This window comes from Diadema antillarum, unplaced genomic scaffold (assembly GCF_040938485.1).
Source record: "Diadema antillarum isolate AM-2024a unplaced genomic scaffold, OU_Dant_1.0 seq00000466_RagTag, whole genome shotgun sequence".
NCBI lineage: Eukaryota > Metazoa > Echinodermata > Echinoidea > Diadematoida > Diadematidae > Diadema > Diadema antillarum.
In genome coordinates, this window is record NW_027271436.1 from 1,500,855 (window position 1) to 1,572,943 (window position 72,089).

The 72,089-nt window shown below is 36.8% G+C and overlaps 3 protein-coding genes across 3 annotated transcripts; 1 reads left to right on the plus strand and 2 right to left on the minus strand.

The window, feature by feature from the left end:
- Nucleotides 1-12,368: 12,368 nt before the first annotated feature.
- LOC139733270 (alpha-2,8-sialyltransferase 8B-like) lies at nucleotides 12,369-18,769 on the minus strand. The gene is made up of 3 exons (XM_071644107.1): nucleotides 18,520-18,769; nucleotides 18,236-18,350; nucleotides 12,369-12,663 (listed from the first exon to the last, which is right to left on the minus strand). The coding sequence occupies exons 1-3, from the start codon at nucleotides 18,767-18,769 to the stop codon at nucleotides 12,369-12,371; spliced, it is 660 nt and encodes a 219-aa protein (XP_071500208.1).
- A 9,839-nt stretch (nucleotides 18,770-28,608) lies between these two features.
- On the plus strand, nucleotides 28,609-29,432 carry LOC139733256 (elongation factor 1-delta-like). Its single transcript, XM_071644096.1, has one exon. It carries the CDS (start codon nucleotides 28,609-28,611, stop codon nucleotides 29,422-29,424), a length of 816 nt encoding a protein of 271 aa, XP_071500197.1. The 3' UTR covers nucleotides 29,425-29,432.
- A 30,449-nt stretch (nucleotides 29,433-59,881) lies between these two features.
- Nucleotides 59,882-67,722, minus strand: LOC139733272 (alpha-2,8-sialyltransferase 8B-like). The gene is made up of 2 exons (XM_071644108.1): nucleotides 67,190-67,722; nucleotides 59,882-60,176 (listed from the first exon to the last, which is right to left on the minus strand). Exons 1-2 carry the CDS (start codon nucleotides 67,720-67,722, stop codon nucleotides 59,882-59,884), a joined length of 828 nt encoding a protein of 275 aa, XP_071500209.1.
- Between the last annotated feature and the right edge of the window lie 4,367 nt (nucleotides 67,723-72,089).

Consider the following 72,089-nt stretch of genomic DNA (forward strand, 5'->3'; position numbering starts at 1 on the left):
ATAATATGCCGTTACCATGACAACGTACTTTTAGGTACTGTCAAAAAATACGTCTTGCACATCTACAACCCAAGGCACACATCTGTGCCAAGTTTTATGGGAATCGGTTGAAAACTGAGGAAGTAGTTCGCGACGCAAGATTTGTACCCATTTTTGCCCATAATATGCCGTTGCCATGGCAACGTACTTTTGGGTACTGTCAAAAAATACGTCTTGCACATCTACAACCCAAGGCACACATCTGTGCCAAGTTTTATGGGAATCGGTTGAAAACTGAGGAAGTAGTTCGCGACGCAAGATTTGCAACGGACCGACCGCCCGACCGACCGCCCGACCGACCGCCCGACCGACCGTCCGCTGATTCCTATATACCCCCTTCAAACTTCGTTTGGCGGGGGTATAATGAATATGGAGGATGAGATAGGCATGAAATTACTTTAAGGAGAGAGAGAAAAAAACAGAAAAAAAAAGAAAGAAAGAAAGAAAGAAAGAGAAGTGGACTTAACCGTAAAACAAAGTCAGAATGTGACGTTGACACGTTAATCATGACCGTGAGAGTGGTGAAACATAAACTTATACAAAGCAAGAAAAAAAAACAGGCTCAGTATACACTGGAGTAAATGTACAGATGAGGCGAATAATTTTGATTAGGAATCAACCCCTTGTCATGTCAACACAAAAAAACCCCTGAAAATAGCAGCAACGCTGCTTGTTTATTACATGAAATTGCTGTTCTTGTGATACAACCAAAAAGACATTAAGGGTTTATAACAAAATTGCACATTTTCAAAACAAATATTGCGAAAATGCTAACATTTTCACTGTAAAGGCTGCACGGATGATTGAAAGTAATTTCGGAGATTACAACACGCGTGAATACCTCATTGTTATGAACAAGGCGCACGTACGGTATGTCGTGCGAGCGTGCAATATGCCACTTCGTGGAATTAATGAAAAAACAATTTGCGCGTATGATTTCGTTCACGAAATGGCACAAATGTTTGCAGCTTTATGGTGTTAAAAATATTATCTCCTCGCTTAAAAAAAAAATCATGGTAGTTAGTGAAATAAAAATACCCTTTTTGCTTCTCTGGACTATAAATCATATATATTCCAAAAAATCAAACGCAAGAGCAAATTCAATATCGCACCTCAGAAATCCTCTTATTGTACTCGCGAATACACACGACACAGTAGGCGCGACCCAATGTGCCACTTCGTGGACAAAATCGAAGTGCGGTTTACGCGTATGATTTCGTCCACGAAATGGAACAATTCTTTCCTGCCTCGCGGTCGCAATATCTCACCTTCATTATTTGAAATTGGCATGAGACTGTCAAGAGGAAGTTCTCCTCTTTCCTTTCATGTACAATTTATGACGTTTGATTGCAGAAACCCACTCGAGTTCACGATTTTAAAGATTGTAAAACTTTGATTGCGTTTTTTCTCGAAACGCGGCTTTCGTCAACCACGCGCCAAAGTGCCACTCCGTGGTGTCAGCGACGAAATATGACGTCTTTTTGACGTCTTCCATTTGAGAAAAGATACATTTTTACGTCAGTCTAAGACGTCCAAATGACGTCCATTATCTTTTTCTATCTACGTCGTTAACGTTAACGTTGCCTTTCTGACGTCTAAATATGACGTCTTTTTTACGTCTTTCATTTGAGCAAAATTACGCATTTTTGTCGACAGTTTACGACGTCTTTCTGACAGCGCTGACGTGAAATAGACGTCATTCTGACGTGTCTCTGCTATAAGGGAATATATCGAAAGAGTCTACCAAGAAACTAATACCTGGCTGACACAATTTGGTGGGATGATGAGTTGTTTGGAGTATTTTGAGATCAAAACTGTGGTCGGTATATCGACTTTTCTTCCAGAAGGGTCCAGACTAGCTCGGTCTCAGGGAAAACTCGGCCCTATTTCAGACAAATTACACGCAGTTTGTGATCGCCATATTCTAGGCATAGGCGCTTGATAAGCGCACATTAATTTTGCATGCGCGCCAAAGAGGTTCTTTGATGCGCGCGTTGTATCAACTCGGCCCATAACTGCGACCAGCCAGACCGCGAAGCGCTCCTATTATAGTACAATACTGTACAATCCACAGGGACAACTCGGCCCCGCCGTCGAAACGAGGCCGAGTTGTCCCCGAGTCCGAGTTAGCCTGACCCCGCTCGGGTAAGTTCTGAGATTGCGACTCTGGCGAACCTGTTTGGTTAATATTTCGCATTTTCGTCGTTACCCATCGAATATCTTGTTATTACAGCGTTATCCCACACATTTCTTACGTATACGTGCACATTTGGAAGCGAAATTTTCCAATTTTTGCAGGCGTGGCAGAACTATGTTTTGGCTTTGAGGTTTTGGGGGGTTTTTTTCACCATACAAAGGAATACACAAGGTGCCCCACTTTGTTCCCCCCCCCCACACACACACTTTTTTTTCCCCCAGGAGGTGCGTAAGTGGCACTATAGAAAGAAATAGATATTTTTTTTTCCCCCTGGAGACCTTTTTGTTTTTGTTGTTGTTGTTGTTGTTGTTGTTGTTGTTGTTGTTGTTGTTTTTGCTTGTTAGCTGATGAATCCCGGAATTGGCTCCCTACAGAACTACAGAAATTGCGCTGAAGACCTTATTTTTTTTTTTTTTTTTTTTTTTTTTTTGCTTGTTGGCTGATGAAACCCGGAAGTAGCACCAGAAGTCTGAAGTGCCCCCAACCCCCCTCCCCCCGCACTTTTGAAAACGTGGCGCCGGCCATACAATGTTTAAACAAGAGCCAAATATGAAACATTTGGAAGTCATCCTACTATGGAAACGCAAATGTTTTCCAACATGAATACACGTGTTTCATTTCAGCTGTGGCACATCATCAACGCTAGTTATTTTACAAATCCCTATTTTCGGGTGGGAGTTGGGGAGGCTGATATTGCATTTTATATTAGTAAAATATATCAGGGTGGTCCGCACGAAGACAGGAACCAGTAATAAGCATATCGCCCCTTCTCTTACGTTCGAAGTAGACAAGACACGTTAAAGGACAAGTTTACCTTCTTAGACATGTGGATTGAGTGAATGCAGCAGTGTTAGTAGAACACATCTGTGAGAGTTTGAGAAAAATCTGACAATCCGTTCAAAAGTAAGGAATTTTCGAAGTTTCTGCTTAGTCACTGCTGGATGAAAAGACTACTACAGCATTTGATGTCACATGTGTACAGTGATATAAAGAAAGCAAAAGGAAAATTCAATATATTTTTCAGTTTTCTCGCATAATAAAAGAACACTTGACTTCCCTCTTTTAGAAGGCAAGGGGGAATAATATTACCCTTAACATAGTTATCAGTGACGAGTCGAGGAAATGTGCACTTTTTTCAAAAAGTAAAATTTTGTTAATTTCTCTTTACATTTTCCATATAATATATGAAAAATGTAAAGAGAAATTCACAACATTTTACAATGATATTATCATTGTACGCATGTGACATCATACACTCCAATAGTCTTGTCATCCAGCGGTGGCTGTGCAGATACTTTAAAAATTCATAACTTTTGAACGGATTGTCCGATTTTCCCAAACTTACACTGATGTGTTCTACAAATATTGCTGCATTCACTGTATATGAGAGTGGACTTGTCCTTTAAATCAGACACAGCCTATGTTTCCTTACGCAGTTCGTCAAATGCAAAACCATGTCATAGGTGTGATGACAAGTCTTTGGGCCTTCTGTGTGTTTTCAACGTATCCGTATGTCCCCCCCCCCCCCCAAAAAAAAAAAATACAACGGTATTTATACCCTCCGTAACGATAACTTTAAAAATAGCGCATCAATCCAAATACAATTTCAGAGTATGAAACTATATATTATTGCCCACATCTTATACAAAAGCTAAGATGTTTTATTTTCAGACCCTGAAGTAGCATTTAGACGGTTTAATCATATTGGGTGTTATCAATGCGAAAATCCGATTTTATTTTATTTCTTTCTCTTTTTTTTTTTTTGGGGGGGGGGGGAACATACTGTACAGCATTGAATCGTGCAGTCTGTATGTATATCGATGGATCAGTTTTAACCTTCCTCGATCGTGCCACAGAATACTGCATTCATTCAGCATTCCTTATTTGCTTTCACTGAACCGTAACAGTATTGTACGAAACATCCATTTGCCGTTGGTTGTTTTTATGCTCGAAACCGCGATAAAAGAAAGCTTCTCGCATTTCTGTATGTCCTCTCTCTCTCTCTCTCTCTCTCTCCCTCTCTCTCTCTCTCTATCTATCTCTCTCTATCTCTCTCTATCTCTCTCTATCTCTCCCTCTCTATCTCTATCTCTATCTCTCTCTATCTCTCTCTCTCTCTCTCTATCTCTCTCTCTCTCTCTTTCAATCCTCCCCCCTTTCCACCATTTTGAGGAAAAAGACTGAAAGCAATTCCATTGTGATCTTGTGCTACAATTGTTTGTGTGGTTTTCTTTTTCGTGATCTATTTGTAAACTTTGTAAATACAGGACTTCTGTAGACGCACAACACTCATACTTTCATGAGGTTTAGAATGATATGAAGAGTTTGTTCGCAAAAACCGATAAGTCCAGTTTTGAAGATTCTGAAGTACGGTATCTGTCATAAAGTACAAAACAATACCTTTTAAATGATATATTGGTCACTACATATAAAGGTACATTTTTGAAGTTATGGTCAAAAGAAGCAAAATTTTTCTTATTATTCTCTTTATTTTTTTTTCCTTTAATTGCAAATATCTCCATTTGGCAAATATGGACTTACGGGTTGTTGCGAACAAACTCTTCATATATATAAACATGTTATATACTATAGTTTATACAAAAAACATTTCCCAATTTTGATGCTTAATAGCTCAAAAACTATATATCAGATAAAACTGTCATTGATATGAGTAATAGCTGAATAGTGTACAATTTAGTTGGAGGTGATTTGAATATGAAAACCTATATCAGTTCTATGAAATCCATTTCAAAGTTAGGTTCCAGATTTTGGTCAAATTCTAACCCTCTGTACAAACCTTGAACTTTATACAGGAACTAATGATGTGTATGTGAGTGTGTACTTACAATGACCCTGAACAATGAACCTGGATACCGTCTGTTCAGAGCTCTGCTCCACATAAAGGCACATGAATGCTTTATTAATTATTCATGATGGATTGCCCTGGGCTCTGCTAGTCTGAATTCCTAGCAAAGGGCGAAATGCATGCACACGAAAAAAAGTCAGCACATGTTTCCATGTGCTTGCATGTACACCACATTTCAGAATGAATAAAGACTAGCTGTGAATGTGGAATTCCTCATGAATAAAATAATGGAACATTCAAATCCTGGTCATTGTCCAGGACCACTGTCTGGGTGTCAACTACACTCCCATACACACCAAATGACTTCTGTGCAAAGCGAAAGTTTTGTACAGAGGGTTGAAAATGGAGCAAAATCTGAAACCTAACTGAAAAATAAATGTTTAATTCAATGAAACTGAATTATGGTGCCATTCTAAAATTGCCTTCAACAAAATTGTACACTATTCAGCTATTGCTCATATCAATGTCAGTGTTATCTGACATATAGTATTTTATAGTATTCTATCCCATCCTCTCGTGAGTAATGTAAATTATCCAACAGTAGAAATTTGCAAAACATCTTTTAATTATCAATGCAAAAAGGCACCGAAATTTCAGTCTTCAACAACAGTTGTGTATCCAGGAATTCCGTAAGGGGGGGGGGGGGGGGCGCAGAAATAAAAATCTGGTGCCACTTCTGGGTTTAATCAACTGACAAGCCAAAAAGAAAAAAACCGCCACAAAATTAAAGTCTCCTCCCCCGCGATTCGCCACTGTATGAACACAGTAAATTTGTGAGACACAATCCCCCAAAGGGTCTTTCCTGCTACTTATTCCTTGAACCATGTGGAGGTACTAGGCGAGCTCCTTGCTTGAACCACGTACAAGTTCGTAAATCATTTAGCTTTGTTTTAGGTGACATTATCTAACACCTTTCTAGTCCCAAGAGCGCAATCTTTGTACCCGAACTTCTCCCCCTTTTTTTTTTTACTTATTATCGTTATACCTTTATATTTTATTGGTTATTTGTCCTTGTTTCATCCACTTCACGAATAATGATGTGTCATTATGCCGTTTTCCCAGAAACTCAGATATATTCATTGCGATTTGTAGGCCTTGTTTTCATTCCTTGTTAGAATTTTTCTGTTATCACGTTTATCTCTGGTAAGGCATCGGTAAGCCAGGGAAAGTAATTCTCCAATTGCAATGTAAATACTCGAGAGTGCGCATTTTTGCCAAGCTAAAAAAGAAAAGAAAGGAAGATGGTTGACATGAGCTGTCATTAAAACTGAGGTTCTACAATATCTGATTTTTTTTTTCTTCTTCTTTTTTTTTTTTTTACTCAGATGCTCCGGCCTTAAACCCTGCAAATATCTCAGTGATTCTTATTTTGATGCTATTAATCGAGGTATGACATCAGCATAATCATGTTTTATTCATGTTTTGAGCTGCCAAAAAAAAAAGAAAGAAAACCAAACAAAACAAAACAAAATAAAAACATTGAATTTTCGTCAGGTTTGGGTTTTTTTTCACAGAATTAATACAAAAAACTGTATGGTGATGACGTTCTCAACTTACTAATATGAATATTCACATCAACTGTTCCAGAAATATTGAGCAAAATTTAGTTTAACTGCAACATTTCATAGCTATCCTAATTTAATTCATTTAGCTTTATTTTAATCATTTAGCTTTGTTTTAGGTGACATTATCTAACACCTTTCTAATCCCAAGAGCGCAATCTTTGTACCCGAACTTCTCCTTTTTTTTTTACTTATTATCGTTATACCTTTATATTTTATTGGTTATTTGTCCTTGTTTCATCCACTTCACGAATAATGATGTGTCATTATGCCGTTTTCCCAGAAACTCAGATATATTCATTGCGATTTGTAGGCCTTGTTTTCATTCCTTGTTAGAATTTTTCTGTTATCACGTTTATCTCTGGTAAGGCATCGGTAAGCCAGGGAAAGTAATTCTCCAATTGCAATGTAAATATTCGAGAGTGCGCATTTTTGCCAAGCTAAAAAAGAAAAGAAAGGAAGATGGACTTCTTTGACCACTGAAGTCCATCTTTGTTAGTCTTGTTCGGTCTGTTTGTTTTTATTTGTGTAATGTAGTAGCATATGTCTTTTATTTCATCTTATTTGTCTATGTTATCTGTAACTGTCATTAAGTAATCTGAATGTAACTCTGAATTTGCATTTGCATGTATATTCTTATGTATCCAACTCTCCTAAAGGGGATCACTTGTCTCAAGCCTTTGGCTTTCTTTGTGAACTCCCCGACACATTTTACTCTGTATATATTTCCATTTTTATGATTATCAATAAAGTGAATTGAATTGAATTGAATTGAATTCTATCAGATTGTGATTAATATTTTATTGTTGGGCGTGCTTATAACATTGTACTATTTCCTTTCAGACTAACTTTTGTCTTGTCCGAAATTCATCTATAATGACTTTTTGATACGATATTTTTGCTTTTTTTTAATATTCACTGCCGATTGCTTTTGAAATTTTTTTTTTTTTACATAATATTCCATAAAAATATATCAAAATGCAAAATTTACAACAACAAAAACTTTTATTCTAATAAGATTCTTAAAATGCCCAAACTAATAATCCCCACACGCAAAAAGCCCGCGTAGCTTGCCCGAAAAGGTGTGACAGGGACTTAAGTTGCGGGTAAAAAGCATTTGCGTGCGCACCTAGCAATAAAGTCTTGGACGAGTGTGTACATTTTAACAAGTTTATAGACAGAAACTGATAAGTGAATTGAATGAAACAAAATATATACATTGGTATATTGGCGTAGCACGCCAATGACGTGAAGATAAAAGGTTAGCATATGCCTATTATGGAAATCTACACCAAGGGTTCAGTATGAAATGTTGTAATTTTCAATGTGTTTTGCGGGAAAACTGATAAGTTCACTTCTGGGTCGATCTACTTCTCAGTTTTTGAGCAATACTCATTTGACACATCAATTGGTTTCGGGAGGAACAAATGCAAGGTATATATTTTGAATGTATTGGACACTGCCTTGCCATCTGGAAACGGCATATTTTTCGCGATGAATTAGGGTACAATGTTGCGTATGTTGTATTACTTCAATTTCCCACCAAAATTCTTCTGAAAATATTTTAATTATCAAACACATTGGACTGGGTGAAGATGTGCCAGAAAAAAAGTGTTCTGAATAACTACACGAAGATTTTGCTACCGCCCTGCTGGAGCCTGAGATACTCCACCGGCAGTCATACACAGCCTCACGAATGAGCCCGATGTTTGCACGATTTGGAGCGAATTCGATCATTTTCGGAACAGGTGTAACTCCTACATAACCCACATTCAATCTTCAACTTACCATGCCCGAGCTCATATCTTCCCAGCCTCCTTAGGTCGGTGGTTGCTGATGTCAAAAAGCTTACGATCGTGGTCACCGAGAACAAACACAGGGCAAGGAACCCATGGACGTACCCGCGGCCAACCATCTTTGCGTACGGCATTTTTCACTCTGCAATTCCTTTTACGTGACTTCCAACTTTTGTGCGAATCAACGTTGGTTGGTGCATTGTCTGTGGGTTTTTTTTCCCCAAAGGCTACGTGCTCTTAGCACTGACAATCGTGAGCGAAAAGGGTAACCCAAACAAGATTCCAGCCGATATTTCACTCCGTATCCTTACAAGCCGCAATGACCCCTATATACCCTTTGATTCGCTAACAAAGACATAAAAAAGGGGAAAACCCCAAAGAAAAGAGAGGGAGAGAGAAAAGAAAAGAACCAAACTGGCACAAACAGCATAGTCCAAGTCGGGCCATAGTGATCAACACTGACATGCGGGAAGAGGATGGGGTGGGGGTATGGGGGAGGGGCATTGAACGGCAGTGCCGTACGGCGCTGTTGAACGTATTCTTCATACGCCATCAACGTCAAACTAGGCACAGTGTATACACTAGCTGAGTAATTTCATTGCTGAAACAGACGAGTCCAAGCAGTGAATTAGAAGAGAGCAGAAGTCATGTGTATCAGGTCGCGGCCTAATCTGCGAATGGTATATCTATTGTCAGTTGTAAGCATATTGCAAACCTGTGTACCACTCCTGAATAAAGTCAGCTATAGTAATACTTCCATAAACTAAAAAAATGGAATCCCACATGTATTGTCCGTGAGCGGAAAGTTAGGGTTCCCTCATGCTGTTATCTTCAAGATTATGTCAGTAACAAGTTGAAAACAAGGGAATGCGTACTTTAAATGAAAAATGAAATATTGTTGAATTTTTCTTTTTGGTATTTTCTTTATACCGTTTTCGATAATCAAGTATAACATATCATGATTCTGTAAGGTAGTCTTCTCAGTCAGCGATGACGGCACCAAAAATAAATAAATAAATAAATAAATAAATAAATAAATAAATAAATAAATAAATAAATAAATGAATAAATAAATAAATGAATAAACAAAGGGATTAAACAAATTATAACCTATGAACAGATTGTCCGAATTGCCTCAAACATTCACTAATGTCTTTTACTGATATGGTTGCATTCACTCGATTCATATGAATATTCGGGTTTCAATCTCTTTATTACATGAATTCTACCCATGTCAAGAACTCCCTCACTTCTTACAGAAAACACAAGAACTCATTTGCTCTTTCTTCTTTGTTCTTCTTCTTTAATGCAGATTCAGCTGTGACTGTTCACCAATCTTTAGACACAATTTGAAAGACTTCTCGTACGAGCAGCGTTCCTGTATTAGTATACAAGAACGTGATGTCCCTGACAGCTTTTCAGCAAAATAAAAGGGTTTAGTAAATATTTATTTCTGAGTATAATATTCCAATAAATGGTATCCAGTCAGAGGTTATTGCAGGAATAGTTTAACACTTTATTCGTCATGATTTTTATAATTCAGATTTTAGATTTCTTCCAGGGTTGTCACGCTTTCAAGCTTTGCATAATTTTGTGCCAACACCTGCAAACCCATCAAACACTCCTTGATAGAAAATACAATTGAAGGGGTCGGTGCAATATAGCGCTAAACCACACAATAGTCATTTTGAGATAATCGCTGTTGAATGTTTGGAAAGTCCATACATTGTACATTAATAAAACATGAATGCATGCATTTTTACCATCTTATTGGTTGAATTCAAATGTGATATTTTCACAGAGGTTAGAGTGAAGGATAAGATTATGAAAATGCATGTATCTCAATTTTGACAAAAGTGTGGGTTAGCACTATATTGCACCGACCCCTTCAATTTGTAAACTCTTTGCATGGTTTTGCTGTAACAAACTGTTATTAAATACTGGTAAAACTAAATGTGTATTATTTAGATCAAGAGGGAAGAAAATCCCTGAAAATGTTATTCCCTTAGATGTTGGTGGTCATCAAATCAACCGCAGTCAACATGTGCAATTCCTTGGGGTTACAGTTGATGATTTTTATCTTTGAAAGAACAACAATAGCGTATGTACTAAAGTGTCTCGCAGTGTTGGTGCACAGGTAAACTTCGTTTCTTCCTTCCCCAGTATACCCTAGTTACTTTCTACAATGCAATTGTTATGCCTCATTTGATCTATTGCAATATTGCTTGGGGACACACATTTAGGACTCATGTACACAAGTTGTATGTTCTTCAAAAGAAAGTTGTCAGGTATTTAACAAATTCAAACTATAGATCACCTAGTACTCCTTTGTTTTTGCAGCTACATATTTTGCCGTTTGATGAAATGGTTTCTCTTCAATGCTTAATATTTATGTTTAAATGTCGATCTCCTCAAAATACATTTTTGTCTGATGTGTTCGTGGAAAATTCTTCAATCCATCGTTATAATACTCGCCAGAGTAACCTCATCCATCAGCCATATGCAAGAACACAAACTACCTTAAATTCATTCAGAATAGTCTGTGTTAAAGAGTGGAATAAGTTGCCCCGTAATATAATTAATTCCACTGCACTGTCTCGATTCAAAATCTTGCGTAAAAGACATCTTTTCGACAGAATGAAATAGGTACATGAATGTAGAAAATGAGATGAGGTAGCCATGTGTGAAGTGTGCATGCGTGTGTGTATGCGTGAGTATGTGTGAGTGTGTGTGTGTTGTGTTCTGTATGGGGGAGGTGGTATACGTGTACTTGCCTGCATTTATTATGTTGTATAATTTGTACATATTATGTTATACTCCATGTAAATATTATGTTACACCTTGCCATATACTGTAGTGTATTGTGTAAAAGCGCCCCGACCACAAGCTGTGCTTCACTGGGGTCCCAAACCTATCATTCTGAATTTTTGCAGTTATGTCTTGTACTTTTGTTATGTTTGATTTAGTTTGAATAAACTGAACTGAACTGAACTGAACTGAACTGAGCTGATACAATTAACATTGTTCATCAGAATTGACAAGACTGTATGATGATTATCATCATGATTTTGTATCACGAAATCGAACGGTGTCTTTATTTTCATCATAATCCATTAATAAATTTTCGTTGTAAATGATTGTTCACGAAAAAAAAAGCACGAACCAAAAAAATGAAATTCAATCAAATTAAATTCAATCCTACTACGAGAGCTCTTTACAATTTCAAAAAGCATGAGGGAAAACACATTATTTCTGTGGCATGGTAATGCATCTTTGATTATAATTTTAGGATTGTCTTGCAAAGTTCAATACGGTGTACTAGAATATTATTCCTTGTATAAGACTTTTGTTGCTAATGTTTTAAAAGGTGTTTATATCTTTTGGGTTGCAGACTTGCAGAGAGCTGCATTAGATTATCTGTGATTGCTGACTAATGTCTCAATTCAAAATTAGTGATATATCACTAAAGATCGAACGTTTCTGATTGTTCTGCAAATTGGCAAATATAGACCTTCAGCTTAATGTATCTATAAACCGGTTTTATCAAATCTTTCTCCTGTAAAAGATAAGGAGCTTATATTGTGCCACACGTAAAGGTGCAAATTTAAGCACATTTTTATTAGAGTGTGACTGTCAATCCATGCAGCACATTAAGAGAATATTCTTCTTTTTTTTTTCCTTTGAGGGAGAGAGAAAGAATGTGTGTGTGTGTGTGATGTAAAGATTTCAAGTTTCTATAATGTGATGACAAAGTGTTCCTTTTCCTTTTCTTCTGAGTGCATTATGTAAATGTATCATATATCGCATGTTATTTTGGATTCAATTGATGTTTTTATGGTGTCTGTATGTTTGTACAAATGTGTTTGTGTGAATGTGTAAGCTTCTTATGTTAAGCTTCTTTTGTAAATTCAGATATCTAGCTGACTGCGGTAGTCGTGCTTGTCCCACTTTCCCGCGCAATCGTTGATGATCCGCAAATAGCCGTCGTCTTCCAGCGACTGCCACACCTCGAACTCCTCGCTGAATGAGTGACGAGTCTTTGAGTAGTTAAGGGGTATGTCGTCATAGTAATGATAGCGAAGTGTTCGATTTCTCGGATCGACGTAGCGCGGGTAGAATCCGAACATCGTTATTCGTCGGCAAAATGTGTTAGCTGCAAGATAAACTGCCGCGCCAGTCGTTGCAAGTCTGACTCCAAGCCATCTATGTTATAGAATAACCACGACAGTGAGAAGAATAGAAAGGTAAGTCATTGATTACCAGTACTATTACAATTACAAGTAATATTATCAATGTTGTTATAGCCCAATATCCAGTACTTTATATTGGCAGCAAAAAACAAACAAACAAACAAACAAACAAACAAACGAGAGAGAGGGGGGAGAGAGAGAGAGATAGGGAGAGAGGAAAAACGGGGGTATTACGAATACTACTGTGTTTTTGTCACCAAGGAGATTTTCTCATTCCATTAGTCACTGAAACATCGGGTTCATTACTCTTTAAAACGCCCAAAACTGCCCGTCCGCTTGTTTGTTTGTTTGTTTGTTTGTTTCCTTTTCATTTAATTTTACATATCATACATCATATACTCTTTATGCACCAAGAAAAACAGGCCCACGAGCTATACGGCTCAGGAGGACTGGTGTATATATAGGTGATTAACGCCCTCGAGCTCGACCATACATCACGGACTTAATAATTTACGTATTCATGTGTCGAGTTCGTCGATGTGGTATTAAACGAATAGTTTAATCTAAAGAGGTGTAAAGCTATCACCATGAAATCCTTACTTTTACTCACTTTGGTTATGCTAACACGTTTTATTATTGATATTGATATTTATTATCATTCTTATACTTTTTTATGTTAATGTTATTATTACTTTCCTCAGATTGTTTTTATTGTTATTATTACTATTATTATAATTATCATGATTATTGTTGTTATTATTATTATGATTAACATTATCATTCACTATCATTGTAATTATTGTTTTGTTAAGTACTGTAAACATTTCGTAGACGAATTAACTAAATTCGTTACGAAATAGGCCAGGCGACAATTGGCGCGCCATACAAACTATTACGGTCTTTGTCTATAGTTTAAACCATGGACAAAGATTACATGTACCACGTTCGAGAATTCGGGCCGTTGTATTTTCGTCGGCCTTATGCCAAAAGGTCCATAACACTATAGACTTTGTACAATGTTAGTGCCCTTTTAGCATAAGGCCAACATTATAGAGCTTGATGATCACAACCATATATTTCGAAATGTAACAAAGAAAGAAACAACCCATGGCCGGCGCAGCCGTGTGGGCCGTGGGGGCTCGGGGCCCCCACTATATTGACAACTAGGCCCTATTTCACTTTCGTTACCTCAGCAACTAACAGGCCCGTTCACACACAACGAAAATCGAAATTCAATCGCGATCCAAATTTCGATTTTTTTTTCGACCGTTCATACACAGGGAAACAGTCAGTCGTCACGCCGTATGCAAATTAGGCATAATGAGGTTCCGTGTGCCAGTGTTTACTCGATGCGCATGACCGTCTCGCGAATTTAAGGTTTCACGGGATTTTGCGAGACTCTGTGCAAGCTCCAATACAGTTGCCATGCAGTTAGCGCTAGTGTATACGATTTCGACATGGTGGGGTAAGTCCAATTACCCGTTTCGTACTCTTCATTTTGATATAAAATTTGTCCATACTTAAAAATATTTTCAACGTTTAATCTCTCGTTAAATTTACCTTATATTTTGCTCGTAGTTTTGATATATTCGAAACATAAACCTCTATTTTGCTGGATCCTGGCTGGTATAAAACTTTTCATACTCTAATTTTTTTTTTATTCGGCAGAGGAAGCATGTACCGATACTTGTTTTAAAAATCGAAAAGATGCAATATCTGTAAGTTACTTAAAAATTCGTTCAAAAACTGACTAAAAAGAGACTTGCACCGGAAGTTGCGATCGCCGAAGTCAAGATTTTTCCTACATATGGCGCGAAGCTTGGCGTGTCCTTGAAAGTATTTTCTCACGACGTCAAGAATGTGTAGTCCTATACGACGCAAATTTTTATAATAATAACAACAATAATAATGATAATAACAATAATAATAATAATAATAATATAATAATAAGAATAATAAAAACATGTGGCATGATTAATAGCTCATCTTGATATTAACATTCATGCAAACCACCAGTAGTCCCCAGTTGCAGTTCCAAGTTCCAGTTAAAAAAAAAATGCAATTAAAATAGAGAATAAAACGGATAAATCATAATCTAGCGGACATATCATCAAAACCAGAAGTATAATTTGAAGGAGTGAGAATGTCCAAGAAAAAAAAACAGACACAAGATTATTTTATTTTTTAAACTGTAATTTGCAAGACAACTTGATGTAAACTAGACATGAAAAGAAAATCACAATGGAACATTTCAGAAAAGAAAAGGCATGAGAAACATCGTAACACAAATATTAGTATATGGGACTAAACCCAAGTGTTTTTTTTTTAACGTGTGAAATTGCTGACGTGCTCGTATCTGCAAGTAGTCAAACAAATGACAAATCCATACGAACAGAATGTGGCGATAACGAATCCTTAAATAATTATCTACTAAATTATGACAGAATATGACAGGACAAACCTATCATATACACGTTTAAGCCGAGTTTCAGTCTTCAAGACCCGACATAGGAAGTAAAAAAGAAAACACAGTAGCAGACGATGTGATGACGTCATGCGACCGTCGTTTCTGACCAATCACGATCCAGCATTGTACGAAGGCGCTAATGGACGATTTAAAACAAAGAGCGATGTGACATACTGTTGTAATTTGCTGGATCCCATGAGGTATAAAAGAAAGAGTGACTTGATTTTTCCATATTTTGAAAATAAGATAATCAAGTATCCTACTTAAGGGCGGACGTCCACTTGGGCGCGGACAAGCCCCGGAAGGGTTGCGGAAGCAAATTTTGTCATTTCGGCATCCTGTCCGCGACAGACGCGGAATAACTTTGTGAATCGGTTCGTCCTGGGGCATTCCTAGGACTGTCCGCGGACTGTCCGCGGACTGACTGCGGACATTCCTAGGAATCACTCCGGAAGAGCGCGAAATACCTCGGATGGCTCGGAATGTGCTAATCGTAGCCGGGTGTAATCTAGGATTACACCAGGAATGAACGCGGACAATCAGGATGCCTTCCGGACAACATAAGTTAGGCATGCGGACAAACTGCTGACAACACCAGGAAAATGGAAAGGTATAAATTCGGCACTGACTTTGAATTTTCCTCATTTGACTGCTAGCCGTACAACACAAGGCACCTTTGAACAGTTTGCCTCTATAAAAAGAAACATCTTATGTTTATGAAAGTAGACCTCCAGATAGTTTTCATATTTTATATTTCAACAACTACAAATTTGTCATACTGAGGACAAAGTTTCAGAATTTATGTTCAATAAATAGAAAAAATTGGTTATATTATAAATTCAAAATGAAAAAAAAATGAGAAGTCAACAAAAAATAAATACACTTTGTATGAAATATTCTAACGAAGATTATACGGCTGGAAAAGAGAAAATATTATATGATTCACTTATTCAAATATATAAATATGATATAAAGAATACATTGAAGGTGTTGAAGCAGGCTATGAATATATCAAAAAAGAAATGAAATATTACAAAAATAAGACATAGTAATAAAATTTTTGAGGATCCCAATGATAAAGCTAATATTTTTAACTGTCATTTTTCAATGATTGGAGAGAATTTGGCAGAAAAAATACCACAGTCAAATATACATTTTCTAAATTCTTAGATCAATCCATTTCCGTTTCTATTTTCTTTGTCCCAACAACAAAATATGAAATAATAGATATTGTTACTGCAATGAATAACAAGCGAAGTCCCGGTTATGATGATATCAGTAATTTTATTTTAAAGGGAATTATATCTTCAATTGCTAACCCACTTTCATATATTTTCAATAAATCCATATCAAATGGTGGTTTTCCTGATTTATGAAAATAACTATTACCTTCTCCTTTGCCTTCTGCGACCGGGAACTCCTTAAATTTACCTGTTCTTCATCACTTATAGACAAAAGGTGTGGTTGTGATGGGGATATTTGCATGGGGGCCTCGCCTCCCTTCTTGCTCTTTTTGCGTTTCATTGGCATGACGCTCGCAAGACGTAACAACACTTTCGTGTCTTGATCACAAAATGTCCGCATCGGTTCCGGACACTGGCATAATAAATCCGCATCGGCTCCGCGCTGACATCGTCAGGACATCGTCAGGACATGTCGCCGAAGGTGTCAGGAAGTTCATTTCCGCGTCCAAATTTTGGTCTCGATCAAAACTTGGACGCGGAAAATTTTCTCTCTCCCGAAGGTGCGGAAACGCCCGGACATGTTTAGGACAGTGAGCGGACACGTTCAGGAACGTGCGGACAGGTTCCCGAAGGAGTGCGGAATACCAAATTTGCATTCCGGGGCTTGTCCGCGTCTTGTCCGCGCCCTAGTGGACGCCTGGTCTTATTTAGTTTGAAAGAGATGCAAGGTGGTTAAGAACGTATTTGACCCACTTCTTTCGGATTTAAATTTTATATTTTCAACGCGTGAGATTACTCGTATTGTTACCCTAATTCCCTTTACAGTATTGTCAAATCATTGTCATTATTTAAATAAGACCTTGAGCTTTCTTCTTTCATTTAATGTAAAATTGAGCTGTAAATGTTATGCTGGGGCTGGACAACGATAGTTTAAAAAGAACACTGCACAGCTAATTATGTATTCATGACCGCTCCGAGCGTGCATACGTCCTCCGCGCTCTGTGCGAGATTCGCACGCCGTCACGATCGCACTTCACAGCAAGGAAAGAACGATCAGTGGCCAAATTGCGCATGCGCGAAACTTGCATGACCGAAGACTGACCCCACGGTCCCAATAATGTTGACGTTCACGCGCTACGAACGATGGGATTAAAAATACCGATTTCCGAATCTCGATCGCGCTCACACACACGACGCTTGGCAAAATAATCGCTAATAGTGCGAGTTGGATCGCGATTAGGAACGCGAAAATTAGTGAGATTTTTCTGTCCACACAGGAAAAGATTTCGAAATTTTGATCGCGATAAGAAAATCGATTTTTAAATCTCACTTTTTCCCTTGTGTGTAAACGGGCCTATTGTAATGTATCACTATTGTAATTTTTTTCTATTATCGTTGCTTTCTCTGTACAATTGTACGCATTGTTTCTTTCACTCAAGACAGTGAGATTTATGTTTGTATTTTGTGGAAAAATTGAATGAATTTAAACTTGAACTTGAACTTGAACTTGAAATTTTTGTGCACCATGCAAAGGAATACATAAGGTGTCATCACTTTGGGCCCCCACACTTTTTTCAACCTGGAAGTACGCAAGTGGCACTAAAATAGAAATAGATAGAGATCTTGAAGTATATGGCGGCAGTACGGTTTTGTTTTGTTTTTCTCTGAAGACCTTTTTTTTTTCATAACACCCGGAAATGGGAGGGGAGAGAATGAGCTGAGGACCATTTTTATTTCTTCTTAGGACCCTTTTTTTGTTTTGTTTTTTTGCTTGTCAGCTGAAGAAACCCGGAAGTGGACGGGAAGAAGAGATGAGGCGACGTATTTTTTTTTTGTCTTTGTTTTTGTTTTTGTTTTTGTTTTGTTTTTTTGCTTGTTAGCTCATGAAACCCGGAAGGGTTGAACCCACCAGAAAATGAACAAATGCTACGTACTCGTGTGCTGGTGGGAATGGACTCTCAGGACTGAAAGCAAAGAGAACTTGCAGGTTGTAATATTTCCTGTAGAACTCCAGTCCTTTCATGGCGAGCTCATTAATCCTCGATTCACCTTTAAAATACCACACGACAGTGTTATTAACACGCAATATGAGTTTCATCAAACTTTGGCATTTTTTTCGGTATCCTCGTAAGTGGCTTCTTGGCGTACACATCCTGGGCGCAAAAAGACAGTGTATTGCTCTGCTCAAAGTTTATCGTAGTTAGATTTGTCTTCGAACCAACGTCATGAGCAAATTTCCCTCCCGCGGGCGCGAGGTTCATCCGCAGGACTAGATCTGCCCTATCGATGACGTCACCGCAATTGCTTTCCAACAGAATGCCGCTATTTCCGACGATGGAGCACGAATCCACTAGCGGGACAGTCCGGGTCTGCCCGCTCCGGGCCATGCCAACTTTAGACGAGGATTTCCTCATTGTCTTTGGCGGGATTCCATTGATGAATATCTGGATAGTCTTGTCACGAGTCATTCCCGACGTGATGTTTATCCCTTTGAAAATGACGAGAACAGGTGGCGTAATAAAGCACAGTTGTATAATTGTAATATTACACGGTACTTATCCACTATTTGAATGTTCACTGAATGAAATATCTTTTCAAGTTTTATAAGTGTATACTACTTCTTACATATTTCATGTAAGGGTAGTGCATGACGTATGATATTTCATTATATATATATATATATATATACACATATATATATGCCTCTGTGTGTGTGTGTGTGTGTGTGTGTGTGTGCCTTAGCATTTAATGTCCCACAGATGGAGGGAACCTAATAAAATTCCATTTCCAAATGACATCATGATCCCCAATTCATTATAGAATTGTAGATTTGTTATCATGTATGGAATGCTTCCCCTGAATTAGCAAAATAAACTCACTACAAATTGGGATGCAAACATTGATAAACCATGCTTTTTTTTTTCTCTCTCTCTCTCTCTCTCTCTCTCTTTCTCTCCCTTGCTAAGTGAATAAGCCATTTCGTAATTAGCTAATGTACACGTTGGTATAAATGAATTTTCTTTTTCTCAGGAAGTAAGACGCTTCGCTTGTTTTCAGTGGGGCAGCGGCATAATGCATAGCGCTTGCCAGACGTAATAATTAATAGAATTCGTGTTCAACACAAAGAATAAACTTGCGGTTAGACAAGTTGACCAGAATAGTCCATCAGTCGACGTTTTACCACGCATTCATTCCATTGTTTTGTATTTAGTGCGATAACAGATTATTTCTTTACTATAGTTATTGCGAAATACCATTTTTTGCTGTCAGGTGGATGCGCTGGCAAGCACCTGTCACCAATTAAAAAAAGGATCACATGAATAATCATCGCATCACAGATGCTTCTTTCCGTGAATTAAGAAAAAAAAATTTTCATCCATTTTTTATAGGAGGTCGTAATGTTAATGAATTAAGTTGTTATTGCATTGGCAAATTGACACCACAAGGCCATTTCCTCATACTCTGGGGGAACTACGTGGGAACTCGTGCGTACGATGTTTGCACAGAAAGGAGTGCTTGCATGCATATACTACGTGTTACAAAAAGAAATCCTACTGTTGATCCTCATCGTTCAAAAACTATACATCAGATAACACTATTATTGATATGAGTAAAGCTGAATACTGTACAATTTAGTTTGAAGTGATTTGAATATGAAAGCATAATTCAGTTCTATTCTATTCATTTATCTTAATTATTTTATTCTTTTTGAATTTCTAAGTAAGGTTACAAATTTTCGTCAAATTTTAACCCTCTGTACAAAACTTGAAGTTTACACACTGGTGGACATGGATACCACCTGATCTGAACTCTACTTTAAGGCACATGAATGCTTTTTTAATTATTCATGATTGATTGCACTGGGCACTGCTAGTCTGAATTCATGGTAAAGGGTAAAATGCACGCACATAAAAGAAAAACAAACAAAATATATACACCTGTTTTTTATAGCCTTGCATGTGCACTACATGATATTTTCAGGAAGTATAAAGACTAGTTGTGATAGTGAAATTTCTCATGGATACGCAATAAAGCATACCAATCCCGGCCATTGTTTGGGACCATTAACAGGCTATGAACACACTCCCATATACACTTTGACCTCTGTGCAGAATTTGAATTTTGTACAGAGGGTAGAAGACAGAGCAAAATCTGATGCCTAACTTAAAAATAGATGTTTAATTCAATCAATCTGATTTATGCTATTATCTTTATATTACCTCCACAAAATTGTACACTATTCAGCTATTGTTCATGATATCTATGTCAGTTTTATCTGATATATATAGTTTTTGAAATTTTACGGATCAAAAGTGGGAAATATTGTTTGTAACACCTAGTAGTTGTGTTGAGGAACATTGATTTTTGGGGGGGGGGGACTTTTTTTTTTTTTTTTTTTTTTTTTTGGGGGGGGGGGAGGTCATGACTTGAATGATACAGATTCAAGCAACAGGTTAGATTGACATTCAAGGTAATCTGACCTATACGCCGTGACTTCACAGCCTAAACAGTGGCCTTATCGATCAGAGTTTGCACTAATAAATGAGAAAGAAAAATTTACCTGACAGCTAAAGATGAATGACAAGCAGTAATAGAGCAAATATTGGTGCACGTTACGAGACCGACACCCACGAGTCATACAGCCCACAAGTCACACAGCCCACTAGTTATACAGCCCACGAGTTCGACACTGAGTAAATAAAGCCCACGAGTTCGACATCAAGGAAAATAAGCCCACTAGTTATACAGCCCATGAGTTCGACACTACACACAAAAGGCTCACGAGACCGACACTATGCAAACAAAGCCCACGAGACCGACACTACGCTTAAAAGGCTCACGAGACCGACACTAAGAAAACAAAGCTCACGAGACCGACACTAGGCAAAAGAGGCTCATGAGACCGACACTAGGCAAAGAAGGCCCACAAGACCGACGGGACTAACAGTGCCACCTATAGATCAATTAATTGTATAGGGTGTCGAGATAATGGCATAAGGAAGATATGAGAGATGGAAAAGAAGAGTTGCTAGGGGATTACCCCGTCATTTGCCCTCCCCGCTCCCTGAACTGTTCAAGATTTTTTTATTGTGTTTGCGTGTATCAGTATTCGTGAAAACACAAAACATATATATCTGTATAAAAAAATAAAATAGAATAATGTGGACATTCAGATTAACCAACTAGAATAATGCCCAGGTGTGAAATGAAGTTTACAAGAAAATATTTCACAGAATGGTCAATGTTACAGTGCACAATTGCTTTACATGATATGGAAGGGGAATAGTCATATGATAATATAATCATCTATTAAGGTAGCTTTAAGGATTAAGAAAAAGAACATTCTATTTCATGAAAAATGTACCGTTTTGAGGAGAATAATTTTTACAAATACAATAAGCAACAAATCGAGGTGAATCGCTGAGATATAAAACGTTTTTATCGTTTAAAATATCAAACATTATAGTTACAGGAAAAAATACGAATTGAATTCTTAGCAGGCGGGTATAAGCAGGAGGATAGGACATTTAATAAGGAATACTTAACTAGTGAGGCGAGTAAGAAAGGGGCGAAAGAAAAAACTTATATCCTGTCCACCGTCTATCTAGAAATTGGGAGAGCCTATTAAAATGGCACGATGACATCTATAATCAAACCATACATCGTTCTTTTCCTCTATCATTTTTCCATACATTTTTTTTTTTTGGGGGGGTCCCCATAAAGAGGATGTTGTCCCCATAAAGAGGACAATACTTTAAAAAAAAAAGATAAATGGGAAACAATATCGCTTCCCGTAGCGTGACAGAACTGCCCACTAAAGGCCATACGTGTAGAAATACATAGTTACGTGATGTCGTTGATATGTAAATGGTGCTGTTCAATCAGTTACAATCTCTCGCTCGATAGCGTGACGAAATTGCACCCGCCAGTATGTAATTTTTCCGCTTCATGGAACACCCTGTACAGGAAATTGACATGTAGATGGCGCTGTTCATCCTGTCGGTCTCGTGAGCTTTCTTTGCCTTATGTCGGTCTCGTGGGCTTTGTTTGTCTAGTGTCGGTCTCGTGAGCCTTCTTTGCCTAGTGTCGGTCTCGTGACCCTTCTTTGCCTAGTGTCGGTCTCATGAGCCTCTTTTGCGTACTGTCGGTCTCGTGAGCCTTTATTGTGTAGTGTCGGTCTCGTGAACCTTTTGTGCGTAGTGTCGAACTCATGGGCTGTATGACTCGTGAGCAGTATAACTCATGGGCTGTATGACTCATGGACCTATTTTTGATGTCGGTCTCGTGGACCGTATGACTCGTGGGTGTCGGACTCGTGGGATGACCCCGCAAATATAGTCACGAATCATTTGGAAAGGACAATGCTTGACCCCAGGTGGTCTTTTGCTATATGCATAAATAAAGTATCCATGCATGGCTTATTACGGTTACTTAGGAACTTCACGTTAATGCACTGTATAACCTTTAGGTAGGAAATCATCTTCATTTATTGATATCGTTTTTCCCATGCAGGCCCTCATATGAACTTTTTTTTCTAGTATTTTTGTTGTTGTTGTTGTTGTTCTTTGGGGCACTGGAGAGGAAGGAGTGCTGCAATGTGTAGTTGAAATAATTCAAAACTCAAATGGCTGAGATCTTACCGTGCTATAATAAACTTGTTCGGTTTGGGTGACTTTTTTGTCGTCGGTACGTCCTTGTGGAGAACAGCTGTGTCAATACAGGACAGAAAACACAGGTGAAAAGAAAGCATTCATGCAGTTTTTCCATTATGAGATAATTTTTTGATGAAATAAACTGTGATATCCACATTGTAAAAAGATGTAAAATTACAGCAAAGTTCACGGCAGCAGAATAGGCAGAAAATTTAAAAATATATAGTGTAAAGTCAATAATTAAGAACCGTCATTCAGATTATAAGTTGCTATATGAAATATTGACTAGCAGAAATATATTATTAACATAAAAAACATATTTCAGTAGAAAACGTATTTAGGTTATATCTTGTTAAGGCGATCATTTTGTTGTATTTGAATATCTATTCTCCGAGGTGAATGACTTTCAGAAAATACCGGTATAAGTTTTCAGCTTGCAAGGACCGTACTTGAGCTCTTAAAGAGAAATCCCAGTCCAAAAATAAGTTAGTTCGATGAAAAAGAGTATAGAATCTTACAAGTTCATCAGTAAAAATTTGACTGAAATCGGATGAAAAAAAAAAGGACGTAATGAAATTTTGAAGTTTTGCAAATTTCTGCAAAACAGTTCTTGTACTGTGGATATGAATATGCAAATGAATGAGCTGACCATGTCATAACCTCACAATTTTCCATTAATCGTGTTAAAAAAACCCGAAAATTCATTGTTTCTGTCGTTGAAGTCTAAAATATAATGTTATTTCTGTTTGAATAACTTCAGAATAGTGAACAGTTAACTATATCAGGATTTTCTCGTCGGGCATAACTGCGTTTGAATAAAAAAATGGATGTTTCAACATCTAGACCTATATATGGCAAGTTTTGAAAGATGACATGCTCACTTTGTCATTTGCATATTCATATTTACCGTTCAAGAACTGTTTCCTCAAAAGTTGGTGAAAAATCAAAATGTCATTACTTCCTAATTCTCCCCCGATTTCTATCAAAATGTTCCCTTGAACTCGAAATTATACTCTTTCTTATCAGACTAACATCTAAAGATTATTTGGACTGGATTTTCCCTTTAAGAAAATACCGCTGCATGTTCCAATTGTCAGCTTGTCAAGGACCGTACTTGAGATTTTGAAAGCTAACCGTACCGAACCCTACTGAACTTTACCGTACAGAGCCGGATTGGGTGCTGCGTTCTTCCAACCTGTCTGGTTTGAACCCTCTGTTTGGAAAGTTCAGAAAGTAAAGAAAGTTGATTATTTGGTGGTTCGTGAGAGGAGACGGAAATAAATTACATCAGCATCAGATCATTTTGGTTACAAGGAAACATTTATAGTCTTCACCTCAGCAGAGCAAACACCAAGTTCTTTAACTTGGTTAATACGTTATGATTTTAGGACCATTTTTGTCAACGCTTGCACTTTTCAAAATGTGAAAATTTTGCACTTTCAGAAATATCGAAACCAGCGACAATTCGGCTATCCATAGAACCAGTAGTGTTCATAATGTGTGGGATGTGATGCGGACGGTGTGATTGTCATTGTCCGTTACCATTGCGAATGAGACCACCTGATGGGCTGATTGAGATGCTTCTTTTTTTTTTAGCTGGAAATACCAAGGTTTTTTTCAAAGGCAATATCGGCAGTGACGCGAGTTCATGATTAGTTTAGGAATTAAGCCCTTACTTTGTGTACACTGATAATTAAATGCAGTGAGAACTGAAAATATTGATGTGTCGGTTTATGATTAAATTAATTTATAATCTTCATTGTGATTGCTTTTCTTTGTAGTCTTCATCCTCTGAACATAATTAGGTCAGACAGCTCAGATTGGGAATTTTTAAAAATCGGTCACCAACATTCTTAAATCGTGTCTTTAAATTTTCTTTTAACTGCTTGGAGACGCTGTAATTTCACAATACATGTCTCAGAGTCGTAGGCAAGCTAGACATCTCTGCAAAGTATATAGCAAAATGTACAGTCCCGAACAAGTTTTAATCCCGGTGAGATACTGAGTACCCGATAATTCGTTCATAAACCGACACAGCAATATTCTCAGTTCTTACTGTATTAATTAATGTAAACTTAATTAGTACGGACTTTAATCCTACACCACTCATGAACCACGTCACAGCCAATCATGCTTTTGAATAAACATCGCTATTTTCAAGCTAAATTTAGCATCTTAATGAGCCCAACAGGTGGTCTCATTCACAATACTAGCAGACAATAACAATCACAATCACACCGTCCGCCCCACATTCCTCACATTGTTAACGCTACTGGTTCTTTTGCAAGCCGAATTGGCGCTGGTTTCGGTATCTCCGAAAGTGCAAAATGTTCACATGTTGAAAAGTGCAAGCGTTGACAAAAATGGTCCCCAAATCCTAACGTATTGACCAAATCATAGAACGTGGTGCCATTCTTTTGGAAAACAGGCCCTTCCAACAGTATGCAAAATAATAACATATTTTCAACAATATTCGTGAAATTAAAGATCTTTTAGTGTTCCGTTCTTTGTGGGCCACGTTGTATAAGCATTGCCATGTTAAAACAAGAAAAAGGCAGACAATCAACAGTTTTCTCAGATGCTACCTTTGGTAACGTATCTGACATTTGGTTTTAAAATGAAAAAAAAAATGACTCTACGTTTGGAAATGTTTCTAGAAAAAAAACGAGCTTTCAAAATCACCCATTGATCGTTTGTATTCCCAAGGGATTGAAGTTTTTGAATTAATGAAAAAATGAAAGAAATCATTGATGTTCAATTTGTGTCAATTGTACTAAGGTAGATGCAAACTTTTTCGGAGAATGGCCCATACTGCTTTTCAAGAGGGTTTTTGAAGGTATCGAAGTTTTTGAATTGATAAAAAATGAAAGAAATCTTTGATATTCAATGTGTGTCAATTGTACTACGGTAATTGCACACTTTTTCGGAGAATATCCATATATGCTTTTCAAAAGGGCACTGGACCCGCTCTGGATGCTAGCATTTTCTCTCTGTAACCATTATGACAAAGATCATTGATCTTCGAGTAGGATACAATTAGTGCAGATCTGCATACCAGTCTTTGTCAGTTTTTTTTTACTCATTGATGTAGTCTAAGCTTTATCCCTTTCTATTGCAAGGCCTGTAGAAAACGTATTAAACTTTTAAAACACTATTCAGCAAATCGCAAGTGACATTAAATCCCTGATTTATTAGCAATCATTCGAATTAAACACGAGAAAGCCAATGAATTTCGGAAGGGATTGCTTGATTCGGTTAACAAAAGATTCCATATTTATCGCAGTTTATACTATATAAAACTTGGAATAAACGTCCTACAAATGAACTAAGTTCATGTCGTTTGCCACCTTTGTCGTGTCAATTCATTCTTGTAATCCCATTATTATCAACAAATACTTCCTTTTCTCCCAAAGGGAAAGGCCCGAATATGCTGAATGTTACGCACAACTACCCCGCGTAACCAATCCGCAGTCGGGAAGGATCATACGTTAAAAAGGGAGCCCAATAATCGAACACGATACCCAAACAATGTTTAGGTGCAGTGTGAAAGAATATGAATGTCTACAATTCCAAAACCGCAAGCGCCCTTCGCTATGGCCTTATGTAAGAACCAATGCCACTCGAAAACACATAACTAAAATGTATTCAGTTGATATACTCCGTAGAACAATTGAAGATATAATAGTTTGCCTACGGCAAAAAAAAAAAAAAATAATAAGGACGAATCAGGATGAAAAAAAAAAAACATTAGCATGTTAACAACACATACACACTAAAATATTTATTTGATACAATGTATTTTCTAGCTAAAAGTCGTTTTCAGATGAAACCTCTTAGTCCTTATGAATATATAAGATTTTGTTACAATGATATCAATTCAGATACCACAGAATTGCGCTTTGATAGACAGATCAGTTTTATAATGCAATTGAGGGTATTTCTTAGGATTAGCTTTACATTTCTTTGATAGACCAACTGTGTTAGCTAGAATGGGTATTTGTTTTATTTAAAAGCAAATTCTACATATTACTTCATCTTCTTTTCCGTTACAAGCACATGCAGCGATGACAATTCTGATGCTTTCAATTTGCTTCAATTAAACTGCATTTTATTTGCATCCAACAGCTACTATACAGGTTTTAAAAAATAATGGTCATGAATTGTTCGAATATTATCAGCTAACACAGTCGTTCATTCATTTATTCATATTTCAGACAATCTATACGCAGTTCGTGATCGCCATAATTTATTATTCTATAATATAGGCGCCCGTTTATTTTATAGGCGGGCCAAAGAGGTGCTTCATACGCGCGTTGTATATCAACTCGGCCCATAACTGAGACCAGCCAGAACACGAAGCGCTCCAATAGTACAACACTGTACAATCCACAGGGACAACTCGGCCCCGCCATCAGAGCGAGACCGAGTTGTCCCCGAGTCCGAGTTAGCCTGACCCCGATCGGGTGAGTTCTGAGATGCGAACATTTTTAATTAATGTTTCGCATTTTTGGCGTTGCCTAACGAATATCTTGTTATTACAGCGTTATTCTTAGGCATATGTGTACATTTTGGAGCGAAATTTTACAATTTTGCAGGCCTACCAGAACTATGTGTTGCCTTTAACCACATGATTTTGCTGTAAACTCTCATAACGTTTGCGCCAGGAGAGATTGGAGATTCTTTATTTTCTCCAGAAAATCTCTTCGCATTTTGTACATGCATTCATGAAAGGTACACCGACAAGGTAGAATTCCTGATCCTTTTTACACCTATCTCTTCCTCATCATTTTGTACCATTCTGAAGAAATGAAATATGCATTTGTAAACTACAGTGTGAAATAATAAGGAACAAAATCAGATTGTATCAAATGCGTTTGTTTGTTTGTTTGTTTGTTTTTTGATTTTTTTTTTTTTAAATGGGCGCAAGTATAGTACAATCGTTGGTAACATGCATTATTCAACTTATCTTATGTGGTTTTCGCCCGGCGGGATTGTGATGATTTCTGGAATTATTCCGCCTATTAATATTTTACCAGTTTACGTATATGTTTACGCTGTTGGTACCTAGTGGGATTGTGATGATTGTTTATGAATAATAATGTCTATAAACTCTTATAACGTTTGAATAGGTTGAAGTTGTGTTCTTTATTTTTTTCCAGAAAATCTCTTCGCATTTTGTACATGAGTTCATGAAAGGTACACGACAAGGTAGAATTCCTGATCCTTTTTACACCTATCTCTTCCTCATCGTTTTGGACCATTCTGAAGAAGTGAAATACCATGGTATGCATTTGTAAACTACAGAGTGAAATAATAAGGAACAAAATCAGATTGTAGCAAATATTATTGTTTGCTACTTTTTTGAACATCGGCCCAAGTAGTGTGTCATGCAACTCATTTTACGCTGTGGCGCCCTGTGGGATGGCGATGATTTAATGAATTATTTCTGCTGCAATCTTTTACGTTGCGCATCAGAATACCTATAGGCCAATGTTTACTGACCATCAAAACATCTAGATGTTTGAACTAGAATTGAAAGGACAGCTTTGCTCTCACGTGAACAACTGTGCTTCATCGGCTGCTGCCAGTGTCGGCTTTCTCCAGGCCATCTTTGGCATCCAGCAGAGCAGAGTCACCCCTCTTGACCACACACCATGGCCCACCCACTGATGCAAGAGTCCATCTGGTTTGACAGCCCCAAGTTTGAGGAGGCCGAGTACAAATACCAGAAGCACGTTGCTGCCCACTACAGTGGTCTTGTGGTCCAGAAAACGGACGGTGCGGCCAGCAATCTGGTTAGCGAAATTGCACGCGCACGTCAGAACATTCAAAATACTTTGAGTGCTGGAGTCGGTCTGAGTGTGGGCGTCGGTGTTGACAACGCCGAAGTCCTGGCACGTCTGTCGGCCGTGGAGAAGGAAAACGCCGAACTGAGACAGATCACCTCTGACCTCCAGGCTGCCGTGGCCAAGTTGACCGAAAGACTCAGTGCCTTGAACACCCCTACCATCCCAGAAAGCAAACCCTCAGCAGTCGAGGCAAAACCAGTTCAGAATGGAAAACCAGCTGCCGACGACGACGACGACTTTGATCTGTTTGGTTCAGATTCAGAGGAAGGGGAAGAGACTGAGGAGGAGAAGAAAATCAGGGAGGAGCGTCTAGCGGCATACCACGCCAAGAAGGCTAGGAAGCCCGCCCTCATTCCCAAGTCCAACATCATCCTCGACGTCAAGCCATGGGACGATGAGACAGACATGAAGGAGTTGGAGAATGCCGTGAGATCGGTGGAAATGGACGGTCTAGTGTGGGGAGCATCCAAGCTGGTCCCTCTGGCATTCGGCATCAAGAAGCTGCAAATCACATGCGTGGTTGAAGACGAAAAAGTCGGCACGGATGACCTTGAGGAAGCAATCTGCGAGCATGAAGATCTGATTCAGAATGTAGACATTGCTGCCTTCAATAAAGTGTAACATGACCTCTCCTGCATGGAATCCATCAAAAGTCTAAAGAATTCATCGAACTTTCCTCTCCAGGAAAACTTCACACATCCCCACCGAATCCACGGTACACTCCTGACTGCCAGTTTGTAGGATGTGTGATTTCAAATTTCCCTTAGTCCCACAGCCTTACACAGATAAAACTCCACATGCTGTTCTCAAAAGCTAAATTGAATTTGAATGGGAAGCCTTGTACACTTCTCTTACTCAGTGGGTTGGAGGCAATTTCTCTTTCAAGTTAGCGCCCTCCCTGGTTTTCCCTGACAAAAAAATGTTAGCTTTGACAGTGGTTTTGGAAACGTGGTTAGACAGCTTAGCATACTGCCACTCCCGCAAATCACCATGGTTACCATCAGATGAGACATCTCTCCGCCCTTTTATTAGAGATTGATGCATATTCATGGTGTTATGATGCATATTCATGATTTCTGTGTAAGAATGGTTCATTCTCACGAAGGTGTGAGGGAGAAGTCACACTTGATGATAAAACCAAGTTGGGGGAACCAGCAAAATGTGTAAAATTTATCAGCAGGAATGCAGTAACAAGGGGTAGTGAAGCCACTTGTCCTTTTTGTTGTTTTTAAATTGATCTCCAGTGGATGTGTCGGTAGTGTTTGCAAATTTTGGCATGCTTAAGATACCCCAGTATCCCTGTTCAGTGTCAGCAAAACATCAAGTGGGATTAATTTTCTGTTCTTCTTATCAGAAATCAAGGTAAATCATGATGTGAAAAATTGTCCATGACCAACTCAAAAATTGATTTAGATTTGAGAAGAGTGATTTCCGTGATTTTTACCCGGCGCCCTTTCCTTCATCAAACTTCTCTTTGTGTTGTGGAATGGAGGGCATTTCTGGAACAATGATTTATAATCTGATTAGTATATTGTGGAACAGATTTTCTTTTGTAGACATGGTAGTCTTGTTTGTGGCAGCTTACCAGGTTCAAAGGTGAAAGTTCCCCCCCCCCCCACCCAAGAAAATAAATTGATACTTTAAGAAATAAAATTTTGAATGGCAAGGCATGGGTTGAATGTCGCGATTTCAGCAGCGATATGAAAGCCAGGGTTCACACGCAAAACACAAGTCTTCATCAGTTTGGAGATCCTCAAAAGTGTAATATATTGTGATGTGATGATACTTACTGAAGATTGGTTTGAAGCATTTCATACAACATTTTATAGAAAAAAACAGAAGTATACAGAACATGAACACCATGTGTTACAACATCTGCAGTACAAGTATAAAACAGCTAATGCATAAAAATATATATTTTTTTTAAAGAATTGAAAGGACATTGAAGGATGTGATGGCCTAGCTGCACATGTACGTGTACATGCTTACCAAAAACATTATCTCCCATGTTCTGCCACTAGTTCGTTTCATCGGATTAAAAGTTTTTGATTGATTTTTTTTTTTCTTCACGTTACTACTGGTTGGAGCTTACATCAAGGAGGCCTAGGTGTATCTCCCCCTCACCCCCCCCCCGGAAAAAAAAAACAAACTCAAAAATGATTTTGTTTAAAGACTGAAGAATATCGGAGGGTACTAAGCTTCTGTCTTATGGCGTGGTTTATAAGAAAACATGGAAAGAACGGTACTTGGTTATTCGTCACTGATAATGGAGGATAAAGAAATATATATATATATATATATATATATATATATATATATATATATATAAACGGCGGGACGTCTGAACCAAACACATTTGCTTACTCTTCCCGCTTCAGATGTAGCTCATGCATAAGAGAGATGGCATAGGGATCACTGTATTCTGTACAGAACGGGAAAGAGAAAACAATGCTGCCTACACAAACACAAGGATAGCGTGAATTCGGTTTTCATTGTATCATTTGTCTCGTGTTTAAAATAAGCCACTTCACAGTTATTTCATGGGCACATTAGTACAAATGCCATTCTTCATTTCTAAATTGGTTAGGCACTTCACTCGTATTCAAAGGAGCATGATGCATATAAAGCACCCCCACAATTCATAGAATTCATGTTCAAACAATGAACTTGCGCAGAAACCGCATACAACGCCAAACACGAAGGCGTTTGTTTAACTTGTGAATGATGAATAGCCTAGATCTCGAGCGCTACCCTACCCTAAACCCCTAATGTCCTAAATCCTACATCTACGGCAGAATAACCATACTTACCTATACTGCTAGTACCTCGCGTTCAATTTTTTTTCAGAATAAATTTTCATTGTTTTATTATTATTATTGTTATTATTATTATTATTATTTTATTATTATTATTATTATTATTATCATCATTATCATTATCATTATTATAATTACTATTAATAGTATTATTATTATTAAGCATGCAAAAAAACTTGCAAGTATAGCAATATACTGCACACCTACCATACCCAAAACACACAAACATACAAACACACAAACAGACAACACCCACACTAACACACGCACACATACACACACACACACACACACACACACCAAGTGCATTTAAGGTGCAATCATTGCGCTGTCAGGTGCCCGTCGAGTTTTCGGTCCAAGAAAAAAAAATAAAGCTGCAACACTGCTCATGTTAGATTCCGTACTTTTGTCCAGGCTTGGTTTGGAGCTAATAACACCACCATGTGTGCCTGAAATATCATCATTCAAACGTGTAGTGATATGTCACTTAGGGGTCTGATGTTAAACGCTACGTTCAAGTTAACCTGGGCCTACGTACTGTGATCCGTGTATGAGTAATCAACCCCCCCCCCCCCCCCCCCCCCCATGGAAGAAAACAGAATTTAAATTCATGCTTTGCCAGCAAAACCAACACTTTTTTCTGGAGAAACACCTGCACATTGAGATTTTTTTTTCTTTTTGTTTGCTTGTCAGTTGCGCAGAAGTCAAGGTGTATGTTCGTGCTTATTTTCATGTAGTTTCTTGGCCTATCTGTAATAAATGACCAGGGCCCAGGGGTCCGTTTCACGGAGTCATCACATATGATTTAATAAGTCTCTCCTTAAAGGTAGGGGATACCTTTTACAGACCTCCCAAAATGCAGCAAAACATTAAATATGAACCTCAGGGGACTTGCTTAGGCCACTGCTTAGAAATTTGGAAGTCAACAGTTATCTAAAATTTGAATAATGCACAAAACTCAACTTCTCAGTAGTTCTGTGTGTCAGCCGCACTTAAGCCTTTTTGTTGCATTCTTCTGTATTTGTGATCTATAAACACAAATCTAAAAGTACAAGAGCTGATGTAATAACATATAGAGTGCGTGGCAAGAATGTATATAGAAATGTTAGTAAGTGTTGATGAACTTTCTTCACAATATATACATGATGGACACACATGCAGTACATGGGTCTGCAAAGGTAGCCTAGTAATGTACTGGAATTTACGGTGAGCCCCGAAAACAATTCAATTCAAAATCTAACGGTCAAAAAAATGTACTAAATGTTACCTTCCACTTTCAATACTTTATGGGAGTTTCTAATATGATACTCTCTTCAACATACCACTGTATTTATACAACTCTTCATTTAAGGCGTGCAAATGGGATTCCCTACCTTTAAATCTCTCATAGATGTCTCTTATGAGCGAAAAGTCTCTCCTAAGGCTTTCATGAAACCGACCCAGTCTAGTACATATATAGAAATGCAACTTTTTTTTGCCAGGGAGCGAAACCTATTTAGGCCTACACACACACCCTCACTTGACCTTATCAAAATGTAGGTATAGCACGATGACAGAAAATTCTAGACACCCCAGGCCTTTAAAATGAAAAAAAAAAAAAATCAAAGGGGTGTTTGCCGGAAAAGATATACGAACTCCTACAGACTAACTGTTCAGAGAATTATGCATTTAGATTTTCAGGGAAACATCTTTATACTTTTATGTCACTTTATCTTCGAATAAATATTGTGCAATTATTCTGACTATGCATTTACCAATGTGAAACGTAACAGAGCTATCCTGACTGATTTTGAAATTGCGTTAATTTATTGTTGTTTCTTTGTTTGTTTTTGATAAAAAAGGCGCTGGATGTGTCAAGATCTACGAGGTCATCTAGTCACATCATTCATGTAATAACTAACGTGTCTGTGTGTCTGCAATTTAAATGACTCCAGATACATGTACCAGCAGTGCGGGGTTACTTCATCCCCAGAATCCCACCTCTCCAGAAAGCAGTTCGGATTCAGAGAGCAGCTGCGTTTCACCGACAGTAGTGTGTAACAAAAGTGTTTGTATACTTCAGCAACAAATGGGTAAATTATACCTGTCAATCGTTGAAAAGTTTTGTTGTTGTTTTTTTCTTGAGACTCTCAGGCATAAACACTCCTCCATAACATCTTTACCACCAGTGTTTGACAGTGGTGTCAGGCCTTACTTAAACCAATGTGTCCGTGTCATTATTTCAAATGATATTTAGGTTTAGTAATTATCCTGAGATCTTGTACTATTAATGATGACGAATGACCTGTGTAGCAACCGAAAACACCAGTCAAGTAGTTAATGTGTTGTTGTTTTTTACTAAAGTAAAAGATATAGGAAGAACTATGAATCAATCAAAATTTGGTGATGCTATGTTTTCACCACTGTAAATGTAGAATGCACAACACATTACTGTCCACTCCACAATTAAAATCAGTTTGCTTAATAATGGTTTGTATATGGGTGTTTCATTGGCATATTGTTACGGTCCCAGAGTTAGGCAAATTGGGACTCCACTTGAAAGTTGGTAGGGCAAGTCTTATGGGCGGACACATTAACTGAGAACATTGTTTGTATCTGTGGTTCTTCCTTTCCCCTTACCACGGACGAGCCCCCTAGAGTTTATCACCCCCAAGTAGACTCCCTGTCCCCAGACCAGACCACAAATGGTCGTTGGTAACGGTCACTGTAGAAGACAGTCATTGTATACAAGAAGGTGATGAATGATGCTTTGATAATGTAAGAAATTAAGAGTGAGTGTTGAGGAGTATATCTTGGGACGCTGACTGGAGTAAAAGGCAGTCTTGGAATGAGCACTGGCGTGTCATAGTCATGTAATCTTGCGAGCTGGAATAAAAGACCACTTTTGAGACATGAACCATCGGAATGACTGGTTGCCTGGTTTCTTCTTGTGTACGTGCTTTAGAGTTTAACTCTAACTGTTTTGGGTACCAACTCGGCGGTCCCAACAATATATTACACTCTAAGTGGCCATTGCAACTTTCCACTTTTGTAAGAAATGTATCATAATCACAACTGAATGGGTTTAGATGTGACACAACATTAATGCCTCATTAATCATCAATATAGCACAATGTTCTGCGTGTGAACGTACCAGTGCAGCATCTTGCATTTGTTGTTGTATCATTATTTTAAAATAAATGCCACGACTTAGATCATTTATGGTTGTATTATTATATCAATCTTAATTTTCTGTGATTTGAAGAGTGTTTATTGCAACACCATTATGATTAGCATGTCTGTTATTTTCAAGCAGAAGTTGAAAATCATTGCAGGGCAATCAATAATTGAAAATTGTCCTGTATTCTACTAGACTCAATTTAAAGATATTCAAAATCTACGAACCCAGCTGATTTTATTGTTTTTATAGCAAGAATGCCAGTGTACACAACCTGAGAAAATTATCCTAATACATCACTGATACAAACACAGTACAGATGTTTGACGTAGAGTCAAAATGACAAATTGAGAATTTATTAAAAAACAACAAAGAAAGATAAATAGATGTTCCCTTCTACTTCCAGTTGTGTTATGGGAGGTTTGTAAGTTACATGTTTGTATTAATTTAAGCACGCATCTTGATTTGGCGTTGCAGCATGGACCCCTTTACTTTTACTTCATTCCATTTACTCTTGTGTATTCAATCACTTGAAAAAGAACAGTTCTTGAATTATTTTCATCTTTTTACCTTTATTACCACATCGATGAATACTTCATTTGTAAAAAAAAAGTTCGTAGTAAAGTTAGAATTTAATTATGCCATTCGATATACCTTTCCTTTGTTATGGGTTCAGTGTTTATCAGTTCATATCTTGACCAGACATTCTTTAACAGGTATAATGAAAAGCTACATATACTGCACGAAGAGGGTCCAAGTTATTGATTGAATACAACATGTTAGTATATTTGCTAGGCAATAGAGTTAGTTAATTTCTTGAATAACTCTGGTTTTGAGGTTGTCTTTTATATTGGACATTCAGAAGAATATCAATCTATTCATTCATCGAAATAGTGATCGCTGATGCGTTTATAAGTGCTGATATGAAGGGTAATGGACGTTGATGTTAATCAAGGGGATGCAGGGATGTGTTCCACATAATTACTTTTCTTGAATTATCTTTTCAATCTCTAGATTTCTTTTATTTGTTATTAAAATATCAATCTATTCATTCAATTAATTTACCTCGTGAGCAATGATACACAGCTCAAAGTCATAATTTATTGATTAAACGTAGAAATAGTGATTGCTGATGGGTTTTTTAAGTGCCGCTATGAAGGGTAATAGACGTTGATGTTAATTAAGGTGATGCAGGTATGTGTTCCATAGAATTGTTTATTTTCTTCTGCTTATCTCTAGCTTAAAATGGACGAAAAAAAAAAACCCAGAGAAACTACTGTGGTGTTATTTTTAACCTGTTCTGCAACTGGCCTATCCTAGAATGTAATTTGCTTTAAAGGGGATGGCTAGTAACTGATCAGTCGGAATCAGTGGGAATGCTGGAGGATGATTGTTCCAATCCTTGTGGGATTCATTTAAGAGTACATCATAAATCTATTGTTGTGTGAAAATTATTTGCTTCAGAATGGTCTCATATTCAAGTGATGTTTTCAGGTAAGCATGCCTGTACAGTGACGCGGCGATCGTTAACGGTCCGTTAACGATCACCTTCATAGACATGTGGATTGAGTGAATGCAGCAGTATTAGTAGAACACATCTGCGAGAGTTTGAGAAAAATCTGACAATCCGTTCAAAAGTTATGAATTTTTGAAATTTCTGCTTAGTCACTGCTGGATTAAAAGACTACTCCACCCTTTGATGTCACATGTGTACAATGATACAAAGAAAGCATAAGGAAAATTCAATATATTTTTCACATTTCTCGCATAATAAAAGAACACTTGATTTCCCTTTTCAGAACGCAAGGGGGGAATAATATTACCCTTAACATACATCAGTGACGAGTCGAGGAAATGTGCACTTTTTTTCAAAAAGTAAAATTTTGTGAATTTATCTTTACATTTTCCTTATATTATTGTATGCATGACTTGGTGTGACATCATACACGCCAATAGTCTTCTCATCGAGCGGTGACTGTGCAGATACTTTAAAAATTCATGACTTTCTTCCGACTTTCCCAAACTTTCACTGATGTGTTCTACAAATATTGCTGCATTCACTCAATCCACATGGATATGAGAGTGGACTTGTCCTTTAAATCAGACACTTGACAAAGTTCACATTTCGTTCTTAGATATTTGTATCAACGTTTTAGGGAAAAAAAAAGAACACAGCCTATGTTTCCTTACGCAGTTCGTCAATTGCAAAACCATGTCATAGGTGTGATGACAAGTCTTTGGGCCTTCTGTTTATTTTCAACGTAATATACCGTATGCCCCCCTCCCCCCCAAAAAAAAAAAAAAATACAACTTACGGGGTCGGTGCAATATAGTGCTAACCTACACAAAAGTAATTTTGAGATAACTGCTTTTTAAAGTTTGAAAAAAAATCCATAAATCAGGTTGATGACTCGAGAAGGCCAATGTTTAGCTATATGAACCTTTACATACTCAAGATTGAATAGTTCCTTGAAGATTTACTACATTAAAGGGGAAGGCTAGTAACTGATCAGTGGGAATCAGTGGAAATGCTGGGAGATGATTGTTCCAATCCTTATGGGATTCATTCAAGAGTTCATTGTATATCTATTGTTGTGTGAAAATGATTTGCTTCAGAACGGTCTCATATTCAAGTAATGTGCAGATTAATGCCCCGTCACTGACCAGGGACGCTAACCTGGAAGCATTAAACTGCACATTACTTGAATATGCGACCATTCTGAAGCAAATCATTTTCACACAACAATAGATATACAATGAACTCTTGAATGAATCCCATAAGGATTGGAACAATCATCTCCCAGCATTTCCACTGATTCCCACTGATCAGTTACTAGCCTTCCCCTTTAATATTTTGATGTATTGAAGAGGATATTTCAAATCACATTTCGAATATTTTCGCTTAGCACTTTATTGAAGCCAAATCCATTACAGTGCACTCCCGTTATAACGAAATGCTCGGGACCGGCAGTTTTCTTTCGTTATAACGAAATTTCGATATAACCGAACAAAGAAATATATAACAAAAAAAAGGAAACCACGCATATGTCATATTCTGTTTGTTGAATACTCGTCATACACTGGAAAGCTATGTGAAATGGGATGGTGCCTTCCTAATTCCGTTTGAATATTACATTTAAAAGAGAGCATGCAGTTGTTTGTATTGTCACACATGTACCATAGAATATGATGGTTTAGGATTCGGATACAGTTCGCTATTCCAAAGGTTCGTTTCTTGCTAAAGTTTGTTACTCCACAGGATCCTTATTCCAAAGTTCCGCCATTCCCGGGATTCCAAAGGTTTGTTGTAATAAGAACCGTATTTCATTGTCGGATTAACGAACCTTATTAATAAGGAACCTTGGGAATGTTAAAACTCCAAAATGTTGATAATAACAAACCTTATGTTATTTCCGAACTAACGGACATTTTATTTGTATCAGAATAGGTGTGTTTTGTAATAAAGGACCATCGGAAAAATAAAACGACCCTCATTTAACTTGGTCTTCAGATTAGTGTATAACAATAGCTCAAGTAAGGTTCCCCTCGGAAACTGTGCGTGACACACGGAGCGAACACACAGTGATCTGAAGCGTTCGCCCATGCAGATACGCTTATCATGATGCTTTTTCCGCTACGTATTTTCGAAAGCGATCCTCATTTCGTTATAACGGAGCACATTTCTTTTGTTTTTCTTTGTCAGTGGTGCTCGGAAAAGACTTCGTTATGACGGAAATTTCGCTATAACCGTGTTCGTTATAAGCGAATTTTGTACCATAGAGTTTAATGGCGATAATTTTGGGACCAGAAGTTTTACTTCGTTATATAACGAAATTTCGTTATAACCGTGTTTGTTGTAACGGGAGTACACTGTATGTATACAAATATTTTTTATTTTGTGAAAACTCACAAAACATCAAAATCTCTTCGCTCAAAACAGAAAATTGATGTAATATTTGAGTTCCCTCCTTTGTGACGCGAAATTTAAGACCAGATACTGTATATACATTTTTTAACCAGTCGGTATTGCGTAATCTGTGTGAACTTATGAAGACATATATATACTTTTCATATATTTCAAACGAGCACAGGGTGAATCATGTACGCTTAAAGACGCCTTAAAATATGGACATTTTAATGCAACAATTCAAGTCTTAAAAAGACAAAGCATTCACTGTCATAGGATTAATAAATTTGTCGGGGGGGGGGTTATGTCTCATTGAGGACGGTGTCTTCCATGTACCTGAAAGCAGGGAAAGGGTCCCTTTTTCAGCATCACGCATGGTGTAACGCATTTTAGCATTAATAGTATCTAAATCAGAAAAAAAAATCAAGTAAAAGGGTATCAATATTATATTCCACAGATTATTATGTCCTTTGATAACGGGAGTAAAATACCATAAAGTAGACTTGTTATAGGGTAGATTGGTTTTCTTGTTTAGGGTCTCAAAATCATCACTAGTACTCTACAATCCTTCTTTGTATGACGACGAATTAAAAAAAAAAGGTGTTGGATGAGGTCAGACGATGTACAGGTCTCAATGAATCCCCCTCCCATATTCATTGTTAAATGCAGCAGTGTGAAACTATGCAGGAAAGTTGTTATCACAAAATGAAAGACTAACTTTTGATTACAAACAAAACGTTAAAAAATCCATGAAAAGAACAATGCTATTCCAAAAGGTGGTAAAAGATATCTTTAGAGGTCTGCACACTTATAAATTTCTTATATTTGGACAGACCGTGCATGTTAGAATGCAATGTGCTGAATAAGACCAAAAAAAAAAGAGAGAGAGAGAGAGAGAGAGAGAAGAAAAGAAAAGAGTATATGGTAACTGACAATGTATGTTGGTATCATTTTACCCATATGTACTATAGAACACATTCGGATGATAAAGATGGTTTACGAACTATAAATTTCATTATGTCAAAGCCGCTACAATGACAAAATCATACATGAAAAACTGAAAAAAGAATCTGTTAGTTTCATTAATCACAAAACTCCAAATTGATTTTTAAAGTAGCTTTCTTTTTGTAAAGTAGTCTGGAAAACAAGCATGTGATGAACAATTCTGAAATTTGTAAAAACAGAATACAGCAAAGACATTTTTCTCTCCATAATGGAAATTTCTTCATAAAAAACCCATCATAAATGCTGACGGCGGAATAAAGGGAGCTATTGACTCAAAATGAAATTACGATTTTAAACAAAATCAACTACTCTCAGAATTCATGCTTTAAATACCGCTTTGATTGCTTTCAACGTTTATTCATCTACATTGAGAAACCGCAGAGTTATCCACAATGTGGATCTATGACTTTTATACGACAGCATTATATTTTATTCAGATTTGAAAAATACGATTTGAATTTATGTTATAAAGGTAACATCCTTTACAAGATGTTTGATATATAAGTATAGCCCTATGTGTCTCTGTCATGTAAGAAACTACCATTGGGAAGCACTGCTGCATTGACATCGGCGAGGATTGCTTTAGAAATTTGAGGTGAATGAATCGGTTTTAGATGTTTTTTTCATGTTCTACTGTCAATTGCTAATCCCCCAAAATATGGTTGTAAAAGCATAGAAAATTGCATTTTGTTATTCAAAAAAATAAGACACAGTTGCAAAAAGACTAAAGGCAATTTCAAATTTTCTTCCACTACTAATCTAACCCTGTGTAAGATTCACTGAGATCCACTGAGAGCACATTTCCAAATATTCAGCTATCCGTACATTTTGTACCCATATGAACGTTTTCAGATCACAATGATAGCAGAAAAAATAATCTAGAGACAACACTCTCATTACAATAAGCCATTTCGACGATAAAATCACACATAACAAATTAAGAGCTATATTTTCAAAACGTTTCATCAATCATTTAACTACCAATCTATTTTAAGGAAGCTTTCCTTTTAAAGTGAAATGTCAGCATGAATAAAGTGCTAACCCACTAATTACACTTTAAGGTGCTGGTGCAGACTATGAACGTTGTTTAATTTCCTTATTGGTCATAAGGCACAATGCTAAAATGCTCTTAAAACCAATGATTGCAGTAATTTTCTCTTAAGTTTAACAAAAATGAAGAAACTGGCGAAAATGTCATAATCTTTAGAATTAGCTTGAAGATAGTGCTATCCCAACAGTACAAAAATACCAAAAATTACACATTTAATGCTTCAAAATTCATTAATGTTTATCTAATCTCCACTTTCCTAACATCCAGAAGAGTGCGGGTTATAATATGATAAATCAGAATTTCACTTTTTTTTCAGATGAAAAAGTCTGCTCACTGTTCTTTTTGAGGTCTTTTTCAGACACCTTTCTGCCTGCTGCCATGGTGGTCGCCATCTTGAAAAGTGTGGCTTAGCACTATATTCCTGCTTATAAGATGTGATTATTTTTCGGGGCAAAGAGGTTTTGCATTAAAAGACCCACTTATTGATTAAATTTCAAGATGACATTTTATGGGTTATAGAGGAGTGTTTCATAGGATGATGTATATGCATGTAACTCATTTTTCACACAAGTGTGGGTGAGCGCTACATTGCACTAACCCCCTCAACTGTACCCTCCGCAACGGTAACTTTAAAAATAGAGAATCAATCCAAATATAATTTCAGAGTATGAAACTATAACTCATTGCCCACATCTTATAGAAAACCCCAATTGATTTGCTTCATGGGTCAAAGAGAAATGAGGAATTTTTTAGAGCATGTCAGGAATCTCTTCCCTCCAAGTTCTTTCTAATGTGTTTCCAAGAGCAACCAGGTGCTTAACTTGGAAGAATCAGACTCCTGACATGCTTTACAACAATCCACATTTCTCTGTGACCGCTTAACCAAATTGAATGGGGTTTTCTGCAAAATAGAGCTAAGACGTTTTATTTTAAGGCCCTGAAGTAGCATTTAGATGGTTTAATCATATTGGATGTTATCAATGTGAAAATTCGATTGATTTTTTTTTTTTTTTTTTGGGGGGGGGGGGATACTGTACAGCGTTGAATCGTGCAGTTTGTATATATATTGATGGATCGGCTTTAGCCTTCCTCGATCATGCCACTGAATACTGCATTCATTCATCAATCCTTGTTTGCTCTTACTGACCCGTAACAGTATTGTACGAAACGTCCATTTGCCGTTGGTTGTTTTGGTCGAAACCGCGATAAAAATTCTGAAAGCTTCTTGCATTTTTGTATCTCCTCTCTCTCTCTCTCTCTCTCTTTCAACCCGTTCCCATTTTCCACCATTTTGAGGAAAAAGACTGAAAGCAATGCCATTGGGATATTGTGCTACAATTGTTTGTGTGGTTTTCTTTTTTCCTGATCTATTTGTAAACCTTGTAAATACAGGACTTCTGTAGACGCACACACACTCATACTTTCATGAGGTGTAGAATTATATATATATATATATATATATATATATATATATATATATATACACTTTGGTGATTGTGATTGCCTGATGATTGCGCCTCATGGGGGTGGCATGAAACTCCGAGTAGCAATAAATACGGATGAACCTGCTGTCAACCGAGTGAACTTGTTCCAATACTTCTATATATATAAACTATATATATATATACTAGGTGTCATAAAAAAACATTTCTAAACTTTTGATGCTTAATAGCTCGAAAACTTTATATCAGATAAAACTGTCATTGATATGAATAATAGCTGAATAGTGTATAATTTAGTTGGAGGTGATTTGAATATGAAAACCTATATCAGTTTCATGAAATCCATGATTAATTTCAAAGGTAGGTTCCAGATTTTGGTCAAGTTTTAACCCTCTGTACAAAACTTGAACTTTACACAGGAACTAATGATGTGTATGTGAGTGTGTACATACAATGACCCTGAACAATGGACCCTGAACAGTGGACCTGGATACCACCTGTTCAGAGCTCTGCTCCAAGGCACATGAATGCTTTATTCATGATGGATTGCCCTGGGCACTGCTAATCTGAATTTCCAGGAAAGGGCGAAATGCATGCACACGAAAAAAAAAAAAGTAAGCGCATGTTTCCATGTGCTTGCATACACCGAATTTCAGAATGAATAAAGACTAGCTGTGATAGTGGAATTCCTCATGAATAAATAAGGGAGCATTCAAATCCTGGTCATTGTACAGGACCATTGTCTGGGTGTCAACTACACACTCCCATACACACCAAATGACTTCTGTGCAAAGTTAAAGTTTTGTACATCAGAGGGTTGAAAATAGAGCAAAATCTGAAACCTAACTGAAAAATGAATGTTTGATTTAATGAAACTAAATTATACTGCTATTTTAGAATTGCCTCCTACAAAATTGTACCCTATTCAGCTATTGCTCATATCAATGTCAGTGTTATGTGATATACAGTTTTTGAACTATTAAGGATAAAAAGTGGAAAATGTTTTTTGTAACACCTAGTACAAAGGATTTTCACAATTCCATTCGTATTCTATCCCATCCTCTCGTAAGTAATGTGAATTATCGAACAGTAGAAATTTGCAAAACATCTTTTGATTATCAATGCAAAAAGGCACAGAAATTCCAGCTAGTCTTTAACAACAGGGGTGGATCCAGGAATTCCGTAAGGGGGGGGGGGGGGGGCAAAAAAAATCTGGTGCCACTTCCGGGTTTAATCAACTGACAAGCCAAAAAAAAAAGTCGCCACAAAATTAAAGTCCCCTCCCTCGCCACATGAACAAAGTTTATTTGTGAAACACAATCCCCCAAAGGGTCTTTCCTGCTACATATTCCTTGAACCATGGAGCACTAGGCGAGCTCCTTGCTTGAACCACGTACAACTTCGTAAATCATTCAGCTTTGTTCTAGGTGACATTATCTAACACCTTTCTAATCCCAAGAGCGCAATCTTTGTACCCGAACTTCTTCTTTTTGTAAACTTATTATCGTTGTACCTTTATATTTTATTTGTTATTTGTCCTTGTTTCCTCCATTTCACGATGATGTGCCATTGTGCCGTTTTCTCATAAACTCAAATTCACTGCGATTTGTTTTCATTCTTTGTTACAAATTTTTCTGTTATCACGTTTGTCGCTGGTAAGGTAATCGGTAAGCCAGGGAAAGAAATTCTCCAATTGCAATGTAAATATTCGAGACTGTGCATATTTGCCAAGCTAAAAAAGAAAGGAAAAGAAGATGGTTGACATGAGCTGTCATTAAAACTGAGGTTCTGCAATATCTTAAAATCTCCCCTCTTTTTTTTTCAGATGCTCCAGCCTTAAACCCTGGAAAATATCTGAGTGATCCTTATTTTGAGCTTTAATTGCTTTAATTCATGCTTCAGCTTTCACCTGTCCTGATGTCGCAGCACTATGAGTGTCCTGTATGCAGACCTCTCTTCTTTCTTTCTTCTCTCCTCTTCTTTTCGTGTCCTTTGTTCTTCGTAGACTTGTATTGTTGTCGTCTTCTCTCTTCTCGGTACTGTCTCGCGTCCTATATGTTTGTGGGTAATTGAATGTGTGTACGAGTGTGTTGTCCTTGTCATATTTTCCCGGTACACGCGGTTCAGTGAACAGTGTCCGGGCATTAACATTGATTTTCCCGACCTGCGTATCTTAAAATAACTATATGTATATTTCTACAGATGACTTAAATAATCTATATTAAATACAATAGTTATAAAGAATTTTGAATAATATATTGTTTACTTATCAATTATCTAGCGATCAACGTCCCACAAGCTTTGCTTTTTTAGTGGATCATTATTTTCCATAATCGAATTTATTTTCCGCATGCCCACGAAGTATATCGAGGGATCTCCTAATTATTGTTGTTGTTATATATCTTATCTTGTATATTACATGGATCTTCTGCAAATGTTTGAACAATATCATTTCATGACATGTATACTTTGTACTCTGTTTTGATTTTCGTGGATTGGAAATAAACTATGATTGAATTGAATTGAATTTAACTGAAAGCTATTTAGCCAGGTATGAAATCAGCATAATCATGTTTTATTCATCGTTTGAGTTGCCCCCCAAAAAGAACAAGAAAACAAAATAAAAACATTGAATTTTTCGTCAGGTCTTTTTTCCACATAACTAATACAAAACTGTATGGTGATGACATTCTCAACTTACTCATATATTCACATCAACAGAGTTACTGTTCCAGAAATATTGAGCAAAAATTGGTTAAACTTTAACATTTCGTAGCTATCCTTATTTAATTCTATGAGATTGTGGTTAATCTTTCAATGCTGTGCGTGCTTATAACATTGTTTTATTTCCTTTCAGACTAACTTTTATCTTGTCTGGAATTCATCTTTAATGACTTGTTCATTATATATATATATATATATATATATATATATATATATATATATATAATTGCTTTTTTGCTTTTTTTATATTCACTGTCGATTGCTTTTGAAATGTGTTTCTTTATATAATATTCAACAAAATATAACAAAATGCAAAATTTAAATAAAATTCTTACAATGCCCAAAGTAATAATCAAAATACATATTCAGGACCAAAAAGCCCTGTCACACCTTTCCGGGCAAGCTGCGCGGGCTTGTTGCGTGTATGGATTTTCCAGCACGCAGGGTAATTTTCTGCGGCGGATAAGGATTTGGACGAGTTTCGCGTGCGTCTTATCTGCTGGACGTGTGCTACTTACGTTCTACTCACATTCTAATTACCGGCTAGTTGAGTGGGAGTTGCCTGCGAGGTGCTACAGCTACGACCCTTCTACTTGTGTACTGTGTGGACGTCTGCGGGCATTCCCCGCGATTCACTCGGAACAAGATTGAGCATGCTCATGGACCCGCCACACCTTTCCGGACACGCCTTGCTTGTGACTTGCAGGGAACAACTACCCGGAGGTCCCCGCAGATGGCCTGCACAGTGACAGTACCTAGCACTTTAATAGCCGTCCGCAGTTGTGCACGCAAGTCCGTTTTACCCGCAGCCAAGTTTTAAGCATGCTCAAAACTTTTCCGGGTGACTCACGGGGATTGCCAGCAGAGTCACAGACAGTTAATCCGCGTATATGTTGAGGGTCATTTACTGCCTTTCTGCTGGTTAGTTGAGAGTTGGCTGCGGCCAGGATTATGACATTCCCTGGAACCTCTGCAAAACAAATATTCTTTCAGAGGAATTCCTTCAGTGAGTTGTCCTGCCCCCACGCACCTGACACGCAGACCACACAGAATACCCGCATGTAGAACTTAAGTAGCACGCGTCCAGCAAGTAAGACACACGCAAAAATCGCCCAAACCCTTGTCCGCCCTCAGAAATTGTAGGTATGCTGGAAAATCCCCACACGCAACAAGCCCGCGTAGCTTGCCCGGAAAGGTGTGTCAGGACCTAAACATGGCTGCGGGTAAAAAGCATTTGCCTGCGCACCTAGCAATAAAGTCTTTGACGAGTGTGTACATTTTAAGAAGTTTATACACAAAAACTGATAAGTCCGTGCTCTTCATTTTTTAATTGAATTAAAAAAATATTTATATATTGAATGATGTGAAGATACGTTATGATTACCTACTTAATAAAAGGTAAGCAGGCCTATATGGAAATCTATACCGAGGGTTCAAAATTAAATGTTTTACTTTTCAATGTGTTTTGCGGTTCACTTGTGGGTCGATTTACTTTTCAGTTTTTGAGCAATACTCATTTGGCACATCAATTTGTTTCGAGAGGAACAGTTAATGCAAGGTATATTTTTCGAATGTACAGTTGGACACAATGTTGTATTGCTTCATTTTCCCACCAAAATGCTTCTGAAAATATTTAAATTATCAAATACATTGGGATTGGGTGAAGATGTGCAAGAAATATTTTCCGAAAGTGTTCTGAATAACTACACGAAGATTTTGCTACCGCTCACCAAGTTGCCCTGCTGGTAAGGAGCCTGAGATACTCCACCGGCAGTCATACCGAAGACTCACGAATGAGCCGATGTTTGCACGATTGGGAGCGAATTTGATCATTTTCGGAACAGGTGTAACTTCTACATAAGCCACATTCAATCTTCGACTTACCATGCCTGAGTTCATATCTTCCCAGTCTCCTTAGGTCGGTGGTTGCTGATGTCAAAAAGCTTACGATCGTGATCACCGAGAACAAACACAGGGCAAGGAACCCATGGACGTACCCGCGGCCAACCATCCTTACGAACGGCATTTTTCACTCTGCACTTCCTACCCGGAACTTCCAACTTTTGTGCGAATCAACGTTGGTTGGTGCATCGTCTGTTGTTGTTGTTGTTTTTTTTTTTCTCTCTCTCTCTCTGTTTTTTTTTTTTCAAAGGCTCCGTGCTGTGAGCGAAAAGGGTAACCCAAACAAGATTCCAGCCGATATTTCACTCCGTCTCCTCACAAGCCGCAATGACCTCTACCCATTGATTCGCTAACAAAGACAGAAAAAAAGGGGAAAAAACAAAGGAAGAGAGGGAGAGAGAAGAGAAAATCACACACTCGCACAGACAGTAGTCCATGTCGGGCTAGTCCACTTCTTGGACTGTATTCGTAGTGTGCCCGCGTACGTACGGACGTACGTTGATGGTGTCTGTATGTACACTGTATTACACATGATCACCCCTCCTGAGGGAGTACCAATTGGTGGAGTGTCGCAATCAGCGGTTGGGCGCGTTGGGTGGGTGGGTGCAGCAGCAAAAAGCATGCATGTGTATGCGTGTGTTACTGTGGGGAATGCGGACGATTAAAATCGTCCAGTATCAGGACTAATTTCGGGCCAGTGATCAACACTGACCTGCGGGAAAAAGGGGGGGGAGGGTGGGTATGGCGGGTGGGGGCATTGAACGTCAGTGCCGTACGGCACTGTTGAACGTATTCTTCATGCGCCATCAACTTCAGAACTAGGCATAAGCCCTTACACTTGTGTTTCTTAACACCGTACTTTCTCTGACCCAGACTATCGTCAGTCCCGTACCAATTTTTTCAGCTTTTTACACTCGCCAATTAGTCCAGTACTAAGCTCGAGATTGTCCGGAGCTAAGGAGAAAATTGACGTTTTTACACTCGTATTTCTTAGTCCGGTACTTTCCAAACCACATGAATATTCATGATTACGCTGTGCACTGTACACGTACACGCACGCACCGGCAGCACTTGATTACCTTGTTTCTGATTGGTCAGTGGGCGTCGCTTAGCCCCGGATTATTTTTTTCGTTCTGTTTACACTCACTTGCTTGGCACCGCAATTGCGGTGCCAACCCTGCTATTTTGCAGGGCCAGATAGTACGGGATTATCGGTGGGGCTAGCCCACTTTGGCAAAAACGAGTGTAAACAGAAAGTGGGCTAAGGATAGTCGCGTACCAACGGTGGGGCTAAGCCCCCCCCCCCCCCCCCCCCCCCCTTAGCCCCACCGTTGGTACGGGACTAAGCAAAAATTTACAAGTGTAAAAAGCCCTAGTGTGTATTAAGCTGAGTAATTTTCATAGCTGAAACAGACGAATCAAGGCAGTGATTTAGAAGAGAGCAGAAGTCATGTATATCAGGTCGTGGCCTAATCTGCGAATGTATCTATTGTCAGTCGTAAGCCTATATAGCAAACCTGTGTACCACTCCTGAATAAAGTCAGCTATAGTGCAACTTCCGTAAACTAAAAAATGAAATCCCACATGTATTGCCCGTGAGCTAGCTCCTGAGAACAAAGATTTGCTGAGATTTTTGTCACCAAAAACTGGAAGCGAGATACTTCAAAAGCTTTTTTTCTGACGTACAACCGTGCTGTATACCGACTTTTCATCGTCTGACATCTTGCTCGAGATCGTACGCTGTAGATCTTATTGCACACATAGGGTTAATAATCTTTTCTCATATTCGGTATACTGTCACAAAAGGGCAGCATGCAACAATGGAAACCAGAGCCCTCAAAGGGCTCTGATGGAAACGGAGCACTTTCCGGATACTAGTAATTACTACGTCCCTCCTTTTCTTTAGTTAGAAAATATCATTCAAAGACTGAAACATGAATATTATTGCAGTTTACACAAGAACATTTGTATATTTCATTCTGTTTACATAAAGAATCCTCTCGTTTTCAACTATCATATGATATTCTCCAAGGTTGGGATAAATATTGGTTGAAACATATTAACAATCACTGGGATCATTACAATCACTTTTTATTTCCAATATCCAATTGTTGCAGACTAATATGGGGTTAAATTCAGCACATATCTGCAAGTTACACCATGTCAATATCCTGCATGTAACACTCATATAGGAATCAAAATACAAGAGATACATGCATTGATTAGAATCTTAAACAACCTACATCATAAAAATATTGGTATACAAATTTCAATGGGAGCACTAGGGAGTTTGGACTTGCAGACAATAGGGCCTATGGACATTGCTTAGACATCCTCATTGAAACACAACTTTGTCAGTTATACATGGCTCAAAATACAGCGTATTCAAATCATCCTTCATAGTTGTAATTGTTTTGAATTTAAGGTTGTGTAGCAAGTACAGACAGACAGACAGAAACACACACACTGCACACACATATCTTTCCTCACCTCCCCATGTCAGAAGTTGAAAAGAAAAACTTGAAAATATTACCGTTGTCCCATAATTCTGACAAACAAATGTAATCTCTTAGTTTAAGAACTACTATATTCGTAGAATACTGACCCAAGACCTATGGTTGCTTCTTTGCTCTCTTAAATTTTCTTTAAACATGTTTTTTTTTTTACTTCGAAAGAGTAAGAGCCACGATAACTAGCTGGTCTATACGAAATGATTACAATCAGAAAACTGGGTGACATGGAGGTAATACTGGACAAATTTATTTATTGCAATCATATACAAAGGAACAAAACATTGGAAATGCATTAAAGGGGAAAAAAGAGGGAGGCATTGTTAATCTTTCTTGTATTCAACTCAATGTTCCGAAACAGATACACTATCATAAAATGTAAAAAAGTGTATGGGGTTTGCTTGAATCCATCGTCAAGTCATTAATCAAGCTTCGGCTCAATTTCAACGTCTCTTTTCCTCTTTAAGAAATTCATTGTAAGAGTGACTTCATGGTAAGTTTTACGATCCATCTTTGTGCACAATGCTGTTACGATTGTATCTAGCCCTTGTTTTAAACATGTTAAAAGTTGCCGATTTCACACACATCAGTAGCTTTAAAATGCCCCAAAACGTGCGAAGATCGTATTGTTTGGATATGAATGTTGTATATAGGCCAACATCATAAGAGCTGTGCTACCTCATGCGTTCTAATACATTCAAATTTGTGAGATTACGAACCATCATATACATCACTCCTTTAAATCAAAATGTTTCAGTATAATAAGAACTTTATTACTTGTTTTCTTTTTGTTTTTCAAAGAATGTTTGAAAATACACGACGTGACTGTTGGCCCTAAATATTCGAAAGGACAGATGCGTATACAGTCAACCTGTGCAGATAAAAGCATATGACATATGATGATGACTATTGCAAATTCTCAAATGCCGGACGAGGTCACAAGATGAACCACGTCTTTTTAAAGGAACTCAACCTTTAAGTAGTATTTTTAGTTAATTTACTATGAATTCCTTATATTTTTACCAAGGGGTTATTATTACCGGCGCGGACTTGCTATTATTATGTTTCACAATTTAATATGTCATGTTTCATTACAGGAACAAGTGTATGTTTACACAATCTGTAACCGAGTGATTTCGGGCAAGATAAATTTCAAGCATTGATCTCAGGTTGATGTACATAATGCCTTCGAGTTCTGAATATTATAGTTATTATCCAGAAGTATGTTCGATACTTTCAAGTGATTTTTTTTCTTTTACCTCAACCTTGCTCACTACAATAATATGAAAGATATTAGATCTCTAAATGGACCTGGAAATATATTACATGAGTCAAAGTGGGCCTCCTGTTTAAAAAAAAAAATAGAAGCATGGTTCCTGGATTAGCATGCATAATTATTTTCTTAGTACGTATAGCGGTAAGAATAATTCAGACATCTTCAGCGCTTCCATTTCATCATCTATCATGGAGCACTGTGGCGTTGTAGGTATATAAGACATAACACGGTACGAAGACTTTTCGATATGATGAGTAAAGCAATCACATCCGTTAGTGGTCGCCCGGTACCCAAACAAGCAGCGTCTTGGTAGATATTCACATTTATTTTTTGACATTTTTATCAAGAGACTGTGAGATTGAGTCCTGCATGGACTCATTTTACTACTCACGACGGGACTGCATTCTACAAGCTTGGCTATTTAGCAGTCCCCTCCATTTCCGACTTTTTCTTTGTTATGATCAGTCACATTTTGTCCATGTATTTCTTCATGTAGAGTATGTTTATTGTTTCATTGTAAACATTATGACGTGCATTTAAATCTCATTTGGACATGTAAAAGTTACAGTGTAGGCCTACTTTACTTTCTTTATATGCAATTGTCATTTTGTATACTTTGACCGGAAATGAAATGCAATGAAATGCAATGAAATACAATGCAATGCAATGCAATGCAATGCAATGCAATGAAATGAAATGAAATGAAGTGAAATGAAATGAAATGAAATGAAATGAAATGAAATGAAATGAAATGAAATGAAATGAAATGAAATGAAATGAAATGAAATGAAATGAAATGAAAATGAAATGAAATGAAATGGTGCTTGCATCCTTGAGCAAATCGTTTAAACTCACAATCTCCCTCTTTCCCAAGATGTGAGAAGTGGTATATGGCAATTGACAAGGAGGAGCCAGCCATGACGAGGAGCCGGCAGAGACATAGTCTGGCTTCCAGACCCTCTGCCCGTATTATATCGCTAATCAGGATATTGACGCCATCAACGTCGAAAACTAGTATAGTTAAGGTGGTTTTGTCCTGCCTTCGGCAAAGGCGGCGACTTCGTCGCCGCGGAGTCCAGTTGGCAAAGGGTCTGCACTGTAAAAACATCGGTGTTAGATTTAACACCATGGGTGTTAAATTTAACACCGGTCAAACTTCAATACAGGACCACACCCACAGGTGTAGAAAATGTATTGTGATGGTGTTAAAAAGTGTTCACCTGACACTTCGTGGTGTTAATTTGACACTGTGGCTGGTGAAAATTTTGACACTACGCTATAGAGTTAATTCAATAATGACACCGCATGGTGTTGATTTGATATTGGTGGTGTTAATTTCAATGGTATAACACCCGTCCAGCTTCAATAGGAGACCACACCACCTGATGTTACTGTGTGGTGTAAATGTGTTTTCACATGTTTTCGAAAATCAAATACTTTATCGGAAAATTGTTTATCGTCTTGTTGAAGTTCAAAATTAACAAGAAGTGCAGTAACTAAGAAACTGTTAAAAAACAATCATATATTTTTAAATGACACCCGGAGGTGTTAATCTAACACCATGAATGAGCACCGGAAATTTAACACCAGCTCGGTGTTTCATATTTAACACCGGACTTTTTGCAGTGTGGAAACCAGACTTGCAGAGACCATGGAGAAACACAGCAAGGAGATCCAGGACCTCGGTGAGGGAGCACACAATTTAGGCTTTTGTGGAACTGTGATAAATCAGAGCACTTATCAATGTGGTCATGTCCGTGTGTGGTATTGACTGACATGCATCCACAGCATCACTTACTTTTCCGGTAGAACGCATCTTTGACATCACCAATTGTGGAGCTGGAGCTTAACTGGGGAAGAAAAGAAATTAGTGTGAAGGTGGTTTATAGTTCATCAGTAATTTCATGTTTTGAAAAGCTGTAGGCCTACAAATAACCAAATAACAAACACTACGTCTGCTATATAACAAGAGAAATTCTATCAAACAAAATAAAAATATGAATGATCATTATGAATCGTTTATTTCATTTGCAACAATGCAAAACATTTTTATACACAAAATAACACAATATCAATACAATGTATTAACAAAGAAAAATACATGAAGTAACAATACTACGCGTCACAAAAGCAACTGAAAATTGAATTAAAAGAAAAGTTGCAGGAAATGGAGGAAACATGCTAAAAAGCTAAGCTTGTATTTTGCAGTCTCCTCGTTGACAAAAAGACTAAATACACTGTAACATCAAGGAAGCAAGTTGCTAGATATAATATAAAAGGTGCACAACACATACAGACCTGAACAAACAAACAAACGGACGGACAAACAAACACAAGTAACTTCTCCTGTAAAGAACATATATATAGAGAAAAAAACACAGTGAAGGAAAAAGAGGAATTATTTTGAAAGAAAAAACAGAAAGAGACATTAGGACAGGAAAAAGGCGAGAAAGGAGAATGATGAGGGGTCTGTACCAGAACACGCGAGGCACAAGATGCAATGAATGATTTCCCGCTGAAATGGTGCTCATGAGTACCATTTGAAAGGTGCCCATGGGCACCTTTTTGACTAAAGATGGGCACCTTTTTGACTCTTTTCAAAAGGTGCTCATGAGAACCATTTCATAGGAAAAGGTTCTAATGGGCACCAATGTTAAAAGGTGCTGACACACCATTTAAAATGGTTCTCACAGGCTCCAAAAAGGTGTCGCTATTGTGACAGTGCTGAGAACCATTTAATGGTGCTAAAAAGAACCTTTTTTTTTCTTAGAATGTAGTATGTGAATTGATGTCTGTGTATTTTTGGTGTGTTTCACACGCAGTGCTGGTACATATACTAGGTGCTTCACTGGCACCATTCTTAAAGGTACATTTGTACCTATCTGCATTGAAAATGTGCATCACAAACTCATTTGAAATAAAATGAATTGAATTGAATTTTATCTCATCAGTCAAACATACGTACAAAACATACTATACATGTATTAGCAATACATTAGCATGTCATACATTATCGTTGACACTGGAAACAAAAAGCAAGGATAACATACCCATGCATACACAGTTTCACAAGCATGAACATGTGCATGAAATTCACCAATATTTTTTCATGAAACATTACTCAATAACTGAAAACCATAGAAATTTGCTCTTTCACAAATTTGTAGAAATGTATTTATTCACCTTAACTTTCACAATCTAAAGGTGAGGTTTTTAGTTGTCATGTTATAATCTATCAAATATTCTTAACAAAGTATTTTCATTCGTTTACTAATTTTTTCCACAATATTTGTCATCTGTGTAACGAGCAGTTCTTCAAACACCATCACACATCTCTGTACAGATGATATGAAATAGCAAGAGGTGCATCAGGCTTTTGAAATACATAACAAAATTTCTAATTCTCTGTGAAATAATTCCTGCATGGATGAGATACAGTAATTGTGTCAGTCTTAAGATAGGCAGAAATCAAGTACATTACTTAAGTAGTATATGAGGAACTTTTTCCACATATTTGCTAGTTTGTTAGGTGTTGTTGTTGTTGTTGTTTTCTTTTAAAGCATATTTGTCCTAAAAGCAACTGCAAAGGGCAGGGAAACAATTCCATTAAACAGGACCTTTGGTACTGTCACAGAAAACATTCATTATATTGCTGGTATGATACTTGGGAGAGGACAAGCTTTACACTTCTTCACTTCACTTCACTTCACATTTATAACGTCGAGTACTTGAATTAACTTATCTTTGTTTGTATACGAGTGACCTTTTTTGTTGTTGTTGTTCTGCAATTTGAAAGCACCATAGACGCATCTATACAACTGCAAATACAAGGAGAGTATCAATTCAGGTTAAAGGGATAGTACAGTATTGGTGGAGATGAGAATTGGGCTTTTAACTTTTTGCGAGATACCAAGAAAACACTTATCATATAGTACAGAGCATACCATTTTAAGAGGAATTCAAAGTTTATTTGATGAAAATCGGGTTTGGAATGACTGAAACATCCAAAAACAAAGTAAAACAAAGCGATCGTGATAAAGTGTGGGTCCCACACTTTAGTAGAATCGCTCTTTTTTGATATCTCAGCCATTTCAAAACCAATTTTCATCAAATAAACATTGAATTCCTCATAGAATTACATGCTCTTTCATATTTCATAAGAGGTTTCTGATTATCTCACCAAAAAATGTTAGAAACCTAAAATTACGTCTCAACCAAAACTATACGATCCCTTTAATCATGACCTCTGACAATATTTACAGCATGTCCTATACGAAAACACACACACACACACACAAAAGAACACATTGTTTTATAATGTGAAGGATAATAAGAATCACAAGAGGAAAAGAGCTAGGATACCACACCCCGACAATTTCACAAGCATGAATGAACAAAATTCCTCAACCATGATCTGAAATATATAACATTGGGAATCAATGAAAATTTACACTTTTTGAAAAGCAGAGCCATAAATTCATTAAAGTAAACTATATACAATGCACGCTTAAAGCTGAGGTTTGAATTTGCTGTCCTATAACCTGCCTATGACAATAATATGTTGTTAGCATTTGTCATTTTGTTCACCAAATTTGGCAACAGTCTTTTTAACACCACCACCACGTACATGTACATTTTATATTTCTGCAAAAACAATATAAACTGGTGACAAGAGGTTCATCAGTGCTTTGAAATAAGTTACGTAATCTTCAATTCTCTACACAATAGGGGGCCTACGTAATTCCTGCGTGGGCATAACTGCAATAAGTTTTACCAGTCTAGGTGTAAACTTTAAAAGTGTGCAGAAATCGACCACACAATGACTGGAGAAGTATAAAGAGCATTTTCCGTTTGTGCTTTTAAAGTTTAAAACTATAAATGACTCCACTTCTCAGATGGGCATCTGGTCTGATCTCATTACCTCTCCCCCCCCCCCCCCCCCCATACAGTTGATTCAAAGCTGTTAAATGCAAATTATAGTGAAACATTATCACTGGTATACGAAGAGCTTTTTTTCTGTAACAAGAGTAGTCTTTTCAAATGCGAAGAATATGTGTTTCCCCAGGTGAATATACCATAATCAAAATAAGGTGAAATCAGACATTAAAAGAACGGTCTTGGGTAAACAAAATTTAACTTCATTTATAACACCTATTTCTTGAAATTATAGGCTTATGGAATCAATATTTAAGATTTTGTTTTCATGAAATAACACATCAGTGTGACTTCTCCGCGATTCATTGCAAATAATACTAAGAGCTTTTTTCTGTAACAAAAGTGGTCTTTTCAAATGCGAAGAATATGTGTTTCCCCAGGCGAGTATACCATAATTTAGATAAGTTGAAATCATACACTATAAAAGAACGTTCTTGGGTAAACAAAATTTAACTGCATTTACAACATCTATTTTTCTTGAAATAATAGGCTTATGGTATCAATATGTAAATTCCAAGTGATTTTACGGTTAAGAATAAAACCTAAAAATTTGATTGAAGAAACTTCTTCAATAACTGTGTCGTTCAGATAGACATTCCTTGGTACATTTTCCAAAGATTTACTAAAAATCATGCATTTATCTTTTTTTATATTCATTTACTATTTATTTGCTCTTATCAATTGAAATAATAATGTTTATCCAATTCAATATTTAAAACATCAATTAACATATTAGGATCAGTATGTTACAAAAATACATTAGAACCATCAGCAAATAATAGAAAGGGAAGAATACACACTTCCAAGATACATGATGGAATCTTATTCAATTCATGTGACCTTTAACTTTTTTCCCATTCTCCCATTGAGGGCAGCAAACTGCTGGGCCTTCACTTCCCTAATGGAGTAGCTCCAGTCTACATCATTCCTGACAGTGATCATGAAAATTTTGTGAAAAAAAAATAACAACACAACATGGTTGGAAGGAAATAACCTCTCTTCCCTCTTAAAACAAAACAAAAAAATCATCAGCAAACAATCTTAAGGTCTAAGTAAAGCAGAATAAACAAAAGAAAAAAAGCTAAAAGCTTCCGGCCACAAGACCCGCAATGTTATCCACTCTTCATATTTTTGTTGTTTATTTTTTCGGTTATAACGAAATTTCACCGATGACTGTTCGCACCGATGACTGGTCGAAGCGTACTGTCAATACTGTGCGATGCAAGTGGCTAATGCGGATGCCTAGTACATGAGTGTGGGCCGCGGGGTGTCGATATAGTAGCAGAGTACCGCCGAGGACCTCAAGTTATACAAACACTTACTTTATCAAAACTGGCCTAAAAAAAAAAAATAAGATTTTTGTTTTCATTTTGGCTCATTTCACGACTAACCTGTAAGAGCTTTGCATCCCACTGGTCAAGAAACACTGTCCTGGAATACCATGCGACTGTAAAGGAGAAATTATCCTTCACTAACTATGACACAAATAAACTAATATAGAAAAGAGAGTACAACCGATAAACATCTTAGAACCAAGGAGACTGTGGAAGAGAAATGTATCCAATGCTTAGACTTGAAAACTATGTGACCATTGAAAAAAAAAAAGAGTGTAAGACATACTTGTCCTATGTGTTGTTTGAAGGTTTGCATGGTGAAGTAAATGAGGAAGAAAGATTTGCGGTGACACCATGTGTATGTTGTCCTTAACCGGATCGTTGTTTGGCAGAAGAGCCTAGAAGCTTTAACCTTATTCTAATTTCTTATTTTTGCATTTCTCCCACAGGAACCTTTTCAGGATTTAACTGTCATCAATTTCCTCTCCATATTTTTTTTCTTCTCCTCAGCAGCATTTAATTCTAGGATCCACACTAGCTCCCTCTAATTTACGTCTTGAATTCCAATTTGTTCTTTTCTTCTTCCTTTCTTTGTTCCTCTCTCTCTCTCTCTCTCCCTTCTCTCAACATATTCTCATCTCTCCTCTACTTGCCCTTCCTTCGAGGGATTATTCGTCCTTTCTCCATTGATTCTGCATTCCATAGCCACACTGTTCGTCGACTTCGTTCTTCTTCTCTTGGTTTCATGAATCTTCACTGCTCTCCCCTATCTCCATGATTCTCCAACATTCAACTCCTTCCTCTTCCTCTTCCCTTCTATTTCATCTTTCCCCTTCTAACGATGTCCGAACATCTTACTTGATTCTCACACTATTCTTCCTTACCACTCTCTGTGTTTCTTTCTCTACCGTCTCCACTAGTGCAACTTCAACCTCTAGCCCATTACTGTCTCCCACTCTTCACTTTTTGCCCTCCTCACAACCCCCATATGTCGCTTCCCTCTTCGTTTCTCCTCTTTCTAGGCTCTTCTGCCAAACAACGATCCGGTTAAGGACAACATACTCTCTAAAAAAAAAATCGAGTGAAAATTTTCACTCTAAAAAGAGTGAATACAAAAAAGAGTGAATTTCGAGAGTGAAATTGGAGTGAATTTTGAGTGAAAATGCTCATATTCACTCATTTTGAAGTGACGTCAGGGATCACTCGAAGATTTTGGATTTTCACTCGATTTTTTTTTAGAGAGTACACATGGTGTCACCGCAAATCTTTCTTCCTCATACTTGTCCTAGATACTGCAGAGGAGACTGATTAGCCTCAATACACTACAATACCACGGGAAAAGAGAACATTGTTTGACATGTACCAGATAAGGGGCAACAAGATGAAAAAGTCAGGGCTCCCTCATGCTGTTATCTTCACAATTATGTCAGCTACAAGTTGAAAACAAGGGCATGCGTACTTTAAATGAAAAATATAATATTGTTTAATTTTTCTTTTTGGTATTTTCTTCATACCGTTTTCGATAATCATGTAACATCATAATCTGTAAGGTAGTCTTCTCAGTCAGCGATGGCGGCACCGAAAAATGAATAAATAAACAAAGAGATTAAAGAAATCATAACCTAGATGAACAGATTGTCCGAATTGCCTCAAACATTCACTAATGTCTTGTACTGATAGGGTAGCATTCACTCGATTCATATGAATATTCGGGTTTCATTCCCTTTATTGCATGGATTCTACCCATGTCAAGAACTCCCTCTCTCCTTACAGAAAATACAAGAACTCATTTGCTCTTTCTTCTTTGTTCTTCTTCTTTAATGCAGATTCAGATGTGATTATTCACCAATCTTTAGACACAATTTGAAAGACTTCTCGTACGAGCAGCGTTCCTGTATTAGTATACAAGAACGTGAAGTCCCTGGGAGCTTTTCAGCAAAATAAAAGGGTTTAAATAATGTTTATTTCTGAGTATAATATTCCAATAAATGGTATCCAGTCAGAGGTAATTGCAGGAATTGTTTAACACTTTATTCGTCATAATTTTTATATTTTTTCTTCCAGGGTTGTCACGCTTTCAAGCGTTGCATTTTTGTGCCAACACCTGCAAACCTATCAAACACTCCTTGATAGAAAATACAATAAATATTGTTCATCAGAATTGACAAGACTGTATGATGATTATCATCATTTTGTATCACGAAATAGAATGGTGTCTTTATTTTCATTAAAATCCATTGATAAATTTTCGTTGTAAATGATTGTTCGCAAAAAAAGCACGAACCAAAAAATGAAATTTGATCAAATTAAATTCAATCCTACTATGAGAGCTCTTTACAATTGCAAAAAGCATGATGGACAACATATTATTTCTGTGGCATGGTAATGCATCTTTGATCATAATTTTAGGATTGTCTTGCAAAGTTCAATACGGTGTACTAGAATATCATTCCTTGTATAAGACTTTTGTTTTAAAAGGTGTTTATATCTTTTAGGTTGCAGATTTGCAGAGAGCTAACTAATGTCTCAATTCAAAATTAGTGATATATCACTAAAGATTGAACGTTTCTGATTGTTCTGCAAATTGGCAATATAGACCCTCAGCTTTAATGTATCTATGAACCGGTTTTATCAAATCTTTCTCCTGTAAAAGATAATGGAGGTGATATCGTGCCACACGTAAAGGTGCAAATTTAAGCACATTTTTATTAAAGTGTAACTGTCAATCCGTGCAGCACATTAAAAGAACATTCTTCTTCTTTTTTTTCCTTTGAGGGAAAGACAGAAAGAATGTGTGTGTGTGTGTGTGCGTGTGTGTGATTTAAAGATTTCATTAAAAGTCTCTATGATGTGATGACAAAATGTTTCTTTTCCTTTTTTTCTGAGTGCATTATATAAATGTATCATATATCGCATTTTATTTTGGATTCAATTGATGGGTTTTTATGGTGTCTGTGTGTTTGTACAAGAGTGTATGTGTGAATGTGTAAGCTTCTTATGTATAGCTTCTTTTGTAAATTCATATATCTAGCTGACTGCGGTAGTCGTGCTTGTCCCACTTTCCCGCGCAATCGTTGATGATCCGCAAATAGCCGTCGTCTTCCAGCGACTGCCACACCTCGAACTCCTTGTTGAATGAGTGGGGACTCATTGAGTAGTTCTTTGGCGTGTCGTCGTAGTAATGATAGCGAAGGGTTCGATTTGTAGGATCGACGTAGCGCGGATAGAATCCGAACATCGTTATTCGTCGGCAAAATGTGTTCGCTGCGAGATAGACTGCCGCGCCAGTCGTTGCAGCATTGACTCCCAGCCACCTATAGACAATGACCACGGCAATGAGAAGAACAATGGATAAGTAACGATTATAAACACAAGAACAATTACATGTAATACTGTCAATGCTGTTATTGCCTAATATCCAACCCTTTGTTATATTAGTAGCAGAGAGAGAGAGAGAGAGAGAGAAAGAAAAAAAAAAGAAAAAACGGGACCATTCATGAATACTACTGTCTTAACATTACCAAGGAGCAGAGTTTCTTATCCCATATATAGTTGCTGAAATGTCAATCTTATTACTCCCTAAAACGCCCGAAATCACCCGTCCGTTTATTTAGGTATAATAATAGTATACTATGCTTCAGCATTTTGAGTGTGTTTTCATACAGAATATAATTATTTATACACCACCTATTTAGAATGTAGCTATCCGATTGGTCGATTGCCCATCACGTGACATTTAGTGAAAAGTTCCAATGCACGCTCTGGCTCTCTTAGCCGTGCAATTTTGTTTGACCAAAATGTTCCATTGCACGCGCTCTGATGTCACAATAAACAAACATGTGCCGCGCGCACTCAACAATTACAAGCGCGCTTACAAGCGCGTACTTTTGTCACTCATTTTTGTAAACAACTTCGTTTCGCATACGTACGTACGTACACATGTGCCTAGTGACTGCGACTGTGCGGCTACTCATTCGTCTTTCACGGAAAATGGTTGCCATTTCTGTGCTAAATTCAAGAATCTGTGAGTACCAAATCTGTTGACGTTCGAGGTGTTGTATAAAACAAATAGTGTTTGGTCTTTACTCGTGCAATGGAACCAGATTTTGCACTCGGTGAAAGATGAGGCGCACTATTCAACTCGGCTTCGCCTCGTTGAATAGAGCGACTCTATATCTTTCACCTCGTGCGAAATCTTGTACCATTGCACTCGTGACCATTCACTATTTGGATAGTAATTTGAAAGGGGTCAAAGTTCAGCAAATGTATGTCAGAATTACTTCTGTGAACCATCATTTTCAAGTCTTTTAACTAATAAACATGAATTATAATGGGACTAAATAAACATGCAGTGAGATATTTTACATTTTTCGAAAGTTGTTGAAATGAGAGCAATAAATTTATTGCTGTACCTTCTAAGACACCAGAGGCCATTTTATACAAAAACTTTAGTTGCTAAAAGGCTGAACCAGTTATTTCGTCGTATTTCGTCATTTCTCCATATTACTTTTACTTAATATACCGTCAATAGTTCTTCCCAATATACGAAATGTAACAATATACATATACAAACATTCAAATGGTTTTTTTTTTAAATATTATTGCAATGATATGAATATTGTTACATAGACTTGAAGAAAATATACAGTTTCCTCATTTAAGGATTTCTAAGGCAGGTGATTTGAACGTAAATGCTAAAATACTCTGTTGTATCCCAGGTACCTTTATCGGATGATTATGTAGGATTTCGTTAAGTTGTTACCCCGCCACTGTCAAATTTTTCGCGATCCTGGCCATGTTCCTGGACGGGTTTTCTTCAAATTTGGTATTGAACTGTATCATCAAAGAAAAATGATCTACGCAACTACAACTTTGGTTCTCTACGTCCTATCACTTGTTCCGTATTCGCAAAAAGAAAAGAAAAGAAGTCAATAAACAAACAAAAAGTTGAACCAGACTCGTAAATCCTACAATAAGAGACCGGGGGACACACTCCTATGATGATACTCTACACTAATACTAGTACTATATAGAAATAAACACACTTCTAGTTCTCTCTTCCATTGCTAACCAAAAAAATAAAATGTATCTCTATGTGGGTCAATATTCGCCTTGTTAAGAAAATAGAAGAAAAAGGTTTCTGATATACAAAGGGGAGCATTTTTGTCATTCAATGTATGACACAATCTAATTATTAAAGGTCTTTTTGATCTGTCTCTTGTCTTGATCTTATTTGATTGTCTTGTTCAATTTTTGATATTGATTTTATTTGTTATTTGCGATGTCTTTATGCCCATAATCTATGAAAGAAATAATGCATTCAAGGGCTGTCACGCTTTCAAGTTTTATAAAACTTGCTAAAATCTTGCCTCGATGTTCTTCCAACCGTCTGTATTTTATAGTGCTTGATAATCACAACCATATGGCCATTTTTACAATCAGTGGTGTAAAACACAGTGTTGGCACTAATTGGTGTATAACTTTCTTATACACTGACAGATACGCATTATTTTTTCTCATACACTTACCACCCAGTGTCTACCTTGGGTACCTTAACGAATTTCCTGTCTTTTTCTTTCAGATGTGGCAGGCACTTACATGCTTGAAATCCAACACGTTTGGTGTACTCACTCTGACATATTTTTTTTTTGTCAGAGCTATCATATTAATTGGTTATTCCTTTTCATTATTTTGTTGTTGTTGTGATAGACAGGTATCCAACATTAAGAATTATTATGTTTACCAGGTTCTGCTTTGTCTTCCTTAAAGACTGAAATTGTCCAAACTTTACGTTTCGGAGGTGACATTTTCCGTTAACAATTAACCCCTCTTTTGAGTTAGCTCTTGTTCGCAATTATAAAATTCAACTTTGCTAATTTCCATCAAAACAGAATAGTAATCAATCTGAATTAACTTTGATCCAAAGATTATTTAATTCAAATAGCTTATCATTTTTTGGCGGGCGTTTTTAAATTCATGCAACTTTTCGGTTAACTTTTCTGTCACCTCCGAGACAACAGATTTATGTATTTGATTTTTTTATTCTTGACATCAGCTATACAGTACATTTACAAAAATATAAAATATCCCCTCACATTATCGCTGAAGGAAGGTAGTAGAAATATAGCCTGTTGTTTTCATTTCGGAGCAATTTACAATTTTCCGTTAACACTTGTCACCTCCGAAACAACAAGCATATTATATTTGATAATTTCTCGAAGACAAAGCAATTTTGTTTGATTCTGTCCAATTGACAGGAATCTCTTTCCGGTGAAAATAGTCATATGGCAACAGGAAGTGAGAATTTTCTAGTGATTAATAAAAGATCTAATAAAAACTAAGAATTACTGTTTCGGAGGTGACAAAACACTGTTAACAAGATTTTTTGCTCATTTCTACTGAAGAGAAACCATATCATGTACACCAATGGTTTCATTTATTTTAGTAACATAAGTCTCAAAGTGGAGAAATCAACTAACACTCTTTCAATTTTTTTTTTATTACTAGACTGTACCTTTTAGGGCAAATTTACATTTTTTCACTTTTTTTTAACAAAGAGAATGCACAAAATACACCCATCTGTTATATATATAATATTGTAATCAAGATCAATTCTCCTGCTTTAGTTAAGCAAACATATAGATGCTTTCATCTTAGAAGCTTGATTTCCAACAAGCAATTTAGTTGTGAAGATTTACCAATCACAGCTTTCCATGTAGGTTGCTTTTTCTTGTGTTTCGGAGGTGACATTGTTTGTTAACACCATATTGTTATGTGATAGTGAAAGGCAAGACTTCAGTTCCTTTTCACTATCTATTAACATTTTTAAATACATTTAATATCTACAAAATCATCACAAAAGAAGTGACTTTTGTATACCTAGCACACCAGAATTCCCTTGATACCAAAGTGATACATGTGGCAGTTCATTCATGCCCTAGTCCACAATCTTAAAAAAAAAAAGAACGTAAGAAAAAAATCATCAAATAATCAAACTCCACAAAAAGGCCACATGCCTATAGCTGGTGCACAACTTGTTCTTGAATTCTGAGTTGTTGTTTTTCCATGTACAACGTGGTAATCATAAATAAAATCATGTGATTTTTTTTAATATGACAATAATTATTACATTTTCCAAATTGAACCAACTGTTTATGACACTGTATTTTTTAAGATTATTGAAGTTATGCTACAACTAAAGTGAACAGAGGAACAAGTCCCCAGGACCGGAAAGGGAAGGATCCAAAAACAAGATTTGTAGTTCTATCTCAATGTAACTTTGATGAGGTGTTTACCTTGTTTTGTTATTATGTTTTATCTTAGAATTTGGCTTTAAGTACTGGAATTTCAAGGAAAAGAAAATGGTTTCTTAAAGGACAACTTCATATACATGAGGATTGAGTGAATGCATCAACATTAGTAGAACACATCATTGAAAGTTTGGGGGAAATTGGACAATCCATTCAAAAGTTATGGGTTTTTTCAGTATCTGTGCAATCACTGCTGGATGAGACGACTACGACAGTGATGATGCCACATGCGTACAACGATATAAGGAAAATATAAGTTAATTTCACAAAACTTCACTTTTTGAAAAAATTGCACATTTCTTCAACTTGCTACTGATGTATGTTAGGGCAATATTATTCACCCCGCCTTCCAAAAGAGAGAAGTGAAGTGTTCTTTTGTTATGCAAGAAAAGTGGAAATATGTTGAATTTTCTTGACACTTTCTCTATATCCTTGTACACATGTGACATCACAAGCTATAGAAGTCTTCTCATTCAGCTTTGACTGAGCATAAATTTCAAAAATTCATAACTCTGGAACGGATTGCCTTATTTTCCTCAAACTCTCACTGATGTGTTTTACTAATATTGCTGTATTTACTCAACCCTCATGTCTATTAAGGTGAACTTGTCCTTTTTCGGTCCCTTGTATGGTTATTTGAGACCAGTTTGTGTCCGGAACTTTCTGTGAAGTTGATGGGGAAAATTACTGAACAAAAACAAATTTTCCCCTCAAGTTCACAGAAAAGCATTATGCTGCTCTCTTCAGCTGGGAAACACAAACTGTTGTCTTAACCAAACTGTAAAAACCTATTAAAGATTAGTATGAATTACAATCTAAAACAAAATATGAGCTGGTATCCATTATCATGACAGAGAATAACTAAACAAAATAACAAGTAAGAACTGAAAGAAAGAGCTTATATTTGAAAATTAAAGCCATGAGGAAAGACATGAATGTTCACAAAATAGTTAGCACCTGAGAAGTTGGGTTGTCTCTGTGTTGTGTAACCTTCAAAACAGTAAAATGGTTTTTCTTATCTTATACTTTTTACTCTCAAAAGTGACTAATATGCACGATTTTCAGGTAATTTTCAAGCAATTCAGAAAGATACGTAAAATATATTTTAGTAATGGCAACAGTTTAAATGAATTTGGTGTAAAGAAAATTTATCCCAGATGAATCAAACACCTTTCACCAGTATTATTACATTTGTATGGTGGCTATTAAGAATGATGAAGAATTCATAAACATCCTTGAATTAATCTATTTATAAAATTATGTGCAAACAAAAACGTACACAAGTCAAATAAGAATTTTTGCTTTTGGTATTCATACCGTATTGTCCCCACCAAAAAATTACAATGGTACCCTCCGCAACGATAACGTTAAAGATAACGAATCAATCTAAAATACAATTTGAGGGATTGAAACTATAACTCATTGCCCACACCTTACAGAAAACCCCATTCAATTTGCTTCAGAGGTCAAAGAGAATTGAGGATTTTGGTAGAGCATGTCAGGAATTCCTTCCCTCCAAGTCCTGTATACAATGTACATGTATTGTGTTTACACATTAATATGCAGTTCCAAGAGCATCCAAGTGCTAATCTTGAAAGAATCAGACTCCTGACATCCTTTATAACAATCCACATTTCTTTGAGACCACTTAACCAAATTGACTAGGGCTTTCTGCAAAATAGAGCTAAGATGTTATAGTTTAAAACCCCAAAGTAGAATTTAGCTGATTTAATCATATTGGGTGCTATCAATGCAAAAGTCTAATTGTAAATTGAACACAATGTTAACATTGAATGTCACCTCCGAAACAAAGTTATTCTTCCCTGGTGTTGTGGAATAAAATGTTCTGAGAGCAAAGAAACATTACTAAAATGATCTCACACCCTCATCTCAATTTAAGGTAGAAAATGGAATGTCATGTTTCTTCAGATTACAATATCTAGCTTATGTCCGTCATATTCTTACTGTAAATGAATATTTCAACACAATGTTAACATTGAATGTCACCTCCGAAACGAAGTGACTCTTCCCTGGTGTTGTGGAATAAAATGTTCTGAGAGCAAAAAAAAAAAAAAAAACATTACTAAAATGATCTCACACCCTCATCTCAATTTAAGGTAGAAAATGGAATGCCATGTTTCTTCAGATTACAATATTTAGCTTACATCATTCGTCTAAATGGAAGGCAAACTACCAGTACCCATGCTAATTAATGAAGTGTAAAAAAATACTTGTTCTGTGTAGTTTATCTGCTTGAAACAGGAGTTAATTTCTTGTTCTCGAGTTATAATTATTAAAAACATTGATAAAAAGAAGAAGTTTTGTGTTATTGTCACTTATTCTCTCAAAAAGTGAGTGTTAATATTAATGTCACCTCCGAAACATTCTAGTATGTTAACTGTCACCTCCGAAACATCCATGTGTGAAAAATCCAAGTTTTAAAGAAATGATTGGAATTTCATTTAAGCTACATAGGAAGGTAGCCCTTCTTAAAGACTTGTTACAGTATAGAGTTTGACCTGGCCTGCCCTCCAATAAATAGTTAAAATCTCAAAAATTACATGTCAATTGGTATTTTTACCAAAAATTTATAAATCTAATGGTTTTTTTTATTTATTTTCTATTCAACCCCCAAATAGTTTTGATTCACAAACTATATATTGTTGTTAACCATATAAGCTTTGCATGGTGAAGTTTGACTACAGAGTTTTGTCAAAATGGTGCAATTCATGAAGGCAAAATTTTGCTTAAATTTACTTCAGGTGCCAGAGTTTTCCTTAAATTACACCATTAACCCTTCAGCTTTAAGGTCTGAAATGTTATTTTTTCAAAAATTTGAATACTTTCAAACAGGAATCAAACAGAATAATGAAAAAATATTTTGTTTGAAATTTTGATCATCCGAGTACAAAAGTTACACCACTGATCGTAAAAAAGGCCATATATTATTTCGAACTGTCACAACAACAACAAAAAAAAAAAAACCCAACACCATAAAGTGAACAAATGCTACGTACTTGTGTGCTGGTGGGAATGGACTTTTGGGACTGAAAGCAAAGAGAACATGCAGGTTGTAATATTTCCTGTAGAACTCCAGTCCTTTCCTGATGAGCCCATTAACCTTCAAACTACTTTTGAAAAACCAAACGACAGTCTTATTATGACGCTGCATGAGTTTCATCAAACTTTGGCATTTCTCCGGTATCTTTTCAAGCGGCTTCTTGGTGTACTCATCATGGGCGCAAGACGACATCGTTCTGCCCAGCTCAATGTTTATCGTAGTTAGATTAGTTTTCGATCCGACGTCACGAGCAAATTCCCCTCCCGCGGGCGCGAGGTTCATCCGCAGGACTACATCCGCCCTGTCAATGACGTCACCGCAATTGCTTTCCAACAGAACGCCGCTATTCCCGACGATGGAGCACGAATCTACCAGCGGGACAGTCCGGGTTTGCTCGCTCCGGGTCTTGCGAGTTTTAGACGAGGATTTTCCCTTTGTCTTTGGCGGGATTCCATTAATGAATATCTGGATAGTCTTGTCACGAGTCATTCCCGACGTGATGTTATCCCTTTGAAAATGACCAGAACAGGTGGCGTAATAAAGCACAGTCGTATTATTATACGTACAAGGCACTTACGTACTATTTAATGTTCATGTATGTGCACATAACTTACACATCTTACATATTTCATGTAAGGGTAGTGCATGACGAATGAATACACAATGCTTATATGTATATAATCAATGCGCGTGTGTGTGATGCTGTAGCCTTTAATGATACACAGATGGAGGTAGCCTAATTTAAACTCCATTTCCATATGACATCATGATCCCCAATGCATGTTTATTATAGACTGCATTGTAAATTCCATATCCTCTTATGGAATGCTTCCGCTGAATTACCAAACTGCACCCACTAAAAACTGGGATGCTGAACAAAAATATACCACGCTATAACTAGCAGAAAACTCTAAACCTACTTTCTACAGGAGGTGGTAATGGTAATGAACTCAATTTTGGATATTATACATTGTCAAATCGCCACTACAAGGCCATTTCCTGCTATTCTGTGGAACTCCGGGGGAACTTGTGCGTACGATGTGTGCGCATGTGTTTAGAGCGCTTGCATGCATAGTATAGTTGTGTTGAGGAACATTGATTTTTTTTTTTTTTTTTTTTGGGGGGGGGGGAGACTCCATTGTGTTTGAAATAGTTATGGGGTTCATAGTGATAAAAAAAATAATGACTTGAATGACACAGATTCATGCAAATGCTCATATTCAGAGACTCCAACCCAAAGCACCTTCTGATCTAGAGATTCTCCCGCCTGAAACCCCTAGCAAACGGGAGACTCCAAGTTGGTGTGTGCGAAGCGCGAAGTTTGTTTGTTTGTTTGTTTGATTTATTTTTCTTCCAACACAATTTCATACATAAATCAAAATTATTTTCACTAATATCACATGGAATATCAGTAAGCAGATTACAAGTACATGATTCAAAGAAGGAAAATCGATGTGTAAATTTATTTCATTAAAAAATTATAAATCGTATTACTAAGTTTCCAAATAATTATCTGAGAAATATGCGGAAGAAGGACTGCCACTATAAGCAAAAGCTTGAGCACGTGGCAGCCCAGGGACCTATCTACATAATACACAAAAAATTATATTGTTTGCGAAATGGAGAAATACTACAAAATATAAAACACTGTAAATACATTATGTCTTTTATATATGTATAGTGCATAGGTACGAATAAGAGTAACGTGAAATATGATGATGATGATGATGATGATGATGTATGATGATGTTGACAGGGTAATGATGAAGAAAAATGTGATAATGAAGATGAAAGTGATAGTGGTGATGCTGAAGATAATGGGAATGAAATGAAATGATAGACACAGAAACATTGCGTATATTTATTGTAGTTTTAAATCCAATTTACAGGAAAAGAAATGTGATCATACAAAACAAAATACATATTCAAATGCTATATTCATAGATTGTAATCTGACAGTAATGTAGTTTTCAATCTAGCCTTGAAAGAATATAAAGTTTTACACAATTTAACATAATCTGGGAGTGTATTCCAAAGATTTGGTCCATTGTGTCTTATAGATTTTTGTGCAATTAATAATCTGGGATTTACTAAATGAAAATTTTGCAAATTACGAGTGGGATATGAATGAACGGTATAATTCAGTTTAAAGAAATCGTGAAAAATGTTTGGAAGTAAGTTGTTCAAATACTTATACATAAAAAGCAAAGAATGTAATGTATTTATATCAAATATATTCAGTGTTTTTAACTGATAAAAAGTGAACTGGTGTGGGCTAAGTATTGTGATCCAGTACAGATGCGAATGGCTTTCTTTTGTAGTAAATAAATAGGGTTGAGTTTAGTTTTTGAACTTGTAGCCCACACTAGATTACAATACATAATATATGGTAGGATTAAAGAATTGTAACGCATAAAAAGAGTATGTTTAGGAAGATAACTTTTCATCTTAGAAAGAACACCTATATTTCTAGAAATACAGGTTGTAACATAACGTAAATGATCATTCCAGGTTAGGTTTTCATCAATAAGAATACCTAAAAACTTAATAGAACTTTTACGTTCAAGAAATACATTATCAATCCTAATATTATTTACAAGATCATCTGTGTGAGTTTTCATAGGCTTAAAAAAATATAATTTGTTTTATCAATATTAAGTGATAATTTATTATTCTTAAATCAGTTGGAAACATTTGGTAACTCTGCATTAAGTGTAGATACCAAAGTTTCTATATTATCGTGGGAATAAAAAATATTCGTGTCATCGGCATATAATATAAATGATAATATAGACGACAAATTAACAATATCATTGATATATAACAAAAAGAGAAGGGGACCTAATATTGAGCCCTGGGGCACACCACATTTTATCGGTAAAAAATTTGACGACATGTCATTATGTATAACATATTGCTGTCTACATGATAAATAATCCCTAAACCACGAGAGTGCAACACCGCGGACACCATAAAACTGTAACTTTTTAAGTAAAATATCATGTTGTACCGTATCAAACGTCTTAGATAAATCCATAAAAACTCCTATAACATGTTTTCTATTTGCCATTGCGTTTGTAATTTGATCATACAACTGGACCAAAGCCAAATCTGTAGAATAATTCTTTCGGAAACCATATTGATGTAAATTCAAAACTGCATGATTTTGCAAATATTTATAAAACCTATCATATATCATTTTTTCAAGAATTTTGGGGATACTAGGAAGAATAGAAATTGGTCTATAATTACTAATTTGACAAAAATCTTCTTTCTTAAACACTGGGTTTACCTTAGCAATTTTTAAAGAATTGGGATATTTTCCAGACTGTATGGAAAGGTTAAATATGTGAGTAAGTGGATCAGCAATTTGATATATAATTTGTTTGAGTACTAATGTGCTTATTCTGTCACATCCACTTGCCTTACTAGAATTCAACTTTTTCGTAATATTAATAATTTCTGTGGGATTTCTAGGGTTTAAAAATAACGATGAGGAAATAGGGTCTGGCAAAAATTTCAAAAAAATCTTCATTTACATCATCAAATGTTTTTGCCAGATTAGGACCAACATTAACAAAAAAAAAATAATTAAATGCATCTGCTACATTTTCCTGATCAATAATACAATCGTTTAATTTAAAATCTGTTTTTGGTAATTGTTGTTCTTTCTTCCCAACCAAATCATTTATAATTTTCCATGTGGCCTTCATATTTGACTTAACTTGACTCAACTTATCAAAATAATATACTTTTCGCGAATCTCTTATCACAGTTGTTAATCTATTTCGGTATATCTTATGTTTTCTCAAATTAGAATCAGTAGGATCATTTATATAAATCTTATAAAGCCTATTTCTTGTATGTATTGAACGTAATATCGATTTTGTTATCCAAGGCCTCTTCCCATGTTTATTATTCTTTTTAAACTTTACCAAGGGACAATTTTTATCATAATAATATTGTATTTTTCTATTAAAATTATCATAAGAGGTGTCCACATCAAACTCACTGTAAACATCAAACCACTGTTCAGATGCCAAATCTGCTTTAAATGATTCAATATTTTGAGGCGTTTCCTTTCTATACATTACAGGTTTTGATGAGTTTTCAACAAAAGACTCATCATAACATATAACAAATATGGGAAGATGATCAGATATACCAAAATATAATAAACCGCTAACAATTTCTTTATCAGAAATATTAGAAAAAATGTTATCTATCAAAGTGGATGAAATATTATTAATTCTTGTTGGTTTGTTTATATGTGTATAACATCCATTTGAATACATCAATTGAAGGAACTTTCAGAGTTTCTATCTTTGTCATAATCACATATCAAATTAACATTAAAATCACCCATTAGATGCAAAGCATTTTTCCAAATCTTCCAAAAATAATTCATTATGAGTATTCGGGGGTCTATAAATCAAACCGACAATGGTATTTTTATTCTTGGAATTCTTGAAGTTCCTAGGGTTCTAGATGCTCTCTGGTGCTATCTATGGCTATTTTTTTTTATAACATACAATAGCAATAAGTAAGAAATCATTTCCAACGGGAGACACAGAGCCAGGGCGGGAGAACTCCCCCCCCCCCCCCCCCCCCCTCCAACAAAAAAAAAATCTCAAGAGGGAGAACGGGAGATTTTGCAAAAATAAATGGTTTTCTGCGGGAGATCTCCCGTCGAAAACGGGAGAGTTGGAATCTCTGCATATTGACATTAAACGCTGTTAAAGGTAATCTGACATATACGTCGTGACTTATGGAGCCTAAAAAGTAGCTGAAAGCGATTGGCCATGTTTTGCTCTCCTAAGAAAGAAAAATCTGCCCGACACCTGTATAGTAGCAAT

What these genes read in the sequence shown, in the direction of transcription:
- LOC139733270 (XM_071644107.1), bottom strand. Translation starts at nt 18,769, where the DNA reads ATGACTCGTGACAAGACTATCCAGATATTCATCAATGGAATCCCGCCA. An exon ending in GAAATTTGCTCATGACGTTG is followed by an intron (nt 18,351 to 18,519) that starts GTTCGAAGACAA and finishes GGTATTTTAAAG; the next exon opens with GTGAATCGAGGATTAATGAG. An exon ending in CCATTCCCACCAGCACACGA is followed by an intron (nt 12,664 to 18,235) that starts GTACGTAGCATT and finishes TCTATAACATAG; the next exon opens with ATGGCTTGGAGTCAGACTTG.
- LOC139733256 (XM_071644096.1), top strand. Translation starts at nt 28,609, where the DNA reads ATGGCCCACCCACTGATGCAAGAGTCCATCTGGTTTGACAGCCCCAAG.
- LOC139733272 (XM_071644108.1), bottom strand. Translation starts at nt 67,722, where the DNA reads ATGACTCGTGACAAGACTATCCAGATATTCATTAATGGAATCCCGCCA. An exon ending in CCATTCCCACCAGCACACAA is followed by an intron (nt 60,177 to 67,189) that starts GTACGTAGCATT and finishes CATTGTCTATAG; the next exon opens with GTGGCTGGGAGTCAATGCTG.